Source organism: Bombina bombina, chromosome 2 (assembly GCF_027579735.1).
Source record: "Bombina bombina isolate aBomBom1 chromosome 2, aBomBom1.pri, whole genome shotgun sequence".
Taxonomy (NCBI): Eukaryota; Metazoa; Chordata; class Amphibia; order Anura; family Bombinatoridae; genus Bombina; species Bombina bombina.
This window is the reverse complement of record NC_069500.1, coordinates 351,831,300-351,903,388: the sequence shown is the minus strand read 5'-3', so window position 1 is coordinate 351,903,388 and position 72,089 is coordinate 351,831,300.

The following is a 72,089-nucleotide window of genomic DNA, read 5'->3' as shown; positions in this document are numbered from 1 at the left end:
TTAAATAAATGAATCCTATTTAAAGCTAAATACTTACCTGTAAAATAAACCCTAATATAGCTACAATATAACTAATAATTATATTGTAGCTATTTTAGGATTAATATTTATTTTACAGGCAACTTTGTAATTATTTTAACCATGTCAATAGCTATTAAATAGTTAATAACTATTTAATAGCTACCTAGTTAAAATAATTACAAAATTACCTGTAAAATAAATCCTAACCTAAGTTACAATTAAACCTAACACTACACTATCAATAAATTAATTACATAACTAAACAAACTAAAGTACAAAAAATAAAAAAAGAACTAAGTTACAAAAAAGAAAAAAATAATTTACAAACATTAGAAAAATAGTACAACAATTTTAAGCTAATTACACCTACTCTAAGCCCCCTAATAAAATAACAAAGCCCCCCAAAATAAAAAAAATGCCCTACCCTATTCTAAAAACATAATTTATGCTTACCTGATAAATTCCTTTCTTCTGTTGTGTGATCAGTCCACGGGTCATCATTACTTCTGGGATATAACTCCTCCCCAACAGGAAATGCAAGAGGATTCACCCAGCAGAGCTGCATATAGCTCCTCCCCTCTACGTCAGTCCCAGTCATTCGACCAAGAATCAACGAGAAAGGAGTAACCAAGGGTGAAGTGGTGACTGGAGTATAATTTAAAAAATATTTACCTGCCTTAAAACAGGGCGGGCCGTGGACTGATCACACAACAGAAGAAAGGAATTTATCAGGTAAGCATAAATTATGTTTTCTTCTGTTATGTGTGATCAGTCCACGGGTCATCATTACTTCTGGGATACCAATACCAAAGCAAAAGTACACGGATGACGGGAGGGATAGGCAGGCTCATTATACAGAAGGAACCACTTGCCTGAAGAACCTTTCTCCCAAAAATAGCCTCCGAAGAAGCAAAAGTGTCAAATTTGTAAAATTTGGAAAAAGTATGAAGCGAAGACCAAGTTGCAGCCTTGCAAATCTGTTCAACAGAGGCCTCATTCTTAAAGGCCCAAGTGGAAGCCACAGCTCTAGTGGAGTGGGCTGTAATTCTTTCAGGAGGCTGCTGTCCAGCAGTCTCATAGGCTAAACGTATTATGCTACGAAGCCAAAAAGAGAGAGAGGTAGCAGAAGCTTTTTGACCTCTCCTCTGTCCAGAATAAACGACAAACAGGGAAGAAGTTTGGCGAAAATCTTTAGTTGCCTGCAAGTAGAACTTGAGGGCACGAACTACATCCAGATTGTGTAGAAGACGTTCCTTCTTTGAAGAAGGATTTGGACACAAGGATGGAACAACAATCTCTTGATTGATATTCCTGTTAGTGACTACCTTAGGTAAGAACCCAGGTTTAGTACGCAGAACTACCTTGTCTGAGTGAAAAATCAGATAAGGAGAATCACAATGTAAGGCTGATAACTCAGAGACTCTTCGAGCCGAGGAAATAGCCATTAAAAACAGAACTTTCCAAGATAACAATTTTATATCAATGGAATGAAGGGGTTCAAACGGAACACCTTGTAAAACGTTAAGAACTAAGTTTAAACTCCATGGCGGAGCAACAGCTTTAAACACAGGCTTGATCCTAGCTAAAGCCTGACAAAAAGCCTGGACGTCTGGATTTTCTGACAGACGCCTGTGTAACAAGATGGACAGAGCTGAAATCTGTCCTTTTAATGAACTAGCTGATAAACCCTTTTCTAAACCTTCTTGTAGAAAAGACAATATCCTAGCGATCCTAACCTTACTCCAGGAGTAACCTTTGGATTCGCACCAGTATAGGTATTTCCGCCATATTTTATGGTAAATCCTTCTGGTAACAGGCTTCCTAGCCTGTATCAGGGTATCAATAACCGACTCAGAAAAACCACGTTTTGATAAAATCAAGCGTTCAATTTCCAAGCAGTCAGCTTCAGAGAAGTTAGATTTTGATGTTTGAATGGACCCTGTATCAGAAGGTCCTGTCTTAGAGGTAGAGACCAAGGCGGACAGGATGACATGTCCACTAGATCTGCATACCAAGTCCTGCGTGGCCATGCAGGCGCTATTAGAATCACTGATGCTCTCTCCTGTTTGATTTTGGCAATCAATCGAGGAAGCAGCGGGAAGGGTGGAAACACATAAGCCATCCCGAAGTTCCAAGGTGCTGTCAAAGCATCTATCAGAACCGCTCCCGGATCCCTGGATCTGGACCCGTAGTGAGGAAGTTTGGCGTTCTGGCGAGACGCCATGAGATCTATCTCTGGTTTGCCCCAACGTCGAAGTATTTGGGCAAAGACCTCCGGATGAAGTTCCCACTCCCCCGGATGAAAAGTCTGGCGACTCAAGAAATCCGCCTCCCAGTTCTCCACTCCCGGGATGTGGATTGCTGATAGGTGGCAAGAGTGAGACTCTGCCCAGCGAATTATCTTTGATACTTCCATCATTGCTAGGGAGCTTCTTGTCCCTCCCTGATGGTTGATGTAAGCTACAGTCGTGATGTTGTCCGACTGAAACCTGATGAACCCCCGAGTTGTTAATTGGGGCCAAGCCAGAAGGGCATTGAGAACTGCTCTCAATTCCAGAATGTTTATTGGAAGGAGACTCTCCTCCTGATTCCATAGTCCCTGAGCCTTCAGAGAATTCCAGACAGCGCCCCAACCTAGTAGGCTGGCGTCTGTTGTTACAATTGTCCAGTCTGGCCTGCAGAATGGCATCCCCCTGGACAGGTGTGGCCGATAAAGCCACCATAGAAGAGAATTTCTGGTCTCTTGATTCAGATTCAGAGTAGGGGACAAATCTGAGTAATCCCCATTCCACTGACTTAGCATGCACAATTGCAGCGGTCTGAGGTGTAGGCGTGCAAAAGGTACTATGTCCATTGCCGCTACCATTAAGCCGATCACCTCCATGCATTGAGCTACTGACGGGTGTTGAATGGAATGAAGGACACGGCATGCATTTTGAAGCTTTGTTAACCTGTCTTCTGTCAGGTAAATCTTCATTTCTACAGAATCTATAAGAGTCCCCAAGAATGGAACTCTTGTGAGAGGAAAAAGAGAACTCTTCTTTTCGTTCACTTTCCATCCATGCGACCTTAGAAATGCCAGAACTAACTCTGTATGAGACTTGGCAGTCTGAAAGCTTGAAGCTTGTATTAGAATGTCGTCTAGGTACGGAGCTACCGAAATCCCTCGCGGTCTTAGTACCGCCAGAAGGGCACCCAGAACCTTTGTGAAGATTCTTGGAGCCGTAGCCAATCCGAATGGAAGAGCTACAAACTGGTAGTGCCTGTCTAAGAAGGCAAACCTTAGATACCGGTGATGATCTTTGTGGATCGGTATGTGAAGGTAAGCATCTTTTAAATCCACTGTGGTCATGTACTGACCCTTTTGGATCATGGGTAAGATTGTCCGAATAGTTTCCATTTTGAAGGATGGAACTCTTAGGAATTTGTTTAGAATCTTTAAATCTAAGATTGGCCTGAAAGTTCCCTCTTTTTTGGGAACCACAAACAGGTTTGAGTAGAACCCTTGTCCTTGTTCCGACCGCGGAACCGGATGGATCACTCCCATTAATAACAGATCTTGTACACAGCGTAGAAACGCCTCTTTCTTTATCTGGTTTGTTGACAACCTTGACAGATGAAATCTCCCTCCTGGGGGAGATAATTTGAAGTCTAGAAGGTATCCCTGAGATATGATCTCTAGTGCCCAGGGATCCTGAACATCTCTTGCCCAGGCCTGGGCGAAGAGAGAAAGTCTGCCCCCCACTAGATCCGGTCCCGGATCGGGGGCTTTCGATTCATGCTGTCTTTGGGGCAGCAGCAGGTTTCCTGGCCTGCTTGCTCTTGTTCCAGGACTGGTTAGGCTTCCAGCCTTGCCTGTAACGAGCAACAGCTCCCTCCTGTTTTGGTGCAGTGGAGGTTGATGCTGTTCCTGTTTTGAAATTCCGAAAGGGACGAAAATTAGACTGTCTAGCCTTAGCTTTGGCTTTGTCTTGAGGTAGGGCGTGGCCCTTACCCCCTGTAATGTCAGCGATAATTTCTTTCAAACCGGGCCCAAATAAAGACTGCCCCTTGAAAGGTATATTAAGTAATTTGGACTTAGAAGTAACATCGGCTGACCAGGATTTTAGCCACAGCGCCCTACGTGCCTGTATGGCGAATCCTGAGTTCTTAGCCGTAAGTTTGGTTAAATGTACTACGGCCTCCGAAATGAAAGAATTAGCTAGTTTAAGGACTCTAAGCCTGTCCGTAATGTCGTCTAGCGTAGATGAACTAAGGTTCTCTTCCAGAGACTCAATCCAAAATGCTGCCGCAGCCGTAATCGGCGCGATACATGCAAGGGGTTGCAATATAAAACCTTGTTGAACAAACATTTTCTTAAGGTAACCCTCTAATTTTTTATCCATTGGATCTGAAAAAGCACAGCTATCCTCCACCGGGATAGTGGTACGCTTAGCTAAAGTAGAAACTGCTCCCTCCACCTTAGGGACCGTTTGCCATAAGTCCCGAGTGGTGGCGTCTATTGGAAACATCTTTCTAAATATTGGAGGGGGTGAGAACGGCACACCGGGTCTATCCCACTCCTTAGTAACAATTTCAGTTAGTCTCTTAGGTATAGGAAAAACGTCAGTACTCGCCGGTACCGCAAAGTATTTATCCAACCTACACAGTTTCTCTGGTATTGCAACGGTGTTACAATCATTAAGAGCTGCTAAGACCTCCCCTAGTAATACACGGAGGTTTTCCAATTTAAATTTAAAATTTGAAATATCTGAATCCAATCTGTTTGGATCAGAACCGTCACCCACAGAATGAAGCTCTCCGTCCTCATGCTCTGCGAGCTGTGACGCAGTATCAGACATGGCCCTAGTATTGTCAGCGCACTCTGTTCTCACCCCAGAGTGATCACGCTTGCCTCTTAGTTCTGGTAATTTAGACAAAACTTCAGTCATAACAGTAGCCATATCTTGTAATGTTATCTGTAATGGCCGCCCAGATGTACTAGGCGCCATAATATCACGCACCTCCCGGGCGGGAGATGCAGGTACTGCCGCGTGAGGCGAGTTAGTCGGCATAACTCTCCCCTCGCTGTTTGGTGAAATTTGTTCACATTGTACAGATTGACTTTTATTTAAAGTAGCATCAATACAGTTAGTACATAAATTTCTATTGGGCTCCACCTTGGCATTGGAACAAATGACACAGATATCTTCCTCTGAGTCAGACATGTTTTAACACACTAGCAAAAAAACTTACAACTTGGTTATAATCTTTTTTAGCAAAAACGTACTGTGCCTCAAAGAGGTACTAAACGATTAAATGACAGTTGAAATAATGAACTGAAAAACAGTTATAGCATCAAACTTTAAAACAACACAACTTTTAGCAAAGGTTTGTTCCCATTAGTAAAATAACACTAATTAAATTTGACATAAAAAATACAAAGCAACGATTTTATTCACAGTCACTATAAGAATTCTCACAGCTCTGCTGAGAGAATTTACCTCCCTTCAAAGAAGTTTGAAGACCCCTGAGATCTGTCAGAGATGAACCGGATCATGCAGAAAATATAAAAGTAACTGACTGGAATTTTTTGATGCGTAGCAAAGAGCGCCAAAAACGGCCCCTCCCTCTCCCACACAGCAGTGAAGAGAAACGAAACTGTCACAAATAAAAGCAAAAAAAAAAAAAAAAAAAAAAAAAAAAAAAAAATGGCTGCCAAGTGGAAAATAATGCCCAAATATTTATTCACACAGTACCTCAGCAATGTAAACGATTCTACATTCCAGCAAAAACGTTTAACATGATAAATAGTTATTAAAAGGATTAGTGACCTTTAACAGAGTAGTTCCGGTGAAATACCATCCCCAGAATACTGAAGTGTATACATACATGTCATTTTAACGGTATGGCAGGATTTTCTCATCAATTCCATTCAGAAAATAAAAACTGCTACATACCTCAATGCAGATTCATCTGCCCGCTGTCCCCTGATCTGAAGCCTTTACCTCCCTCAGATGGCCGAGAACAGCAATATGATCTTAACAACTCCGGTTAAAATCATAGTAAAAAACTCTGGCGGATTCTTCCTCAAACTCTGCCAGAGAAGTAATAACACGCTCCGGTGCTATTGTAAAATAACAAACTTTTGATTGAAGTCATAAAAACTAAGTATAATCACCATAGTCCTCTCACACATCCTATCTAGTCGTTGGGTGCAAGAGAATGACTGGGACTGACGTAGAGGGGAGGAGCTATATGCAGCTCTGCTGGGTGAATCCTCTTGCATTTCCTGTTGGGGAGGAGTTATATCCCAGAAGTAATGATGACCCGTGGACTGATCACACATAACAGAAGAAATTAAAATAGAAAAGCTCTTTTACCTTACCAGCCCTTAAAAGGGCCTTTTGCGGGGCATGCCCCAAAGAAAACAGCTCTTTTGCCTGTAAAAATAAAACATACAATACCCCCCCCAACATTACAACCCACCACCCACATACCCCTAATCTAACCCAAACCCCCCTTAAATAAACCTAACACTAAGCCCCTGAAGATCATCCTACCTTATCTTCACCACGCCGGGTATCACCGATCCGTCCAGGCTCCGAAGTCTTCATCCAAGCCCAAGCAGGGGCTGAAGATGTCCATGATCCGGCTGAAGTCTTGGCCCAAGCGGGGGCTGAAGATGTCCATGATCCGGCTGAAGTCTTGATCCAAGCGGGAGCTGAAGAGGTCCATGATCCGGCTGAAGTCTTCTATCAAGCGGCATCTTCAATCTTCTTTCTTCCGGATCCATCTTCATCCCGCCGACGCAGAACATCCTTCTTCACCGACGACTTCCCGACGAATGACGGTTCCTTTAAGGGACGTCATCCAAGATGGCGTCCCTCGAATTCCGATTGGCTGATAGGATTCTATCAGCCAATCGGAATTAAGGTAGGAAAATTCTGATTGGCTGATGGAATCAGCCAATCAGATTGAGCTCGCATTCTATTGGCTGTTCCGATCAGCCAATAGAATGCAAGCTCAATCTGATTGGCTGATTGGATCAGCCAATCGGATTGAACTTGAATCTGATTGGCTGATTTTATCAGCCAATCAGATTTTTCCTACCTTAATTCCAATTGGCTGATAGAATCCTATCAGCCAATCGGAATTCGAGGGACGCCATCTTGGATGACGTCCCTTAAAGGAACCGTCATTCGCCGGGAAGTCGTCGGTAAAGAAGGATGTTCCGCGTCGGCGGGATGAAGATGGATCCGGAAGAAAGAAGATTGAAGATGCCGCTTGATAGAAGACTTCAGCCGGATCATGGACCTCTTCAGCTCCCGCTTGGATCAAGACTTCAGCCGGATCATGGACATCTTCAGCCCCCGCTTGGGCCAAGACTTTAGCCGGATCATGAGCATCTTCAGCCCCCGCTTGGGCTTGGATGAAGACTTCGGAGCCTGGACGGATCGGTGATACCCGGCGTGGTGAAGATAAGGTAGGATGATCTTCAGGGGCTTAGTGTTAGGTTTATTTAAGGGGGGTTTGGGTTAGATTAGGGGTATGTGGGTGGTGGGTTGTAATGTTGGTTTTGACGGCTAACGCCAAACTCTAAATCTAGGCGATTGTGAATAATTACCAACGTTGCAGCAATATATCATTGGCATTGTTTAAACTGTTTCTGGTTACTAATATTGAAGCTGCAATTTAGTGGCACTGTTATGAATAGGAGCTTATTTTATTAGCAAAGGTATGACCACCAAATAGGAAGTTTTATTCAATACTTGAAGTTTAAGGTATATATTAGTGTAATCTGAAGAATTACACATACCATTTCAGATCAGATTTACTGAGAACGGATTGTGAAATTTTGAGACACCTAAGACTAACGCAAAAGATTTGTTTGTCTTACCTTTGCTTAATACATTATAACCAAGCTATAGCTTGGCTTATGAAACTCAGTAACCATTATTGTTAGCGCTTTATTGAAAAAGTATTAGACTGTTCACATGGATCCATGAGGGATATATCCAATCATTTTTATTTTTTAATCATCTTTTAAACAGTGAAAGTTGTCAACTAACGTTGTATATAAGTTTAACTATATTTTAGTTTCATTGGTGATATCACGGTTGAAGTTGTTCAACCCTCCAATCATTTTAAATATAAAGAAGTTGCATTTGTATACTGATATTAATATTGGACTATTTGATTTTATTTAAATTCCACTACAATGGAATGATATAGCTTTTAACCAAGCATTCATATTGTAATAAAATATTGTTTTTAAGCAACAAGACCCTGCCTCTATTGTTGGCACTTTGATATACTGTTGATAGTCACATTAAAAGACAGTCAACATAAAAAAAAGTATTGTTTAAAAAGATAAATAACACCTTTACTACCCATTCCCCAGCTTTGCACAACCAACATTGTTATAATAATATACTTTATAACATTTAAACCTCTAAATTTCTGCCTGTTTCTAAGCCACTACAGACAGCCTCTTATCTAATGCTTTTTCTCCAACATTGGTGTGTCCGGTCCACGGTGTCATCCATTACTTGTGGGATATTCTCCTCCCCCACAGGGAAAGGCAAGGAGAGCACACAGCAAGAGCTGTCCATATAGTCCCTCCCAGGCTCCGCCCCCCCAGTCATTCTCCTTGCCGCTCTGAACAAGTAGCATCTCCTCGGGGATGGTGAGGAGTTTGTGGTGTTTAGTTGTAGTTTTTTATTCTTCTATCAAGAGTTTGTTATTTTAAAATAGTGCTGGTATGTACTATTTACTCTGAAACAGAAAGAGATGAAGAGTTCTGTTTGTGAGAGGAATATGATTTTAGCAGCCGTTACTAAAATCGTTTGCTGTTTCCACATAGGACTGTTGAGATGAGATAACTTCAGTTGGGGGAAACAGTTAGCAGGCTCTTCTGCTCAAGGTATGACTAGACATATTTCTAACAAGACTGTGTAATGCTGGAAGGCTGTCATTTTCCCCTCATGGGGATCGGTAAGCCATTTTCTTAGTCTCAAACAGAATAAAGGGCTTATTATGGGCTATAAACTGGTAGACACTTTTAGGGGCTAAATCGATTGCTTTATTTAAGTATTATATGCAGTTTGAAGTTGTATTTCACACTTTTGTAACATTGTGGAACGTTTTTAGCACCAGGCACTTGTTAAGACACCTTCCCAGTCAGGAAGGGCTCTGTAGTAGGCAGAGCCTCATTTTCGCGCCATTACTGTGCAGTTAATTTTGAGTTCAGTACATGCAGCTGCATGTGTTAGGGTCTTGAATCCACTAAAAACGTTCCTAGAAGGCTTCATTTGGTATCATATACCCCCCTGGGATTGGTGAAGTTGCAGCAAAGGCTGTGGCTGGGACTGTAAGGGGGTTAAAATTAAAAACGGCTCCGGTTTCCACATTTTAAGGGTTAACAGCTTGAAAATTGGGGTGCAATACTTTGAATGTATTAAGACACTGTGGTGAAAATTTGGTAAAGATTGGATAATTCCTTCCTAGTTTTTCACATATTCAGTAATAAAGTGTGCCCTGTTTAACATTTAAAGAGACAGTAACGGTTTTGTTTTAAAACGGTTTTTGTGCTTTATTAACCAGTTTAAGCCTGTTTAACATGTCTGTACCTTCAGATAGATCATGTTCTGTATGTATGGTAGCCAATGTGGTTCCCCCTTCAAATATAGTGTGATAATTGTGCCATAGCGTCCAAACAAAGTAAGGACAGAACTGTCACAAATTGTAAAGTTGCCCAGGATGATTCCTCAGATGAAGGAAGTAGACATAGTTCTACATCATCTCCTTCTGTGTCTATACCAGTTATGCCCGCGCAGGCGACCCCTAGTACTTCTAGCGCGCCAATGCTTGTTACTATACAGTAATTGACGGCAGTAATGGATAACTCCATAGCTAATATTTTATCCAAAATGCCAGCATTTCAGAGAAAGCGTGATTGCTCTGTTTTAAACACTGTAGAGCAGGAGGGCGCTGATGATAATTTTTCTGTCATACCCTCACACCAATCTGAAGTGGCAGTGAGGGAGGGTTTGTCAGATGGGGAAATTTCTGATACAGGAAGAATTTCTCAGCAGGCAGAACCTGATGTTGTGACATTTAAATTAGAGCATCTCCGCGCATTACTTAAGGAGGTGCTATCTACTCTGGATGATTGTGACAATCTGGTCAACCCAGAAAAATTGTGCAAGATGGACAGTTCCTTGAGGTCCCGGTGCACCCTGATGTTTTTCCGATACCTAAACGGGTGGCAGACATAGTGAATAAGGAGTGGGAGAAGCCAGGCATACCTTTTGTCCCTCCTCCTATATTTAAGAAATTGTTCCCTATGGTCGACCCCAGGAAGGACACATGGCAAACAGTCCCTAAGGTCGAGGGGGAGTTTTCTACTCTAGCCAAGCGCACGACCATTCCTATTGAGGACAATTGTGCTTTCAAAGATCCTATGGATAAAAAATTGGAGGGTTTGCTTAAAAAGATTTTTGTACAGCAAGGTTACCTCCTTCAACCTATTTCGTGCATTATTCCTGTCACTACAGCGGCGTGGTTCTGGTTCGAGGAACTGGAAAAGTTGCTCAGTAGGGAGACTCCGTATGAGGAAGTCATGGATAGAATTTACGCACTTAAGTTAGCTAATTCCTTTATTTTAGACGCCGCTTTGCAGTTAGCGAGGTTAGCGGCAAAAAAAATTCAGGGTTTACAATTGTGGCGCGCAGAGCGCTCTGGCTAAGAATAAGTCCAATTTTCGTTCCTTTCGTAATTTCAGGAACGGACCGGCTTCCAACTCGGCAGCCTCTAGACAAGAGGGTAACGCTTCCCAGACTAAACCAGCTTGGAAATCAATGCAAGGCTGGAACAAGGGTAAACAGGCCAAGAAGCCTGCTGCTGCTACCAAGACAGCATGAAGAGGTAGCCCCCGATCCGGAACCGGATCTAGTAGGGGGCAGACTCTCCCTCTTTGCTCAGGCTTGGGCAAGAGATGTTCAGGATCCCTGGGCACTAGAAATAGTCTCTCAGGGTTATCTTCTAGAATTCAAGGAACTACCCCCAAGGGGAAGGTTCCACATGTCTCACTTATCTTCAAACCAAGTTAAGAGACAGGCATTCTTACATTGTGTAGAAGACCTGTTAAAGATGGGAGTGATACACCCAGTTCCAACTGTGGAACAAGGTCAGGGGTTTTACTCAAATCTGTTTGTAGTTCCCAAAAAAAAGAGGGAACTTTCAGACCAATTCTGGATTTAAAAATTCTAAACAAATTTCTCAGAGTGCCATCGTTCAAAATGGAAACTATTCGAACGATTTTACCTACAATCCAGGAGGGTCAATTTATGACTACCGTGGATCTAAAGGATGCGTATCTGCATATTCCTATCCACAAAGATCATCATCAGTTCCTAAGGTTCGCCTTTCTGGACAAACATTACCTATTGTGGCTCTCCCATTCGGACTAGCCACTGCTCCAAGGATTTTCACAAAGGTGCTCGGGTCCCTTCTAGCGGTTCTAAGACCCAGGGGCTTTGCAGTGGCACCTTACTTGGACGACATCCTAATTCAAGCGTCGTCTCTTTCAAAGACAAAGGCTCACACAGACATTGTTCTAGCCTTTCTCAGATCTCACGGGTGGTAGGTGAACATAGAAAAAAGTTCCCCGTCTCCGTCAACAAGTTCTTCACTCTACGGCCTTCCATAGCTCAGTGCATGGAAGTAGTAGGGTTGATGGTTGCAGCAATGGACATAGTTCCTTTTGCGCGAATTCATCTAAGACCATTACAACTGTGCATGCTCAAACAGTGGAATGGGGACTATACAGACTTGTCTCCAGTGATTCAAGTAGATCAGAAGACCAGAGACTCACTCCGTTGGTGGCTGACCAGGATCACCTGTCCCAGGGAATGAGCTTCCGCAGACCAGAGTGGGTCATTGTCACGACCGACGCCAGTCTATTAGGCTGGGGCGCGGTCTGGGATTCCCTGAAAGCTCAGGGTCTATGGTCTCGGGAAGAGTCTCTTCTACCAATAAACATTCTGGAACTGAGAGCGATATTCAGTGCTCTCCGGGCTTGGCCTCAACTAGCAAAGGCCAGATTCATAAGATTCCAATCAGACAACATGACGACTGTTGCTTACTTCAACCATCAGGGGGGGACAAGGAGTTCCCTGGCAATGAGAGAGGTGACCAAGATCATCAAATGGGCGGAGGATCACTCCTGCCACCTGTCTGCGATCCACATCCCGGAGTGGAAAACTGGGAGGTGGATTATCTGAGTTGTCAGACCTTTCATCCGGGGGAGTGGGAACTCCACCCGGAGGTGTTTGCCCAGTTGACCCAATTATGGGGCATTCCAGACATGGATCTGATGGTGTCTCGTCAGAACTTCAAGGTTCCTTGCTACGGGTCCAGATCCAGGGATCCCAAGGCGACTCTAGTGGATGCATTAGTGGCGCCTTGGACTTTCAACCTAGCTTATGCGTTTCCACCGTTCCCTCTCATTCCCAGGCTGGTAGCCAGGATCAAACAGGAGAAGGCCTCGGTGATTTTGATAGCTCCTGCGTGGCCACGCAGGACTTGGTATGCAGACCTGGTGAATATGTCATTGGCTCCACCATGGAAGCTACCTTTGAGACAGGATCTTCTAGTACAAGGTCCATTCGAACATCCAAATCTAGTTTCTCTCCAGCTGACTGCTTGGAAATTGAACGCTTGATTTTGTCTAAGCGTGGGTTTTCGGATTCTGTGATAGATACTCTGGTACAAGCCAGAAAACCTGTGACTAGAAAGATTACCATAAAATATGGAAAAGATATATCTGTTGGTGTGAATCCAAGGGATTCTCATGGAGTAAGATTAAAATTCCTAGGATCCTTTCCTTTCTCCAAGAAGGTTTGGATAAGGGATTATCAGCGAGTTCTCTAAAAGGACAGATTTCTGCTTTATCTGTCTTGTTACACAAACGACTGGCAGCTGTGCCAGATGTTCAAGCTTTTGTTCAGGCTTTGGTCAGGATCAAGCCTGTTTACAGACCCTTGACTCCTCCCTGGAGTCTAAATTTGGTTCTTTCAGTTCTTCAAGGGGTTCCGTTTGAACCCTTACATTCCATAGATATCAAGTTGTTATCTTGGAAAGTTCTGTTTTTGGTTGCTATTTCTTCTGCTAGAAGAGTTTCTGAATTATCTGCTCTGCAGTGTAATCCGCCCTATCTGGTGTTCCATTCAGATAAGGTTGTTTTGCGTACTAAACCTGGTTTCCTTCCAAAGGTTGTTTCCAACAAGAATATTAACCAGGAAATAGTTGTGCCTTCTTTGTGTCCGAATCCAGTTTCAAAGAAGGAACGCTTGTTACACAATTTAGATGTAGTCCGTGCTTTAAAGTTCTATTTAGAAGCAACAAAGGATTTCAGACAAACGTCTTCTCTGTTTGTCGTTTATTCTGGCAAGAGGAGAGGTCAAAAAAGCTACTGCTACCTCTCTTTCCTTTTGGCTGAAAAGCATCATATGATTGGCTTACGAGACTGCCGGACGGCAGCCTCCTGAACGAATCACAGCTCACTCTACTAGGGCTGTGGCTTCCACATGGGCCTTCAAGAACGAGGCTTCTGTTGATCAGATATGTAAGGCAGCGACCTGGTCTTCTCTGCACACTTTGTCCAAATTCTACAAATTTGATACTTTTGCTTCTTCGGAGGCTATTTTTGGGAGAAAGGTTTTGCAAGCCGTGGTGCCTTCTGTTTAGGTAACCTGATTTGCTCCCTCCCTTCATCCGTGTCCTAAAGCTTTGGTATTGGTTCCCACAAGTAATGGATGACACCGTAGACCGGACACACCAATGTTGGAGAAAACAGAATTTATGCTTACCTGATAAATTACTTTCTCCAACGGTGTGTCCGGTCCACGGCCCGCCCTGGTTTTTTAATCAGGTTTGAAGAATTTCTTTCTCTATACACTACAGTCACCACGGCACCCTATAGTTTCCCCTTTTTTTCTCCTAACCGTCGGTCGAATGACTGGGGGGGCGGAGCCTGGGAGGGACTATATGGACAGCTCTTGCTGTGTGCTCTCCTTGCCTTTCCCTGTGGGGGAGGAGAATATCCCACAAGTAATGGATGACACCGTGGACCGGACACACCGTTGGAGAAAGTAATTTATGAGGTAAGCATAAATTGTTTTTTTTTTTTTTTTTGCTTTTTTAGCTTTTCACAATAGACTGCTAATCCATGTGGTCCATATAGATAGCATTGTGCTCTCTCCTATGGAGTTGTGGCTGACACACCACTGAGTGGCAGAAATGCAAGTAAATAGATAATAAATTAAAAAGTCATGTGATCAGGGAGCTGTCAGAAGAGGCTTAGATACAAGGTAATCACAGAGGTTAAAAGTATATTAAAGGGACACTGAACCCAATTTTTTTCTTTTGTAATTCAGAAAGAGCATGCAAGTTTAAGCAACTTTCTAATTTACTCCTATTATCAATTTTTCTTCGTTCCCTTGCTATCATTATTTGAAAAAGAAGTCATCTAAGCTTTTTTTTGGTTTCAGTACTCTGGACAGCACTTTTTTTATTGGTGGATGAATTTATCCACCAATCAGCAAGGACAACCCAGGTTGTTCACAAAAATGGGCCGGCATCTAAACTTACATTCTTGCATTTCAAATAAAGATACCAAGAGAATGAAGAAAATTTGATAATAGGAGTAAATTAGAAAGTTGCTTAAAATTTCATGCTCAATCTGAATCACGAAAGAAAATTTTTGGGTACAGTGTCGCTTTAATATAACCATGTTGGCTGTGCAAAACTGGGAAATGGGTAATAAAGGGATTATCTATCTTTTTAAACAATACAAATGTTGGAGTTGACTGTACCTTTAACTTGCAAGTTTTGGCCAGGGGACCAATACAACAAACATTTTAACAGGTGTCACTGTATAGTGATGATAATGATGATTTATACACATTCTGTACTATAATATGATAGATAATGCAAGTCATCTATATACATGCTGCACTGTATAATTAATGCAGAGTACCTATACACTGCTGTTGAGGGTTTATACACTAAAAAAAAGTCATACAGCAAATTTGCACCTTCCACTAAAGGGTCGCCCTTAGGCCAATGCCTGGTCTGCCTCTGTTGTAGCACTGGCCCTGCTCTGCTTACTAAAATGTATCATTGCCATAGTTGCCAACATTTCAAAAAAAATTCCAGGGACACTTTGCAGCAGAGCAAGCAAGCGGGTTACTGGAGTATTGACGACCTACTGTTCAACTGCTCCGCCCACTCAGTTCTGCAATCAAAACACACCCATTTGAAAGTAATAGTATAATTTAGACCAGTGATGTGCACTCACTAGAGGCAGGTGAGGCAGTGCTTCACCTCTCATATGGGCAAATATATATATATTTTTTATTGGCTTTAAAAAAAAAATTGTAATTTTTTTTTCTCACAGCTATATGTTGTGCAATGGAGAGGCACAAGCAGGTCTGCCCACCATTACACAACATGCTGCGCCACCTACTGGATGCAAGTGGTTAAGATCATTGCATGGCCCATTAACTGCTTATTTGAGGCAGTCCTATTTGGGCTGAACCAATCCAGCGAGAGGCATTAGTAAGTGGAACATAGGGTTGGGGCTGGATGTTAAATCATATAAAACAAAATAAAAACCGAAAAAAACAACTTTCATATATTTTGTTGCTGTCCTGTGAACCTGCTAGCTTTGCTAAAGTGAAAAAGAGAGTTCTGTTCTTCCCCTCTAAGTGCAGTGGAATGTGCCACTGTCACTTCCTGAATCCTTATTCAGAGCAGGAAGAGAGGCAGAGAGAGCAGTGTTTCAGCCACATCTTATTAAAGTAAGATTTTACTGAAAGGGATTCTGTTAGTGAAAATGATAATTTAATGAATGTGGTTTAGTGTTTTTTTTACTCTTTTACAGCAGGGTCGTTTTTGTATTTTGTTTACTCAAACTTTATACCCACTAACTTAGCAGCTTGCCTCTGTACTTCACACTAAATTATAGACTCATTTTCTGAACTCTCTGTAGCTCTGCTGTCTTATTACTTTAAAATGCAGTGGTCCCTCTCCCCCCCCCCTTGTGTGTGTGTGTGTCTCTCTCTCTATCTATCCATCTCTCTCCTTATGTGTTGTTCTCCCCCATGGTCTCTTTCTCTCTCTGTCTCTCTTCCTCCCCCTCTGACTCTCATCCCTTATGTGTCTCTCTAACCCTCTGTGTGTGATTGTGTGTGTCTCTCTCTCTCTCTCTCTCTCTCTCTCTCTCTCTCTCACCCTCTGTGTGTGATTGTGTCTCTCTCTCTAACCCTCTGTGTGTGATTGTGTCTCTCTCTCTCTCTCTAACCTTCTGTGTATGATTGTGTCTCTTTCTCTCTCTTTCTCTCTCTAACCCTCTGTGTGTGATTGTGTCTCTCTCTTTCTCTCTCACCCTCTGTGTGTGATTGTGTCTCTCTCTCTTTCTCTCTCTCTCTAACCCTCTGTGTGTGATTGTGTCTCTCTCTTTCTCTCTCACTCTCTGTGTGTGATTGTGTGTGTCTCTTTCTCTCTCTAACCCTCTGTGTATGATTGTGTCTCTCTTTCTCTCTCTCTAACCCTCTGTGTGTGATTGTGTCTCTCTCTCTAACCCTCTGTGTGTGATTGTGTCTCTCTCTCTAACCCTCTGTTTGTGATTGTGTCTCTCTCTTTCTTTCTCACCCTCTGTGTGTGATTGTGTGTCTCTCTCTCTCTCTAACCCTCTATGTATGATTGTGTCTCTCTTTCTCTCTCTCTAACCCTCTGTATGTGATTGTGTCTCTCTCTCTAACCCTCTGTGTGTGATTGTGTCTCTCTTTCTCTCTCTCTCTAACCCTCTGTGTGTGATTGTGTCTCTCTCTCTTTCTCTCTCTCTAACCCTCTGTGTGTGATTGTGTGTCTCTCTCTCTTTCTCTCTAACCCTCTGTGTGTGATTGTGTCTCTTTCTCTCTCTCTCTCTCTCTCTCTCTCTCTCTAACCCTCTGTGTGTGATTGTCTTTCTCTCTCTAACCCTCTGTGTATGATTGTCTCTCTCTCTCTTTCTCTCTAACCCTCTGTGTATGATTGTGTCCCTCTCTATTTCTCTCTCTCTCTAACCCTCTGTGTGTGATTGTGTCTCTCTTTCTCTCTCTCTAACCCTCTGTGTGTGATTGTGTCTCTCTTTCTCTAACCCTCTGTATGTGATTGTGTGTCTCTTTCTCTCTAACCCTCTGTGTGTGATTGTGTCTCTCTCTCTCTAACCCTCTGTGTGTGATTGTGTCTCTCACTCTCTCTTTATTTCTCTCTCTCTAACACTCTGTGTGTGATTGTGTCTCTCTATCTTTCTCTCTCTCTAACCCTCTGTGTGTGATTGTGTCTCTCTTTCTCTCTCTCTAACCCTCTGTGTGTGATTGTGTCTCTCTTTCTCTCTAACCCTCTGTGTCTCTCTCCCCCCGTCTCTCTCCCTTTCCCCCCGAGTGCTTTTCTGTGTTTCTGTCTACCTTTTATTTATTTAATTAATGAATTGGTAGTGCCATCTGATGGTGTGGCTTTATTTAAAGGGGTGGGGTCAAGCGCCCCACCATCTTTTAATTTCACCAGCCGCCACTGGATCAAGACATTTTTATATTTACTGAATAATGAAAGAATCTATAAGCATAATTTGAAGCACTAAAGTAAAAAGTATGTTTTAAACATATTTTAATGGGCATGGATTTCTAGATCTCATAATCAGATCAAGCATTGTGTTATCTGGCAAGAGTTTCTGTTACAATCCTTTTAGACTAAAATCAGATGTTTACTAAGTTGACCAGTTTTCCAAGACACCATTTAAAGGGACATGAAACCCATATGAAACCCATATGCAAATTTAAATCACTTTCCAATTTACATCTAATATCTAATTTTCTTCATTCTTTTGATATCCTTTGTTGAAAATCATATCTAAATATGCTCAGTAGCTGCTGATTGGTGGCTGCACATAGATACCTCATGTGATTGGCTCACCCATGTGCATTGCTATTTATTCAACAAAGGATATCTAAAGAATGAAGGCGTATCCTAGCCACTGCCTCACCAGCCTCTGACGTCACTGATTTAGACTTATCCATAGTTTATTGTACAGATTACAGCACCAAGCTCTTACACCTACCCAGTCTCTGGAACACATTCTGGGCATATGGTTATTTTTACAACACAGCATCAAAGTTAGAAAGACAAATAATATGTGAATTGTGAACCCATTTAATAATAATAACAATATTCCATTAGGCTTGAATTATATTTTAAAAATACACTATATCTATTTATCATCTATCTATCTGTATATGTGTATGTGTGTGTGTATATATATATATATATATATATATATATATATGTATGCAAAAAGTGGGAGTTGACTAAATCCCCTGCTTTGGTTAATGCACACCACCCAGCCCAGGTGTGTTCCAGACAATTTAATTGTGGTATACATATACAGCTAGGGAATTTCACTCAGAGTGGGAATTCTGTATATGAACATTAGAAATGAATGATTCAGCCTAGCTAAGCTAAACTGATTAGTGTTAGGACTAGTCTATTGTGGGACACCTTGTAAGTGGTGACTGGCTTAGCAGAATATGATCATATTGTGTGACTAAGATCCCATCTTTATTAAAAATGTAAAAGCATATGTAATAGGCAAAACTTTTTGCAGCATAAATATGTCAATAAGAATTTCTGTGAGATGTTTATCCCAATCTTATTTGAACTATGTAAGTATATTTAGCAGACAGAAGTATATATAAATATGCTATAAATATGTGGACTTAAAGGGACATTACACCCACATTTTTTCTTTCATTATTATTATCATTTATTTGTATAGCGCCGCCAAATTCCGTAGCGCTGGGTACAACGATGGGGGTATACAATGACAAAGATCTGTGATACAATACAAAACATAACAAGACTAAACAAATCTAGCACAGGATGAAGAGGGCCCTGCTCCGGAGAGCTCACAGTCTATAGGTTTAGGGTGCAGAGACATAAGGTTGGGGTAGCTTGTTACATCGGTTGTATTTGCAGCAGTGAGTCAGGCAGTTCATGTACATGTATTAGCTTGGTTCGGATGCGGGATGGAGGAGAGATGGTAAGCCTCTCTGAATAGGTGGGTTTTCAAGGATCTTCTGAAGCTATACAAGGTTGGAGACAGTCTGATGGAGCGGGGTAGAGAGTTCCAGAGGACAGGAGCAGCACGTGCGAAGTCTTGGAGGCGGGAGTGGGATGTAGAGATAACAGGAGTGTAGAGATGTAGGTCAGACTTTGATCAAAGAGGACGGGATGGGGAGTATTTCACGATGAGAGAGGAGATATAGTTGGGAGTCAGACTGTTGAGTGCTTTGTAGGTTAGGGCTAATACTTTAAATTGTATTCTGGAGTGTATGGGGAGCCAGTGTAGAGACTGGCAGAGCGGAGCAGCTGATGTAGATCGTCGACTTAGGTGGATGAGTCTAGCAAAAGCATTCATAATAGATTGGAGGGAGGAGAGGCGGTGTTTTGGAAGGCCATTTAAGAGTAGATTGCAATAATCAATGCGTGACAGGATGAGGGAATGAATAAGTATTTTTGTAGTATTTTGAGTAAGGAAGGGACGAATTCTGGAAATGTTGCGTAGGTGTGACCGGCAGGATTTGGTAAGCGTTTGTATATGTGGGTTGAATGTGAGTTCTGAGTCTAGTGTGACCCCAAGGCAGCGGACCTGGGGTGAGGTGTTGAGAATAGAGTCTCCAACCATCAGAGAAATGTCAGGTGTCGGATGTCTCGAAGAGGGGGGAATAAGAAACAGCTCAGTTTTGGACAGATTAAGTTGGAGGTAGTGTGAAGACATCCAAGAGAAAATTGCAGAGAGGCAATTGGAAATCTGGTTGAGTAAAGAGGGAGAGATATCAGGAGAGGAAAGATAGATTTGGGTATCATCAGCATATAGGTGGTACTGGAATCCAAAGGAGGCTATAAGTTTTCCAAGGCAGGATGTATAAAGAGAGAAAAGCAAGGGACCCAAGACAGAGCCTTGCGGTACTCCAACTGAGAGAGGCATAGGATCACAAGATATGTTGTTAAAGGAAACTGAAAACGAGCGGTTTGAAAGATATGATGCAAACCAGGAGAGGGCTGTGTCTCGGATGCCAAATGAATGTAGTATTTTTAGGAGGAGAGGATGGTCAACTGTGTCAAAAGCTGCGGACAGGTCAAGAAGAATTAGTAATGGCCTTTTGCTTTGGCTGATAACAGGTCATTTGTTACTTTAGCAAGAGCGGTTTCTGTTGAGTGTTTAGGGCGGAAACCAGATTGTAGTGGATCAAGTAAGGAGTTAGTTGTGAGAAATTGAGTTAGCCGATTATAGACTAGTCGTTCCAATAATTTTGAAGCAAAGGGAAGTAAGGAGACCGGTAGATAGTTAGAAGGCGTGGAGGGGTCAAGTGAGGGCTTTTTTAGGATTGGTATGATTGACGCATGCTTGAATGTGTCAGGAAATGTGCCAGCAGTGAGGGATTGGTTAAAGAGATGAGTTAGGGTAGGGGTTAGTGAAGATTTAGATAGATTTCATGATTTAGATAGAGCATGCAATTTTAAACAACTTTCTAATTTACTTCTATTATCTAATTTGCTTCATTTTCTTGATATTCTTTGCTGAATAGCATATCTAGATATGCTCAGTAGCTGCTGATTGGTACCTGCACATAGATTCCTCATGTCTCATTGGCTCATCTATGTGCATTGCTATTTCTTTAACAAAGGATATCTAAAAAATAAAGCATATTAGATAATAGAAGTAAATTGGAAAGTTGTTTAACCCCTTAATGACCACAGCACTTTTCCATTTTCTGTCCGTTTGGGACCAAGGCTATTTTTACATTTTTGAGATGTTTGTGTTTAGCTGTAATTTTCCTCTTATTCATTTACTGTACCCACACATATTATATACCGTTTTTCTCGCCATTAAATGGACTTTCTAAAGATACCATTATTTTGATCATATCTTATAATTTACTATAAAAAAAATTATAAAATATGAGGAAAAAATGGAAAAAAACACACTTTTTCTAACTTTGACCCCCAAAATCTGTTACACATCTACAACCACCAAAAAACACCCATGCTAAATAGTTTCTAAATTTTGCCCTGATTTTAGAAATACCCAATGTTTACATGTTTTTTGCTTTTTTTGTAAACTATAGGGCCATAAATACAAGTAGCACTTTGCTATTTCCAAACCATTTCTTTTCAAAATTAGCGCTAGTTACATTAGAACACTGATATCTTTCAGGAATCTCTGAATATCCATTGACATGTATATATTTTTTTTTAGTAGACAACCCAAAGTATTGATCTAGGCCCATTTTGGTATATTTCATGCCACCATTTCACCGCCAAATGCAATCAAATACAAAAAATCGTTCACTTTTCACAATTTTTTTCACAAACTTTTGGTTTCTCACTGAAATTATTTACAAACAGCTTGTGCAATTATGGCATAAATGGTTGTAAATTCTTCTCTGGGATCCCCTTTGTTCAGAAATAGCAGACATATATGACTTTGGTGTTGCTTTTTGGTAATTAGAAGGCAGCTAAATGCCACTGCACACCACACGTGTATTATGCCCAGCAGTGAAGGGGTTAATTAGGGAGCATGTAGGGAGCTTTTTGGGGTAGTTTTAGCTTTAGTGTAGTGTAGTAGACAACCCCAAGTATTGATCTAGGCCAATTTTGGTATATTTCATGCCACCATTTCACCGCCAAATGCGATCAAATAAAAAAAAACGTTAAATTTTTCTCAATTTTAGGTTTCTCACTGAAATTATTTACAAACAGCTTGTGCAATTATGGCACAAATGGTTGTAAATGCTTCTCTGGGATCCCCTTTGTTCAGAAATAGCAGACATATATGGCTTTGGCATTGCTTTTTGGTAATTAGAAGGCCTCTAAATGCTGCTGCGCATCACACGTGTATTATGGCTAGCAGTGAAGGGGTTAATTATGTAGCTTGTATGGAGCTTGCAGGGTTAATTTTATCTTTAGTGTAGAGCTCAGCCTCCCACCTGAAACATCAGACCCCCTGATCCCTCCCAAACAGCTCTCTTCCCTCCCCCACCCCACAATTGTCCCCGCCATCTTAAGTACTGGCAGAAACTCTGCCAGTACTAAAATAAAAGGTATTTGGCCCTTTTTTAAAAAAAAAAAGAAGAAGCATATTTACATATGCTGATGTGTAGGATCCCCCCTTAGACCCCAACCTCACTGATCCCCCACTAAACAGCTCTCTAACCCTTCCCCTCTGCCTTAATGGGCGCCATCTTGGGTACTGGCAGCTGTCTGCCAGTACCCAGTTTTGTAAAAAATGTGGCTTTTCTTTAAAAAAAATCCCTTTTCTGTAGTGTAGCTTCCCCCCCCCCCACCAAGACCAACCCCCAACCCCTTCCAGATCCCTTAGATTAGATTTATAATACTGAAAAAATTTTTTTTTTTTTTTACTTTGAACTTTTTTTTTTCTGTAGTGTAGCGGTTCCCACCCGCTCCCGCCCGTGCATGCGCCCGCCCAACACCCCCTGTGCACGCGCGCGCTCCCGTGCGCGACCCCGTAGGTCCCGCCCCCGATCCCACCCCCCTCCACTCCACACACAGCATCGATGGCCGCCCACCCGCCTCCCACGTAAGCTCCCACCCGCCAACGATACCGGCCACCGATGTCCGGTGCAGAGAGGGCCACAGAGTGGCTCTCTCTGCATCAGATGGCCAAGGGGGGTTATTGCAGGATGCCTCCATATCGAGGCATCACTGCAATAACCGGAAAGCAGCTGGAAGCGAGCAGGATCGCTTCCAGCTGCTTTCCAGACCAAGGATGTACGCCACACGTCCTCGGTCATTAACTGTATTTTTTTTGAGGACGTGTGGCGTACGTCCTTGGTCGTTAAGGGGTTAAAATCGAATTCTCTATCTGAATCACGAAATAATTTTTTTGGGTTTAGTGTCCCTTTAAGTGGTTGGATGTGCACCAATACTTTTTTGTTGTTTTATATATATATGCAAACAACAAATGTTGTGCAAAGGAGATTTTCAGGGACATTTCCAGGGACAAAAAAAAATCCAGGGACATACAACAAAATCCAGGGACTGTCCCTGGAAATCAGGGACTGTTGGCAACCACAATAATTATGCCCATGTCCATCACGCCGTTTAACCTGTATGCCATAGAATTTTACACAAAATCTATTTTTTCAAATTAAAGGAATTTTCTAAAGATCGTTTGATGAAAAGTCAAGGAATGATTTGTACCTCACAGAAAGAGTACTGAAACTGACGTGTAAATGCAATGAGTATCAAATGACTGAAAACGGCTCTAGCTTCGAGGGTGAGAAATTACTATGCTATGCCTATATGAAGGGGTTACAATAATATACTAGAAATTAGAATTGTACAGTCCCAGCATACTATTGACTTTTCCCTTTTTTTAAAAAAAAAAAAAAAACACCCCTTGGATGTGCATGATGACCAATTGCGATCATGCACATCCCACAGCTGAAGGACAAGAGACTTTTTTTTACGTCACATAAGTCGTGTTCTCAAAGACACTGCAAGTCTGCAATGTAACAGACAGGACCCCGTGCTTTATTACTTCTGTTTACCTACCGTTAGGGGGCAGTGTGAGATTAGTGTCGTACATCAAAAGACAGAGGAGAAAGGGTTAAACTGATGCACTCTTTACACTTCCTGTATTCAGCACAAGTGACGTTGGAAAGGCTGTAGCGTCGCCTAGGCAACTTCTTTGACGCTAGTCTGGAAATGTATTTAGTTTTTTTCGTTGTCCTTTAACATAATTAATTGTCAACATTTCGGTGACAAGACTCAGCATATACTATCTGCTGCTCCTTAGAAGTCAAACGGACACTACTTATTATATGTGCCCTAGAAAACGAGAGATACGGACAACGTTACCGTAGTGTCTGGCATCATATACGCTGCATGTGATAGGTGTACATTGCAGGTGCGACTAACTAGGTTACGTGCTAAAGGTGAGCTGATGTTTTCTAATTTTTACGCGAAGCTCATTTCAATTTAAAATCCCTAACTCCTGGGGGATAAATGTCCCGCTTTAAAGAATGGTGTTTTATGTCTTTCTAGTGACTTATGTCTTTCTTATAAAACCCCAATAGCAGAATAGCATTTTAACTTCGGAAAACCTATTAAATTACTAAACGAGGTAACAACACATCTAATTAAATAGATGTAAAACAAACAATAAACTATCTTATTCTTTAGAGCATGTTGTTTTTGCATTAGAGTTCCCTGTATTTTTGCATTAGTGTTCCCTGTATTTTTGGATTGCAATAAGTTTGAATTTGAAAAGACTTTCTTTTAATTTCTAAAGCTTTTCTAATCAACACAAAAACAAAACAAAAACAGTCATTTCAAGTGGTTTCTCTAAAGCAGGGTTCTTTAAACTTTTCCCCCCCAAGACCCAGTGCGATGATACCACATACCTTTGGGGCCCTATTTTTTATGTGGTCTGAAAAATTCGGTAGTAATATTCAACAAGATCGCTGCAATTTTTAGCAAAGTGACTAAAATGTGTGCATATTTTATTCCTGATTGTAGTCAAACTTAAAAGTGTTATAAAAGGTAATAACACACACACTCTCATACAATGGACACACTCATATAGCACACACTACACACTCTCGTACAGATCACGCACACTCGCCTACAACACACACACACAAGTCGCTACCCAGTAAACATGGTGTTGCGACCCGGAAATGGATCCCGATTCCTGATCCGTTGTTTGAAGAACCCTGTTGTAAAGGATCTTAAAGTGATTATAAAGTATCTTAATGTACTGCACATTATATAAAGTTAGTCTGCAAATCAGGGACACTTTCATTGATTGCATTTTTCTAAGATGCTTTATTGGTAAAAAATGTTACCATTTGTGAAGGTAAACATAACAGATACAGCATGCAGTTTCATGACACTTTCTAATTTACTTCCATTATCAAATTTTGCACTCTTTATTTTTGTCTTTTTATATTAACATTTTCTGGAGAACAAGATCCTTCTGAGCATGTGTACAAGCTCACAGGTTATACGTTTTATGGTCTGTAATTGGCTGGTGTCTGTCACATGATACAGGGGTACTGAAAATGGGAGAGAAAAATAAATCTGTCAAAAAAAATCTACTGTTTATTTGAAATTGAGTTAGTGCTATTGCATTTTTATTATGTACTTGTTAATTATGTAATTCTACTGCATTGAGTGGTCCTTTTTAACATGGGATTTGCACTTGACAGATACTTTTTTTTTTTTTAGCTGGATTTTTTTCCTCGGGTGACAAATTCTTTGGAACACATTCTTCATTCTGCAAAACCTTATGCAAAGGGGCACAAGTCGGCCATCTTTGATATGATTTTTTTTAACTAGCTAGTTCTTTGTGCATGCTTAATTTTAAAGAGTAACACTCTAGATTTGTGTGGTGGCTTCTATTAGATTAGAAGACATAACTGGACCATTCTTAAAGCACAACATAGACCTAATGAAGAACAAAGATTTCTGTTATGTCTGCATCTCATTTAGCTTCCTTTTGTAACTAAAATATATTTTTTTTCCATCACTAGACTCAATATCTACAATCAAAATGAGTGATCAACTTAAATCCATCGTGGAAAACCTAAACAAGGAGCCATTTAAGAAGAACTTCAATTTGATAACTTTTGATTCACTAGAACCAATGCAACTAATTCAGATTCTTAATGATGTTTTTGCAGAAATTGACCCAAAGGTAACACTATCAAGCTGTCATTATGTGTATATAAAATATATTCTATGCTTTATGTACTAATAAATAGCAGTGTAAGATTTGTGTCTCGTCTAGAAAAGGAAAGTCAAAATTAAACTTGCACGATTAAAGGGACATTAAATCAAAACATTTTCTTTCATTATTCAGATAGAGAGAGAATTTTTAAAAAAGTTTCCAATTTAGGTCTATTATCAAATTTGCTTTGTTCTCGTGTTATTCTTTGTTGAAGAGATACCTAAGTAGGTAGTGTGCACATGCCTGAAGCACTGCATGACAAGAAATAGTGCTGCCATTTAGTGCTCTTGCTAATGTATAGCATTGTTGCAGTACTGCTGACATATAGTTCTGAAGATATATGCAGACTCCTGAGCTTGCATCCCTGCTTTTCAACAAAAAACAAAACAAAGAAAATTTGATAATAGACGTAAATTTGGAAAGTTGTTTAAGATTGTATGCGCTATTGGAATCATGAAAGAATAATTTGGGGTATTATGTCCCTTTAAGCTAGTTATTTCAAGACCCTTAACCCCTTCGTGACCAGACCACTTTAACATTTGTTGACCGTCTGGGACCAAGGCTATTTTTGCATCTCTGCCGTGTTTGTGTTTAGCTGTAATTTTCCTCTTACTCATTTACTGTACCCACACATATTATATACAGTTTTTCTCGCCATTAAATGGACTTTCTAAAGATACCATTTTCATCATATCTTATAATTTACTATAAAAAAAATATATACAATTTTTTCACACACTTTTTCTAACTTTGACCCCAAAATCTGTTACATCTACAACCACCAAAAAACACCCATGCTAAATAGTTTCTAAATTTTGTTCTGAGTTTAGAAATACCCAATGTTTACATCTTCTTTGCTTTTTTTGCAAGTTATAGGGCAATAAGTACAAGTAGCACTTTGCTATTTCCAATCCCATTTTTTCTCTCAAAATCAGCGTTAGTTGCATTGGAACACTGATATCTGTCAGGAATCCCTGAAAGAAAAAAAAAAAAAAAAGAAAAAAAAATAAATAAAAAATAAATATATATATATATATATATATATATATATATATATATATATATATATATATATATATATATATATATATATATATATATATATATATATATATATATTTCATGCCTCCATTTCACCGCCAAATGCGATCAAATAAAAAAACAAAATTTTCACTTTTTCACAACTTTAGGTTTCTCACTGAAATTATTTACAAACAGCTTGTGCAATTATGGCAAAAAATGGTTGTAAATGCTTCTCTGGGATCCCCTTTGTTCAGAAATAGCAGACATATATGGCTTTGGTATTGCTTTATGGTAATTAGAAGGCCAATAAATGCCGTTGGGAATCACACATGTATTATGCCCAGCAGTGAAGGGGTTAATTAGGGAGCTTGTAGGGCGCATGTAGGGTTAATTTTAGCATTAGTGTAGTGTAGTAGACAACCCAAGTATTGATCTAGGCCCATTTTGGTATATTTCATGCCACCATTTCACCGCCAAATGTGATCAAATAAAAAAAAAAAAAGTTCCCTTTTTCTCAAACTTTTTCACAAACTTTAGGTTTCTCACTGAAATTATTTAGAAACAGCTTGTGCAATTATGGCACAGATGGTTGTAAATATTTCTCTGGGAATTCCCTTTGTTTAGAAATAGCAGACATATATGGCTTTGCCGTTGCTTTTTGGCAATTAGGCCGCTAAACGCTGCTGCGCACCACACTTGTATTATGCCCAGCAGTGAAGGGGTTAATTAGGTAGCTTGTAGGGAGCTTGCAGGGTTAATTTTAGCTTTAGTGTAGAGATCAGCCTCCTACCTGACACATCCCACCCCTTGATCCCTCCCAAACAGCTCTTCCCTCTCCCACCCCACAATTGTCCCCGCCATCTTAAGTACTGGCAGAAAGTGTTTTTTTTTTTTTTTTTTAAATATAATTTTTCAGTAGTGTAGCTGCTCCCCCTCCCAGATCCTACAATCTTTATTTCCCCTCCCTTTCCCTCCTTCCCATTCATTTGAATTGGTCGTAGTGGTTGCTGCACGCCCGCCCGCCCCCGGATACTCCCGGCACCCGGCGTGCACATTGCATATACAGGAACCGGAGGCCGGGTAGCGATGGGCCGCCTCCCTGCTAATGCTCCAACCCACCAACGATCGGCACCATTGCTACCGGTGCAGAGAGGGCCACAGAGTGGCTCTCTCTGCATCGGTTTGTAAAGAAATGGTATTGCAGGATGCCTCAATATCGAGGCATCACTGCATTACCATAAAAGTGTCTGGAAGCGATCAGGATCGCTTCCACCACTTGAAACACCAGAGGACGTGCCAGGAACGTCCTTGGTCGTTAAGGGTATTTTTTTGTAGGACGTTCATGGCACGTCCTCGGTCGTTAACCCCTTAATGACCGCAGCACTTTTCCATTTTCTGTCCGTTTGGGACCAAGGCTATTTTTACATTTTTGCGGTGTTTGTGTTTAGCTGTAATTTTCCTCTTACTCATTTACTGTACCCACACATATTATATACCGTTTTTCTCGCCATTAAATGGACTTTCAAAAGATACCATTATTTTCATCATATCTTATAATTTACTATAAAAAACATTATAAAATATGAAGGAAAAATGGAAAAAAACACACTTTTTCTAACTTTGACCCCCAAAATCTGTTACACATCTACAACCACCAATAAACACCCATGCTAAATAGTTTCTAAATTTTGTCCTGAGTTTAGAAATACCCAATGTTTACATCTTCTTTGCTTTTTTTGCAAGTTATAGGGCCATAAATACAAGTAGCACTTTGCTATTTCCAAACCACTTTTTTTCAAAATTAGCGCTAGTTACATTGGGACACTAATATCTTTCAGGAATCCCTGAATATCTATTGACATGTATATATTTTTTTTTAGAAGACATCCCAAAGTATTGATCTAGGCCCATTTTGGTATATTTCATGCCACTATTTCACCGCCAAATGCGATCAAATAAAAAAAATTGTTCACTTTTTCACAAATTTTTTCACAAACTTTAGGTTTCTCACTGAAATTATTTACAAACAACTTGTGCAATTATGGCATAAATGGTTGTAAATGCTTCTCTGGGATCCCCTTTGTTCAGAAATAGCAGACATATATGGCTTTGGCATTGCTTTTTGGTAATTAGAAGGCTGCTAAATGCCACTGCGCACAATACGTGTATTATGCCCAGCATTGAAGGGGTTAATTAGGGAGCATGTAGGGAGCTTCTAGGGTTAATTTTAGCTTTAGTGTAGTGTAGTAGACAACCCCAAGTATTGATCTAGGCCCATTTTGGTATATTTCATGCCACCATTTCACCGCCAAATGCGATCAAAGTAAAAAAAAATGTTAATTTTTTCACAATTTTAGGTTTCTCACTGAAATTATTTACAAACAGCTTGTGCAATTATGGCACAAATGGTTGTAAATGCTTCTCTGGGATGCCCTTTGTTCAGAAATAGCAGACATATATGACTTTGGCGTTGCTTTATGGTAATTAGAAAGTCGCTAAATGCTGCTGCGCATCACACGTGTATTATGGCTAGCAGTGAAGGGGTTAATTAGGTAGTTTGTAGGGAGCTTGCAGGGTTAATTTTAGCTTTAGTGTAGAGATCAGCCTCCCACCTGACACATCCCACCCCCTGATCCCTCCCAAACAGCTCCCTTCTCTCCCCCACCCCACAATTGTCCCCGCCATCTTAAGTACTGGCAGAAAGTCTGCCAGTACTAAAATAAAAGTTTTTTTTTTTAAAGAAGAAAAAAAAAAAGAAGCATATTTACATATGCTGTGTTTAGGATCCCCCCCTTAACCCCCAACCTCCCTGATCCCCCCCAAAACAGCTCTCTACGCCTCCCTCTCAGCCTTATTGGGGGCCATCTTGGGTACTGGCAGCTGTCTGCCAGTACCCATTTTGAACAATCAACTGTTTATTATTATTTTTTTTTAATTTCTGTAGTGTAGCTCAATCGCCCCCCACCACCTAAATCACACAAGGGCTTTTTTATTTGTCCCACTTTGTGTTTTGGGGACACATTTTTTCCGTAGTGTAGCGGTTCCCACCCGCTCCCTCCCCGTGCACGCGCCCGCCCCCGCCCCCTCGTGCACGTGCGCACGCCCGCACGCGCCCCCGGACTCCCCCGCCCACGATCCCGCCCCCCTCCACATGACCAGGGCCATCGATGGCCGCCACCCACCTCCCATACCGGCTCCCACCCACCAACGATACCGGCCATCGATGTCCGGTGCAGAGAGGGCCACAGAGTGGCTCTCTCTGCATCGGATGGCCGTGAAAGGTTATTGCAGGATGCCTCCATATCGAGGCATCACTGCAATAACCGGAAAGCAGCTGGAAGCGAGCAGGATCGCTTCCAGCTGCTTTCCACACTGAGGACGTGCAGGGTACGTTCTCAGGCATTAACTGCCTTTTTTCTGAGGACGTACCCTGCACGTCCTCAGTCGTTAAGGGGTTAAAGGGACACTGAACCAAAATTGTTTCTTTTGTGATTCAGATAGAGCATGAAATTTCAAGCAACTTTCAAATTTACGCATATTATCAAATTTTCTTCATTCTTTTGATATCTTTATTTGAAAAGCAAAAATTTAAGTTTAGATGCCGGCCCATTTTTTGGTGAACAACCTGGGTTGATCTTGCTGATTGGTGGATAAATTCACCCACCAATAAACAAGTGCTCTCCAGGGTTCTAAACCAAAAATTGTCTGGCTCCTTGGCTTAGATGCTTTCTTTTTCAAATAAAGATAGCACGAGAACGAAGAAAAATTGATAATAGGAGTAAATAAGAAAGTTGCTTAAAATTGCATGCTCTATCTGAATCACAAAAGAAAAAAAATTGGGTTCAGTGTCGTTTTTAAATTCACTTCTTTTTTCAAATTTGCTTTAGTCTCCTTTTTGCCAGGTAAGCTCACGTATGTGCATGTTTTGAATACTGTATGGCAGCATTGTTTGCATCAATGTTTGTAACAATGTCATACTATTTTTGCAAACACCTGTGCCATATAGTGCTCCAAACACATGTACAGTCCTGAGCCTACCTAGGTATTATTTCATGGAAAGGATCCACGTTTCAATATAGGATAGAAATACATTGGAAAAAATATTTTTTAAAATTGCACGGAGTATCTGAAGTATGAAACATATTCATATTTTTTTGGAAAGGAGCTTAATTTCAGTAAAGGATGCCAATGGAAGGAGAGTGGGGATAGAGAGCGCAAAAGAGAGGGGGAGATAGCGAGCAAAAGAGAGGGTGGATAGAGGGGGGAGAGGGATGGCAAAAGAGAGGGGGGAGAGAGAGGGCAAAAGAGAGGATGGGAGAGAGAGAGGGCAAAAGAGAGGGGGGGGGAGAGAGAGAGGGCAAAAGAGAGGGGGGGAGAGAGAGAGGGCAAAAGAGGGGGGGGGGAGAGAGATGGCAAAAGAGGGGGGGGGGAGAGAGATGGCAAAAGAGAGAAGGGGTAGAGAGAGATGGCAAAAGAGAGAAGGGGGAGAGAGAGAGAGGGCAAAAGAGAGAGGGGGAGAGAGAGAGAGGGCAAAAGAGAGGGGGGGGGGGGGGGGAGAGAGAGAGGGGGCAAAAGAGAGGGGGGAAGAGAGAGAGAGGGCAAAAGAGAGAGAGCAAGGAATGGGACCGCTGTACTGCAAAAAATGGCTCGTGTACACGGGCTTTAGGACTAGTTTTGTTATATTTTAACAAAGTTAGTAATTGTAATATTTTATTCTCAGCTGTTAGCATTGTTTACATATGTATTTTGTGTTTGGGAGTCTTACAATTTAAGTTTAACCTTTTAACGCCGTTATGCCGTTCTATTCCGTCATAATTACACTGGGCTTTAAAGCCGTTATGACGGAATAGAACGTCATAACAAACGGCTGTCCTGAAGCCTTCTGTGCTTCTAGGACTTGATCGCGGTCCGGAGGGCGTTCCTAGGGTTGTAGGGACGCCCCCCAGATGCGATCCAATAATTGAAATCTCGCGATTGTATGCACGATTGCGTAGTTTCAATTTGTCTACATTGGAACAGGTGTTCCGATGTAGGCACTTTCACCCTGTCACTAAAGGGTTAAATGATACTTTGTATTGTTTACACTTGCCCCCGGCATGGAGGGGTCAAAAAGTGAGAACCGAATGTTCATACAGTGAAGTGTAGTATACATGTATTCAAGTGAAACATTCAACTACATGTGCTTTTCTTCTTGCATTTTAATCAAAAACAAAACAAAAAAAAAAACATCGGCATTAAAAGGTCTGTATCTTCTATGCATCATATAAATGGGTGAAAATATAAAAAAGGTTGGGGCTAATGTCTTAAAAAACCCTGGGTGGTTTGATTAAGCAGGGAAGAGGCAGAAGAGAGGAGGCAGTATGGAGCAGAGAGGACAAAGGAGGAAGAAGGTTGCATGAAGCAGGGAGTAGATTACATGGAACAGGGAGAAGGCAGAAATGAGGAGGCAGCATGCAGCAGGGAGGACAAAGGAAGGAAGTTGTAGGGAGGACAGAGGAAGGAGGAGGCAGCATGGAGCAGGAATTACATAAGAGGGAAGAGGCAGAATGGAGCAGGGAGCACAGAGGGGGCGGAGGCATAATGGAGCAAAGGTGGCGGAGGCAGAATGGATCAGGGAGGCAGATTGGAGCAGGGAGAACAGAGAAGGGTGTGGTAGATTGGAGCAGGGAGGACACAGTGGGGGCAGAGACAGCAGGGAGGCAGTTTTACAGGAGGGAGAAGGAAGAATGGAGTTTCAGAGGATGGAGGAAGGAGTTTTACAGGAGGGTGAGGAGGAAGGGAGTTTTACAAGACTGGGTATAGAGTTTTAAAGGAGATATATAATCTCTTGTCATTAGCTAACCCGATGTGTTTAGCTAGGTCCCAGTAGTGCATTGCTTTTCCCACCAGACCAGTACGGTTACGGTACACTAAGTGCACACTGAAGAGGTAGGAGGGGAGGGCGGGCGGGGATCTGGGGGTGGGCAGAGTGCAGAGGTGATTGGCCATAAGAAGCGGTAGGCACGCTGCCCGGGGCTGTGCACTGACAGACTTGGAACAGAGTCAGAGAGCAGAAGGTAATTTCTACTCTACAGCTAAAATTAACCTTACAATCTACCTTAACCCGTTCACTGCTGGAAATGTGTGGTGTACAGTAGCAGTTAGCGGCCTTCTAATTACCAAAAAGCTATGGCAAAGACATATATGTCAGCTATTGCTGAACCAAGGGGAATCCGAAAGAAGCTTTTAAAACCATTTGTGATATGAGTGCACAACTATATGCAAATAATTTCAGTGAAAAAGTTAGTTTTTTAATAAGTTCGCATTTGACAGTGAAATGGTGGAATTAAATATACCAAAATGGGCGTAGATCTTGGGCTGTCTACTAGAAGAAAAAAAAACAAGGCTCTATTTCTGTTTAAATGGAGGATAGCAGAAATGTTAAAAATTCTCTGGTACTTTGGGCAAGTTTTTCTCTACAATTCCAGTTCATGAAGGGGTTAAATGTGAACAGCATTTAAAAACTCCAAAAGGGTTAATGACATTAAGTTAATTAATCTTTCAATACCTTTCAGCGAAATTGTGGAACAAATTTTAAAACTAATATTGGAGCTAAACCAGCATGTAGGTGGAGCTAATTTTATTTTTCAACTGTATTTTCAAACATGCATTTCCTGATTGCGTATCTATAAAAGTAAATGTTTTGAACATGGAATAATTGAAGTCATTCTTATCTTTGCAGCACTCTGTAGACATTCGAGAAGAAATGCCTGATCAGACAGCTAAGCGAATGTTGAACATTCTTGGAATCCTAAAGTACAAACCTCAAGGAGAAATGTAGGTACAATTCACTAGGTGTGTGTGTGTGTGTGTTTTAATGGAACATATATAGCTGTATAGAGAGTTTAAAGGGTTACTAAACCCCAATTTTTTTAATGATTCAGATAGAACATGCAATTTTAAGCAACTTTCTAATTTACTCCTAGTATCAATTTTTCTTTGTTCTCTTGCTATCTTTATTTAAAAAGCATGAATTTAAAGCTTAGGAGCCAGCCCATTTTAGGTTCAGAACCCTGGATAGCGCTTGCTTTATTGGTGGCTACATTTAGCAAACCAATAAGCAAGCATAACCCAGGTTCTAAGCCAAAAATGGGCCGGCTCTTAAGCTTTATATTCCTGCTTTTTAAATAAAGATAGCAATAGAAAGAAGAAAAATTGATAATAGGAGTAAATTAAAAAGTTTTTTGAAATTGCGTGCTGTATCTGAATCATTAAAGAAAAAAATTGGGTTTAGTGTCCCATTAAGTGATTTAATAAAATAATTTATAGAGATATACTGATTGGGATTTATAATATTAATATATATTTAGACTCTACCCCCTCTAAGCCCACACTTTCTCACATTTTTAGTCCCAGTCTCCTTCACATACACCCACTACCTCATTCCCTGCACCTCACACAAAATCTTCTGCCACACACAACCTGTTCGATTACCTATAACTTCCTCTAACTCATCCTCTTAGCAACCTCTCCCCCACACCCTGCTCCCCCCTCAATCTCACTAACACTCAGAACATAGCCTTTCCTCCTCTTACCCTTATCCTCACCCCCTATCCCCAGCTCCCAGTCATGCAGTCTGTTCCCCAACCTCAGTCTCACACACAGCCGCCTCCTTCACCCCTCTCATTCTTCATTCATCCCATGTACACACTGTACCCCCCACCCCCGAGGCCCGTAAGCATAGCCTCTTTCTTATCCTTTCATTTTCTTTTTTACACACAGCCCTGTTTATCCTCTTAGCCCCCTCTCCCTCACACAACAGCAGCTGTTTACTGCTCAGTCCCCCTCACCCTGGCACCAAGGCTCCTTCTCGCTCTCTCATCTCCTCTCCCTTGCATGCAATTCCTGCTCACCTTCTCTACCCTATGCTAAGACATTTCCCTAGTGGCATCACCTATACTATAAAAGCGATCTCTGACTATTTTTGTTTGAAAGATATCAAATACACTTCTGCAAAAACGACTATTTACAATGTATTTTTCTCCTCTGACTGCGGGATAATGTCACTGATATCATAGGTTATTGTCATTGATTATGTCATCAACTATGTCATGTGTGATGCAATTGATGTCATGCAAAGCTCCCTAAAGCTTCTAAAAAGATTTACCAATGATATAGTCATCCACCCCACTTATGCATGCACTCTTCCTTCTCCTCACAACTCATCTACACCACATACACACTCACCATCCTCCACTCCACACACTTTTCCTCCTCTACACATCTCATCCACACCACATGTATGCATGCACTCTTCCTCCTCACACACATACACACACTCTTCCCCTTCCACATAACTCATCCACACCTCACACACTCTTCCTCCGGTACATAACTCATCCACACCACTAGGTGCAGAATTATATAACATTATTTTGGTACGTTTACTGGCCCTTTAAGCTACTTTCCTTACGGTTGCTATGGAGCAAACTAATGCAGCTCAGGCCTCTGGTCCGTCAGCTGACCTTTTAGAAGGGAGACCCTATGATACTTTAACCTCTTTCAGTTTTGGTTTTGCTTTGTAAGGATTCTCAGGTGTGTCCTCCTGCTCAGCTTTGTACCTCATGTGCAGAGTCTATTTCTCACCATAAATAAGGTTTTGCTTTAGAGTGTGCAACGGTTTTTGCCTTATCAAGGTTGCTCCGAGAAACTAAAGGTATATTTTCATTCTGCTATTAATGAGGTTTTAACTGTTTTGTCTTCAGCGGTTAAGCGCAGCTGTTAAGACATTTGGATGTGAAGGTTATCCTTCTTTGGCTTTCAGCTCATCAGGGACTTCCCTTAGGAGCGGCTTTTCTAAGTTTTACTTTGATGATAGGGATGCTTATGACTCTGAGGGCTTGTTCTGAGGATAGTCTCACTGAATCTCAGGGCCCTTCTGCTGTGACAGAGGACAGGTCCTTTAAGTTTAGGTGGAGCATAGTCATGCTTTATTGTGGGAAGTTTTATTGCTTTAGAGGTAGAGGATAGTCTTGCTGCAGTCAAGCAACCTGTTAAGAGGATTGATAAATTCTTTAAAGGGACACTGAACCCACATTTTTTCTTTCATGATTCAGATAGAGCATGCAAATTTAAGCAACTTTCTAATTTACTCCTATTATCAATTTTTCTTCGTTCTCTTGCTTTCTTTATTTGAATAAAAAGGCATCTAAGCTATTTTTTTGGTTCAGAACCATGTAAAGCACTTGTTTATTGGTGGGTGAATTTATCCACCAATCAGCAAGAACAACACAGTTCACCAAAAATGGGCCGGCATCTAAAATTACATTCTTGCATTTCAAATAAAGATACCAAGAGAATGAAGAAAATTTGATAAAAGGAGTAAATTAGAAAGTTGCTTAAATTTGCATGCTCTATCTGAATCACAAAAGAAAAAAATTAGGTTCAGTGTCCCTTTTAAGGCAGCTCCTAAATAGCCTTCTTTTTTCCCTGTGCCAGGTATTTCTTTTATTCCATCTGCTAAGTTCAGCTGTTTCCTCTTCTGTCGATACAGATATTTGGATAATTATTCCTAAGGTGAATGCAGCTATTTCTACACTTGCCAGGTGTACCGCTATCCCTTTTTAAGATAGCTTGTCTTTTTAAAGGACCACTCAATGCATTAGATTGCATAATTAAAAAGTACATAATAAGACAATAAAATAATCAAATTTATTTTTTCTCACATTTTCCGTTCCCTTGTATCATGTGACAGATATAAGCCAATTACAGACTAGTATACGTATACCCTGTGAGCTTGTGCACATGCTCAGTAGGATCTTGTTTCCCAGAAAGTGTGCATATAAAAAAACTGCAAAATTTGATAATGGATGTAAAGTGGAATGTGTCTTAAAACTGAATGCTTTTTCTGAATCATTAAAGTTTATTTTGACTTGTGTTCCTTTTAAGTATCATTTGGATAGAAAATGTGAAGGTTTTCATTGGCGATGCTTGCAGGCTTTATGTTTAGATTTCCTTTCAGTGTTGCCTGTGTAGCTGCTGCTACTGCTGTTTGGTGTGACAACCTTTCAGGAAACCTCTTTGGATGAAATTCAGGATCGCATTAATTTTATGAGGACAGAAAATAGATTAAATTGCAATGCAGCAGTGGAAATTATTGCTTTCTCTTCCTTTTCAAGGTAAATCTGTTTGGGTCTAGGCTGGATGCTATTATTACCACAGTTACTGGGGTAAAAGGAGATTTTTCTGCCCCAAGATAAAAAAATAATTGTATATAAGGGTTAACTTTGAACTGCAGGACGTTTTCATTTCTTTTGGCAATGTAATGCTTAGAAAGCTTCCTCCTCTGCCCAGAGTTCTGGCTACTCCAAAAGTCCAAGAAGTCTACCCCAGCCTCCAAGTCTGCGTGAAGGAGCGTCCCCCATGCCAGACCAGTCTCTGGTGGGGAGCAGATTTGAGTCTCTTTTGGAAGGGTTGAGAATAATCTGCTCGGTATCCCTGGGTATTGCACATATTTTTCCAAGGGTGTTGAATAAACTTTCATTCACAGCCTCCTCAGGGAAGATTATTTCTTGAGTGCCTCGAGATCCTTTAAAAACTTAAACTTTTTTGGCTTGTGTAAGAGATCTGAAATTAAGTCATTGCTTCTGTTCCAACTTCAGAATTAAACTAAGTGTTTTATTCAAATTTTTTTATAGTACTAAAGAAAGAGGGTACTTTTCTGTCTGTTTTGGATCTCAAAATCTTAACAAAATTCGTGAAAGTTTCTACTTTCAAGATGAAGACAATTTGCCATTTATTTCCTTTATCGCAGGAGGGTCATTGCCTACCATAGACTTAAAGGATGCTTATTTATAAATCTCTATTTACAGGGCTCATATCAATTTCATAAGATTTGTTGTTCTAGACAAGCATAATCTTGGTCTTTTGGTCTTTCTACAGCACCCAGAGTGTTTACAAAAGTGTTTTGTGCTCTGTTATCTGTAGTTTGAACTCAATAAATCTCTGTAGATGTCCTCCAATTGCAGATGCTGCATCATGGGAAGTGAGACCACAAGGATCTGTCTCAGAGGATCCTGTTAGATCAGAGGATAAGGCAGTCCCTAAATTGGTGGCAGATTCACTATTCATTGGCTCAGGGGACCTCTTTTCTATGGTTAGTATAGGTAGTAATTTCCACAGATGCCAGTCTGATTGGGGAGCAGTCGGTGGTCTCAGAGAGCAGAGAGCTCCAGGAGTATGGTCTCCTCAGGAGGCAAGGTTGCCCATAAATATTCTGGAAAACTGCAATTTGCAAAGCCCTCCAGAGTTGGCCCGACCTCAAACAGGAATCTTTTCTGCAATTCCAGTCAGACAATGTCACAGCAGTGACCTACAACAATCATCATGGAGGAACTCATATATAATAAGAAACCCCCCCCCCCCCAAGAGTTCCCTATCAAATCGAAAACTCATGGCAATTCCAAAATGAAACTCGCCAATAAAATAATGTATTGGATTATATATTATTAAAGTTTGTGGGATGGGGGTATCTTTTTTTAAAATTTTATTTATTAATTGTATGTATACTGTGAATGCCACTTGAAATACTTGTTTCCTTCACCCAGGTCACTAGGAGGAGGCAGAAACACCCCAACATACCAGAGCTTTAATCCCTCAAAGTTTTGCCTCCAAGATGGAGTGAAGGGGATAGGGGTTCTCTAACCGGTCTGAGAACCAGTTTCTCCCTCAGAGTGTCTACAAAGGACAAAGGCAAGGACAGGAGTTTCAGACATTCAGTGAAAGTCTTTACCCAGTTTGGAAATGTTACAGACCTTGCAGATGTATCTTCCAGTTGCCTGGTCTACAGTATGTCGCTCCTTGTGTAATTCACAGCACTCCCCAGGTGAAATGAGGATTTATCTGTCAATCCCCTGGTCTAAAGTGGCTGCCCTTAAGAGATCATTGGCACTGTGCACTGCCTTGGATGTGCATGTCTACTGGAAGCAGTTGTCTGCAGCTGAGTTAAGCACAGTAGACTAAGTACTATACCACTTCACAGCTTACCGGCTATCAGCATGAACATGCACACATAATTAACATAGCCTGGGAACATAGACACATATACTACACAGCGTCTACCGCAGTTTTAGCCACTTTTGAGCACTTTTAAAGAAAAAATTAAAAATTAGTTACTGTCACTTTTTTTTTTTTTTTTATAGATAATGGAGCTCTAAGGCAGCTCTCTGTATATCTTTAATATACCCCCTATAATTTACTATTGATCAAACTGATGCAGCTTAGATCTTTGTGATATTTGCTGATCCCTGCAATCCACTGATAATTTAACCCCTTCCAAGTTATGTTTACCTTTTAGAAGGATATTCTGGTGTGTATCCCTGCTCAGCTGTGTACCTCATGATGAGTCTATGTCTAATTCAAGACAGAGTAATGCAAGGCTGCCCTTAAAGCAGAGTGTTCGGGAGTTTGCAGCCTACCAAGGCTATACTCAGGTGGGGTGCTATGGAATTATCCAGCAGATAAATCCACATGCAAGGGGGAGACTGATTCTTTAAAGGCCTTTAGCTCTTCAGGGGCATCCCTCGGGAGAAGCCCATTTAAATACCTTTCAGAGAAGAGTACATTTGAATATCAAGATTCCTCTTCTGAGGATAAATTTTCATAAACTCAAGACCTCACTGCTGAAGAAGTAGCAAAGGAGGTGTCCTTTCATTTCAGGCTTGAACATATTCATTCTCTGTTATGGGAGGTTTGGAAGTGGAGGACTCTTCTACTATAAAAGATTGATAAATTCTTTAAGACAGCTCCCAAACAACTGTCTTCCTCCCCAATACCTAAATCAGTTATTGAGGAATGGAATAAACAGTTTGCCATGTTTCCTCTCCCTTCTGCAAAACTGGAAGCATGGGAAACTATTCTTAAGGTTGTTGGATCAATATCCACGCTTGGTAGGAGGACTAAAATTCCTTCAGTAGATAATGCCTCTTTCATGGATTCCATGAATTGATAGCTTGAAGGCTGACATGACCTCTAAGAGAAGTCTATTATTGCTTCCCATTAGGGGAAATATTTTATTTGTGCCAGGCCTGGGTGCAATTATTGCAACAGTAACTGGAGGTAAGGGAGCCTTTTTGCCACATGATAAAAAGATTAAAGGCAGGATTAGGTTTGTAGGGCACTTTTGCTCCTTTTGACAATCTAAGAATCAGAAGACTTCCTCCATCTCTACCCAGAGGACGGGTTTCTCTAAAAACTCTTGGAAACCCAGCTCTACCTTGTCAGTTCAAGACCCTTGGGTGTCAGAAATAATTTGTAGGGGTACTAGATAACCTTTAGCTCAAAACCTCATTGAAGTAGATTATTATTATGATTATTATCAGATATTTGTAGAGCGCCAACAGATTTTGTAGCGCTATAAATCTAAACGGTATACAAGATAACATTTATAGGGGTAAAATGGGTAAAGGGCCCTGCTGAGAGTTGCACTGTTGTAGTCGGCTCTTATAAAGGTGATCTACAAACAGCTGGGCTCATAAGCTTACATGATCAAATGGGATATTGTATACCAAAGGCAGAGGTATTGAAATAGTAGGACGTAAAACCACTGGATAAAATGATAATAAAAACTCTAATTTATTACATATAGAATAAAATATAGGATGAAAATGTAACAAAATGATATGAAAAGAATCTTGGGGTAACAGATCATGAATGATACATACATAAATGAATATAATAGGTAACCAAACAGGATTAAGGAAGGTTATCTCATGTGAAGTGCATAAAAGTCCAACATAAAAATCCAAAGTGAAATAGTGTCAATACATCTTCAAAATTGTGTTGATTTCAAATGATAATCCAAAAGGTAAAAATGATGTGTAAATAAAAAAGCCAAAATTGTTGTGGATGGTGGAAAAAACAAAAACAAAAAGCAAAATGGTGTGCACAAAAAATAAAATTATATATATATATATATATATATATATATATATATATATATATATATATATATATATATATATATATATATATATATATATATATATATATATATATATATATATATATATATATATATATACTCTCCAATAAGGTCCTGTGGTCCTCTGATTTCCTTGTTATAATTTCAATATGTATAAAAAAAACCCTAGAAGAAACAGAATAAAAACATAGTGTAGATGTACACAAACCCTATAATCTAAAAGAAATAAGCTTACCACTTGTCGACGCGTTTCGGACTGGATGTGGCCTTTTTCAAGACGGTAAAGAGTGTAGCTCTAAGTGGCCTTTTATATGGTAAGCCTTTTAGTGTTTGGGCGCCAAACAGTTTCAAGGGCGCCCCCTTCCTGTCATGGTTTATTGTGGGTAATTTATTTAAAAAGTGGTTAAAAAGGTTAAAAACTCAATCTCATGTAGATATATGTCAATAATGGTGTAATTTATAAAGCATTAATACCTAGAATGTTATACACATAAGTATATTGCTGGTTTAAACTATATGAAACGGTGTCTGGCACCATACATATAGTACTTCCGGTGTTGTTATAAGGTCACTTCCGGTTCTAATGTGTTTTTTTGGGGTATATAATTATAGAAAGATCAATCTATAATTAGATTCCAAAAATATATTCCAAAGTTCTCTTGCGGTATGTTATGTCTCTTGACACAATCTTATTAGATTGGAAGGTATAGTACCGATCTTCCAGAAATTGAAAAATATTGTGGAATCGCGAAACCGGAAGTGACCCTTATGTCACTTCTGGTATCGGTCATTCGTCACTTCCGGTTTCGATCTTTCACGGAGGATGATACTAGGCTAATATCTATTAATATAGGAAGTTGGAATTCTTTTTTAACCTATAAGTAGCAGGAAATGTATCTACAATCACCCCAAAAACATTGTAGTATGGTTTTATAGTGGTATTTATTGATAAAAAAACGGAGGTAATTAATTATGTCACCTCTGGTACCTTATCTATATAGAAAAATAAACTTGGGCACAATACCAAGGGATTCTCAGGGTAATATCAATGGGTATTTTTATATTGCACATTAGACACAATACCAAAGGAATCCCAAGTCTAATAAAAATGGAATAGTGAAGATGGATATTTCACATTGTAATATCGGAAGCATACATAACATCACTTCCGGTGTAAACAGAGAGGAATATATTAGTATCGGAAGAATACATAGCATCACTTCCGATGTAAACAGAGGGGAATATATTCGTAAATTGATATAATAGATGGCAAGCTAGTTTTATATAGACTATTCTTTCTATCTAATAGGTTTGTATAGACACCTTTATTTCTATATATAAATTGCATAAATGCATATCAATGTATATTTAAAAGGCTTATCTTGTAATATGTGTGGCTACAATAAAGGAATAAATAAATGAATACACATATACCTAAATGGTTAGATAAATCCAATTCCATATAAAGATCAAAATAAGCAATTGTGTTTTCAGTTATGGTGTTCCCTTTAGTAGAGGTATTAATAAGATCTGTCTTTGATAAATATGTGTGAATGCATTTTCTCAAATGATACATTTACTCCATTTTAGTTTATATTATATGTATATTCTATATATAGCATCACTTTAATGCCAGCATCTGTCTAGAAAACTTCTGGGGGGGAGGGGAATGTATCCTATAAATTCCTGAAACTTAAGATTAAATATGGAAGAAAGATCATGAAAGAATACACATAAGTATCTTCCCATAGTCTATACAAAAATCCAGAGACCAAGAGACAAAGAGAATAACGACGAAATGTAGGAGTCCTACACGCCAAGAAAGGGCAGAAGAAACAACTGTTGACACTCCCCTCTATCATCTATCCTCTACCTCATCTTTTTTAGAGTCCAGCCAATCAGTTGCAAAAGACAAAGGAGACCAATCGAAAAGATACCTATGGAACAAAGGAGAACCTCTCCTGTAAATTCAAAAAGAAAATGCATAGAGGGAGGAGAGGAGGAATCCGTTTAAAAAAGGGAAAATCAAACATGACAAATTTAACAAAAGAAGAAAAAGAAGAGGAAATGGATAAGAATGTGGTCAAAGATGGAATATTTAATCTGAGCTCATACAATCTCACGAGAGAGGAGAGAGAAGTATTAAGATATGGTTTATCCTTTGCTCCAGCAAGAAGCCTGGATAAGTTCCAGGCCTACACCAACACTAAGGAATTTATACGAAAACTAACTCTAAAAAGTTTTTTGAGAAGTCCCAAATGGAGAGACAGATACCAATCAGTTACACTACTGAAACAGAACAGGATAAATATTTACATACTTCTCTCAAACCAAAATCTACATTCTATCCAATTTCCATGAAAGGAAATGCTATTGAAACCTTTGAGACCATGATTTTTAGAGATATAAAAAAACATCAGTTCCAAAAACATGTAAAACAGAATTTGTCTCAAGTACAAAGGAATACCATCAAGGATCTTGAATCTAACAACCTTTTGACCATCAAACCCGCAGACAAGGGCGGAGGAATTGTGGTGTTAAATAGAACAGACTATGAGAGAGAAAACGAGAGATTACTGTATGACTCAGTGACCTATCAGAAGCTGTGTAACAACCCGAGAGAGAAGTTCCAGAAAGAATTACAAGAGCTACTAAGGAATGCGAAGATTTTGGGGATTTTGAACGAAAAGGAGTATAGATATTTGAATACTGAATATCCTATCACACCAATAATGTACCACCTACCAAAAATCCATAAGTCATTACAGAACCCGCCGGGAAGACCCATCATCTCCGGGATAGGTTCACTAATGAGCAATCTCTCAGAGTACGTGGATAACCAACTACAAAAATACGTAAAACAACTACCTTCGTTTTTGAAGGACTCTACACAGGTTCTAAACACTCTTGAATCAACACCTTGGGAAGAAGGATATGTGCTAGTTACGTGTGACGTAACAGCACTATATACAAGTATCCCGCATGAGGAAGGATGTAAAACCATCAGATCGTTCCTGGACAAAGATCCAGATATACCCAGTGAACAAGCAGACTTCATCGTGGACAGTATCTATCACATTTTGACCCATAACTATTTCTGTAACAATGGGAAATACTACCAGCAGATCTGCGGCACGGCGATGGGGACCAGGTTCGCGCCCATTTATGCCATCCTTTATCTGGGCAGATGGGAGAAGATATTTTGGGAGTCCTGCCCAGCTGGCGTGGACCTGGTCCTATACCGCAGGTATATCGATGACATCTTAATCATTTGGAAGGGGACTATAGAAGACCTCAAATTTACGATGGAAGTAATGAATAAGAACATCTTGAATCTCAAATTCACTCATATGTGGAGTACACAAGAGGTTGTATTTCTGGATTTGAAAATAGCAACAAAAAATGGAGAGTGGGAAACATCGACCCATTTCAAGGAAGTTGATAGCAACAACTACGTCCACAATCTTAGTTGTCATCATGAGACGTGGAAAAGGAACATCCCCAAAGGTCAACTTCTGAGAATCTGGAAGAACTGCTCAAATACGGAAACATGGGAGAAACAAGCACAACTTCTTAAAAGTAAATTCATAGAAAGAGGGTATCAGGAAGGTCAACTAGATCAGAAAATAAAAGAGGTTGGAGAAATTGAAAGAAAAAAGCTGACTACATATAAAGATCGAAATCAAAATAAACCAGGCAAGAATGACATGATCAATATCCCTATGATTACTGAGTTTAGCAGTAATAAACACATTATTGAAAAGATCTTTCAGAAACATTGGGCCCTGCTGAGGGAAAACGATCTAATTGGAAATAAACTTCCCCAGAATCCACAATTTGTCTATAGAAAGACAAACAATCTGAAGAATCGCCTAGCCCAGAGCTTACAGAAGACGAAAAAAGTTGAGACAAATAATATACATGGGAAGAAAATTAGAGGTTTTTTCCCCTGTCCGAAGTGCAAAGCTTGTAAATATGGGAAGAAGACAAGTACGTTTCAATCATACCACACCAAAGAGTGCTACCAAATTTGGGATCTGATAAGATGCCAAGATAAAGGTATCATTTATTTGATTGAATGTTCTTGCGGTCTGCAGTATATTGGTCAAACAACTAGACCCTTAAAGGGACAGTCTACACCAGAATTGTTATTGTTTTAAAAGATAGACAATCCCTTTATTACCCATTCCCCAGTTTTGCATAACCAACAGTTATATTAATATACTTTTAACCTCTGTGATTATCTTCTATCTAAGCCTCTGCAAACTGCCCCTTTTTTCAGTTTTTTTGACAGACTTGCAGTCTAGCCAATCAGTGCCTGCTCCCAGATAACTTCTCGTGCACGAGCACAGTGTTATATATATGAAATACGTGAACTAACACCCTCTAGTGGTGAAAAACTGTTAAAATGCAATCTGAAAGAGGTGGGCTTCAAGGTCTAAGAAATTAGCATATGAACCTCCTAGGTTAAGCTTCCAACTAAGAATACCAAGAGAACAAAGCAAAATTGGTGATAAAAGTAAATTGGAAAATTGTTTAAAATTACATGCTCTATCTGAATCATGAAAGTTTATTTTGGCCTAGACTGTCCCTTTAAGAGATAGGATAAGGGAGCATATACTGCTAATTGAGAAATTAAAAACCGACACTATCCTATATAAACACTTTTCGACTGTGCACAAAGGCAACATTAAAGGCCTCAAATATGCAGGGATCCAAAAGATTACAAAAAACTGGCGAGGAGAAAACTACGAGAAAAAACTACTCACTGTAGAATCTAGATAGATATTCTTGCTAGATTGTTTACATCCAAAAGGACTCAATAATAAGGAAGACCTGACTCGCTTACTTTAAACCAACCACTATATCTAATCTGTTTTTGTGTTTAAGTAGATCAGTATATAGAACTGATAATAACATCATCTGACTAAGCTCTTTTAACTTAAGTTCATTGAGAATCTGAAACTAAGACTTGAACTTAAGCCACACCTGTCCTCCTGAACAAAGTAGTCCTTTCACAATATAGATATATAAGTGATATGGATAATTCAGCTCTAATCCTAGAATTAGCGTCTCCAATACCCTCTCTTTTTTGGATATCTTACACTTCTTTGATCACCATCAAATCGCTCTAAATTATATAGTTTGGGGATTGATGTTCACATATAGACATATGAGTTTTCCACGAATATCTCAAGATGTAAGTACAAATCTTTGGTTAACTATACAATTTGCAAAAAGATTTCCTTTATGGAATAGTCGATATGGCTTTCAATTTAATTATTTTTTCTAATAGGATACCAATATATATTAGCCACTATATGTCATAACATTATATATGGACTGTTTCAATAGACATAGGAGTTTTGCATTTTTGGCCAATTCATCCTTCCAATTTTCTGTTTAATTCACTGGGCAGCTTATGGATCTTTGTATCTTATTTCTATACACTTTTCTAATGAATATATGTATAATCGCAAATAATGGTTTTTGGTTTGTATATGGGTTCCATTTATGTCCAGGTCTCAATTTACCAAAATATATTGAGTTGTATGTCACATATATGGCGAGGTACTAAATACATGTACACACTTCTGTTGATTTTTTTTATGGTTTTCTATGTTTCTCCACATTTTACATTTTCATAATTATCTGTATTTTTCTGTATTTCTATACCTTTTTGTATAGACTATGGGAAGATACTTATGTGTATTCTTTCATGATCTTTCTTCCATATTTAATCTTAAGTTTCAGGAATTTATAGGATACGTATATATAATAAGAGACATTCCCCTCCCCCCCCCAGCAGACAGATGCTGGCATTAAAGTGATGCTATATATAGAATATACATATAATATAAACTTAAAATGGAATAAATGTAGAGTATCATTTGAGAAAATGTGTTCACACATTTATCAAAGACAGATCTTATTAATACCTTTATTAAAGGGAACACCATGACTGAAAACACAATTGCTTATTTTGATCTTTATAGGGAATTGGATTTATCTAACCATTTAGGTATCTGTGTATTCATTAATTCATTTATTTATTCCTTTATTGTTGCCACATATATTACAAGATAAGCCTTTTAAATATAAATTGATATGCATTTATGCAATTTATATATAGAAATAAAGGTGTCTATACAAACCTATTAGATAGAAAGAATAGTCTATATAAAACTAGCTTGCCATCTATTATATCAATTTACGAATATATTCCCCTCTGTTTACATCGGAAGTGATGCTATGTATTCTTCCGATACTAATATATTCCTCTCTGTTTACACCGGAAGTGATGTTATGTATGCTTCCGATATTACAATGTGAAATATCCATCTTCACTATTCCATTTTTATTAGACTTGGGATTCCTTTGGTATTGTGTCTAATGTGCAATTACCCATTGATATTACCCTGAGAATCCCTTGGTATTGTGGCCAAGTTTATTTTTCTATATAGATAAGGTACCGTAGGTTACATAATTAATTACCTCCATTTTTTGATCTATAAATACCACTATAAAACCATACTACAATGTTTTTGGGGTGATTGTAGATACATTTCCTGCTACTTATAGGTTAAGAAAGAATTCCGACTTCCTATATTAATAGATATTAGCCTAGTATCATCCTCCGTGAAAGATCAAAACCGGAAGGGACGAATGACCGATACCAGAAGTGACATAAGGGTCACTTCCGGTTTTGCGATTCCACAATGTTTTTCAATTTCTGGAAGATCGGTACTATACCTTCCAATCTAATAAGATTGTGTCAAGAGACATAACATACCGCAAGAGAACTTTGGAATATATTTTTGGAATCTAATTATAGATTGATCTTTCTATAATTATATACCCCAAAAAAACGTTAGAACCGGCAGTGACCTTATAACAACACCGGAAGTACTATATGTATGGTGCCAGACACTGTTTTATATAGTTTAAACCGGCAATATACTTATGTGTATAACATTCTAGGTATTATTTATTTAGGCTTTATAAATTACACCATTATTGACATATATCTACATGAGATTGAGTTTTAACCTTTTTAACCACTTTTTAAATAAATTACCCACAATACACCATGACAGGAAGGGGGCGGCCCTTGAAACTTTTTGGCGCCCAAACACTACAAGGTTTACCATATAAAAGGCCACTTAGAGCTACACTCTTTACTGTCTTGAAAAAGGCCACATCCAGGCCGAAACGCGTCGACAAGTGGTAAGCTTATTTCTTTTAGATTATAGGGTTTGTGTACATCTACACTATGTTTTTATTCTGTTTCTTCTAGGTTTTTTTTATACATATTGAAATTATAACAAGGAAATCAGAGGACCACAGGACCTTATTGGAGAGTTAACCATCACAAGAATTTTTTGACCTCTGATTTTTATTTTTATATTTATATATTTTTGTGCACACCATTTTGCTTTTTGTTATTGTTTTTTCCACCATCCACAACAATTTTGGCTTTTTTATTTACACATCATTTTTACCTTTTGGATTATCATTTGAAATCAACACAATTTTGAAGATGTATTGACACTATTGACACTATTTCACTTTGGATTTTTATGTTGGACTTTTATGCACTTCACATGAGATAACCTTCCTTAATCCTGTTTGGTTACCTATTATATTCATTTATGTATGTATCATTCATGATCTGATACCCATTGTCCAAGATTCTTTTCATATCATTTTGTTACATTTTCATCCTATATTTTATTCTATATGTAATAAATTAGAGTTTTTATTATCATTTTATCCATAAGTGGTTTTACGTCCTACTATTTCAATACCTCTGCCTTTGGCGCTGTATACAATATCCCATTTGATCTATTAACTTTGAGACCAGCTAGGAGTTCTCCGTATACTAGCTTGAGGTATACTATTGGCGCTCGATCTGACCTCACTTCATAAGCTTACATGCTAAGGGGTTCAAGGGAATAGCAATGGAGTTAGGAAAGGTTTGTGTAGGTTGTATGCATCCCTGAATAGTAGAGTCTTTAGGGAGCGCTTGAAGCTTTCAAAACTAGGGGAGAGTCTTGTAGGGCGAGGCATATAGTTCCTTAAGATAGAATCCAGTCTGGAGAAGTCTTGTAAACGGGAATGTGAGGAGGTAACAAGAGAGGAGGAGAGTAGGAGATCGTGAGCAGAGCGAAGGGGACCAGAGCGAGAATATCTGGAGACAAGGTCTGAGATGTTGGTGGGAGCAGTGCAGTTGAGGGCTTTGTATGTCAGAGTGAGAATTGTGTGTTTAATCCTGGAGGCAAGAAGAAGGCAGTTAAGGGATTGGCAGAGAGGTGCAGCAGATGAAGAGCAACGTGTAAGGAAGATGAGCCTGGCAGAGGCATTCATTATGGATTGTAAAGGAGCTAGACTGCAGCTAGGGAGACCAGAGAGGATGGAGTTGCAGTAGTCAATGTGGGAAAGGATGAGAGAGTGGATTAAAATTTTACGGCCAGATTACGAGTTTTGCGTTAGGAGCTATGCGGTGCTAACGAGCAGTTTTTTTCTCACCGCTCACTTACCTGCAGTGCTGGTATTACAGGTTTTTACAAACCCGGCGTTAAAAGGCAAGAAGTGAGCGTTGAGCAAAATTGAGCTCCATACCCGCACTCCAGTACCTGCGCTGCTTAAGTCAGCGGTGAGCTGGTCGTATGTGCTTGTGCACGATTTCCCCATAGGAATCAACGGGAAGAGCCGGCTGAGAAAAAGTCTAACATCTGCAAAAAAGCAGCGTAAAACTCAGTAACACAGCCCTATTGATTCCGATGGGGAAATAAGTTATGTTTACACCTAACACCCTAACATGAACCCCGAGTCTAAACACCCCTAATCTGCCGCCCCGATATCGTCGCCACCTACATTATATTTATTAACCCCTAATCTACCGCTCCGGACATCGCCGCCACCTACATTATACTTATTAACCCCTAATCTGCTGCCACCAACATCGCGGACACCTACATTATATTTATTAACCCCTAATCTCCCTCCCCAAATGTCGCCGCAACCTACCTATATGTATTAACCCATAAACTGCCGCCCCCTACGTCGCTGCCACTATAATAAACATAGTAACCCCTAAACTCCGCCTTGCAAACATTAGTTAAATATTATTAACCCCTAATCTGCCGTCCCTAACATCGCCGCTACCTACCTACATTTATTAACCCATAATTTGCCGCCCCCAATGTCGCCGCCACTATATTAAATATATTAACCCCTAAGCCTAACCCTAACTTAAATATAATTAAAATAAATATTAATTTTATTACCTAAATAATTCCTATTTAAAACTAAATACTTACCTGTAAAATAAACCCTAAACTAGCTACAATATAACTAATAGTTACATTGTAGCGAGCTTAGGGTTTATTTTTATTTTACAGGCACGTTTGTATTTATTTTAACTAGGTAGAATAGTTACTAAATAGTTATTAACTATTTAATAACTACCTAGCTAAAATAAATACAAAAGTACCTGTAAAATAAAACCTAACCTAAGTTACACTAACACCTAACACTACACTACAATTAAATAAATGACCTAAATTAAATACAATTAGCTAAAGTACACACAAAAAAACCTAAATTACAGAAAATAATAAACAAATTACAAGATATTTAAACCAATTACACCTAATCTAATAGCCCTATCAAAAAAAAAAACAAAAAAAAACCTAGCCTAAATTAAACTATCAATAGCCCTTAAAAGGGCCTTTTGCGGGGCATTGCCCAAAAGTAATCAGCTCTTTTACCTGTAAAAAAAAAAAAATACAAACAACCCCCCCAACAGCAAAACCCACCACCCACACAACCAACCCCCCAAATAAAACCCTTACTAATAAAACCTAAGCTCCCCATTGCCCTGACAAGGGCATTTGGATGGACATTGCCCTTAAAAGGGCAGTTAGCTCTTTTGCGGGCCCAAACCCTAACCTAAAAATAAAACCCACCCAATAAACCCTTAAAAAGACCTAACACTAACCCCCTGAAGATCGACTTACTGTTCTGAAGACCGGACATCCATCCTCAAGGAAGCGGCAGAAGTCTTCATCCAACCGGGCCGAAGTCCTCAACGAAGCCGGGAGAAGTCTTCATCCAAGCCGGGCGAAGTGGTCCTCCAGACGGACAGAAGTCTTCATCCAGACGGTATCTTCTATCTTCCTCCATCCGATGCGGAGTGGGTCCATCTTCAAGACATCCGACGCGGAGCATCCTCTTCATCCGGAGTCTTCTTACTGAATGACGGTTCCTTTAAATGACGCCATCCAAGATGGAGTCGCTTAGATTCCGATTGGCTGATAGAATTCTATCAGCCAATGAGAATTAAGGTAGAAAAAATCCAATCAGCCAATAGGATTGAAGTTCAATCCTATTGGCTGATCCAATCAGCCAATAGGATTGAGCTCACATTCTATTGGCTGTTCCATTCAGCCAATAGAATGCAAGCTCAATCCTATTGGCTGATTGGATCAGCCAATAGGATTGAACTTCAATTCTATTGGCTGATTGCATCAGCCAATAGGATTTTTTTTACCTTAATTCCGATTGGCTGATATAATTCTAAGGGACGCCATCTTGGATGACTTAATTTAAAGGAACCGTCATTCAGTAAGAAGACTCCGGATGAAGAGGATGCTCCGCGTCAGATATCTTAAAGATGGACCCGCTCCGCGTCGGATGGATGAAGATAGAAGATGCTGTCTGGATGAAGACTTCTCCCGGCTTCGTTGAGGACTTCGGCCCGGTTGAATGAAGACTTCTGCCGCTTCCTTGAGGATGGATGTCCGGTCTTCAGAACAGTAAGTCGATCTTCAGGGAGTTAGTGTTAGGTTTTTTTAAGGGCGTTATTGGGTGAGTCTTATTTTTAGGTTAGGGCTTTGGGCTGCAATAGAGCTAAATTCCCTTTTAAGGGCAATGCCCATCCAAATGCCCTTTTCTGGGCAATGGGGAGCTTAGATTTTTTTTATTTAATATTTTATTTAGGGGGTTGGTTGTGAAGGTGGTGGGGTTTACTGTTGGGCGTGTTGTTTGTATTATTTTTTTACAGGTAAAAGAGCTGATTACTTTGGGGCAATGCCCCGCAAAAGGCCCTTTTAAGGGCTATTGATAGTTTAGTTTAGGCTAGGGTTTTTTTATTTTGGGGGGGGCTTTTTTTATTTTGATAGGGCTATTAGATTAGGGGTAATTTGTTTAAAGATCTGTAATTTGTTTTTTTATTTTCTGTAATTTAGTGTTTGTTTGTTTTTGGAATTTAGCTAATTTAATTTATTTAATTGTTTTTAATTTATTTAATTGTAGTGTAGTGTTAGGTGTTATTGTAACTTAGGTTAGGTTTTATTTTACAGGTCAATTGTATTTATTTTAGCTAGGTAGTTATTAAATAGTTAATAACTATTTAATAACTATACTACTTAGTTAAAATAAATACAAACTTGCCTGTAAAATAAAAATAAACCCTAAGCTAGTTACAATGTAACTATTAGTTATATTGTAGCTAGCTTAGGGTTTATTTTATAGGTAAGTATTTAGTTTTAAATAGAAATAATGTAGTTAATGATAGTAATTTTATTTAGATTTATTTAAATTATATTTAAGTTAGGGGGTGTTAGGAATATACTTAGGTTTAGGGGTTAATACATTTAATATAGTGGCGGCAACGTTGGGGTGGCAGATTAGGGGTTAATAAGAATAATGTAGGTGGCGGCGATGTTAGGGGCGGCAGATATGGGGTTAATAATATTTAACTAGTGTTTGCGAGGCGGGAGTGCGGCAGTTTAGGGGTTAATATGTTTATTCTAGTGGCGGCGATGTCCTGAGCGGCAGATTAGGGGTTAAAATCTTTATTATAGTGTTTGAGATGCGGGAGGGCCTCGGTTTAGGGGTTAATAGGTAGTTTATGGGTGTAAGTGTACTTTTTAGCACTTTAGTTATGAGTTCTATGCTACGGCGTTGTAGTGTAAAACTCATAACTTCTGACTTTAGAATGCGTTACAGATCTTGGAGGTAGAGGGTGTACCGCTCCCTTTTTGGCCTCCCAGGACAGACTCGTAATACCAGCGCTATGGAAGTACCATACAAAAAAGGGTTTACGAAGTTTACGTTAGTCGTTTTGCGGTAAGGCCAAAGAAGTGTGCGGTGCCCCTAAACCTGCAAGACTCGTAATAGCAGCGGTAGTGAAAAAGCAGCGTTAGGACCTGTTAATGCTGCTTTTTCAGCTTAACGCAAGACTCGTAATCTAGCCGTTTGTGTCTTGTGTAATGAAATGTCTAATTTTACAGATGGTTTTTAAGGTGGAAGCGGCAGGCTTTAGACTAAATGTGAGGAGTGAAAAAAAGATCTGAGTCAAGTGTGACCCCAAAACATTGGGCTTGTGGGGTAGGGGTAATGATGGAGTTATAGTGAAATAGGGGGGGGGGGAAGATTTTGGAAGAAGGGGGGAAAACAAGGAGCTCGGTTTTGGAGAGATTTTGCTTAAGGTAGTGAGAGGACATCCAAGATGAGATATGAGAAAGACAGTTAGTGACATGGGTTAGCAAGGAAGGAGATAGGTCTGGTGCAGAGTGGTAGATTTGGGTGTCATAAGCATACAAATGATATTGAAACCCGTGAGATTTTATTAAGAAACCTAATGGTGACGTGTAGATTGAGAAGGGGACCAAGGATAGAGCCTTGCTGTACCCCAACAGAAAGTGGTAACAGGCAGTGGATGCCCCAGAGAAGGCTACACTAAAGATAAGGTTAGACAGATAGGAAGTGAACCACGAGAGAGCTGTGTCGCAAATGCTGAAGGATTGGAGGGTTTGCAGCAAAAGATGGTGGTCGACAGTATCAAAGATTCCACCTGTCTTAAGTTCCTTGTGATTACTTAAAGGCCAAAACCTTTCAGACTTGTGTAAAAAACCTGGAAACAATGGCAGTATTCACTCCTGCTGTTCCAGATTCAAATATGAACTTAGGTCCAACCTTTTCGTACGTAGTACTATCTTGGATCTCAAAAATTGAAAAAAAGTTTCTGAAAGTATCAACTTTCAAGATGGACTCAATTTACACTAAACTTCTTTTAGTGCAGGAGGGTCAGTTTATGTCTAACATCAAGTTAAGACGTTTATTTACATATCCCTATTCATTAGGATCATATCTTGTTCCTGAGGTTTGCCTTCCTAAACAGGCATTATCCATTTGTCGTGGTTTCATTTAGTTCTAGGAAGTTTGCTGGCTGGGCTGTCAGTTTAGGGAATGACTGTAGCTCTGTACCTGGATGATATTCTGGTGCAGACACACTCTTTTCAACTAGCAATGAAGCACACACATGCGGTTCTTCAGCTGCTTCGCAGTCACAGCTCGCAAATCAACCTACCAAAGCTCCTTAACTCCTTAAGTTCTAATGAATCTCTTCTGTAGCTGAATGAATGAAAGTTGTGGGACTTATGGTTTCTGCTTCAGATGCAGTCCCATTTGCCAGTCTGTGGCCTCTCTAATTTAGATAATCTCTATCATGGTTGCAAGATCAGTTTTTTGTTTTTTGTTCAGGTCGCCTCTTTTCTTTTGGTCGTTCAAGCTGATCTACATCTTTCCTCCATTTGTGTTACTATCCAGGATAATAGCCACAATCAAACCAGAACAACTTAAAGACATTCTGATTGCTCCAACTTGGCAATGCAGGACTAGTATGCAGATCTGATTCAAATGTCTCTTGTTTCCGTGTTTGTGGCTTCCTTTCAGAAATTACCTTTTTTTTTTTTAAAGGGCCTTTATTTTATCAGGATCTCAAAACTCTACACTTGACGGCCTGACAATTAAATGCTTAGTGCTGTCTTATGGAGGTTTATATATATATATAATACGGTTATTAATACCGTGATACAGGCCAGATAGCCTCTGACCATGCATATATATCGTAAAATATGGAAAACCAAAGGTCAGATATCAACTTCATCCATTTTGTATTACAAGAACATTGCTAAGATATTCTAATGTCCATGCCTTTGTTCAAGTCTTGAACAGAATCACACTGGTTATACGACTAGTTACTCCTCTGTCGAATCATCTGGTTTTGAGGGTCCTTTAAGGCCCTCCATTCGATAAGTTATAACTCTGTCGAATCATCTGGTTTTGAGGGTCCTTTAGGCCCCTCCATTTGAAAACATGCATGGTTTAGACCTTCAGTGTTTTATCCTGGAAGGTTCTTTTTCTCTTGGACATTTCCTCTAGCCTGGAGAGAAGCAGATGTTCCTTTCTTCCTAGTGTAACTATGGATATTATCAATAAATAAATAGCGGTTCTCTCTACGTTTAACTTCTAAGAATTCTAAGGAGCACTTCTTCACAAGCTGGATATTGTGAAAGCATTTAAATTTTATGCTGGAGCCACAAAGGATTTTAGATTTTTTCTTTTTTGTTAATCCATTTTTATAGACTTCGCAGGGATCATAAAGCTACAGCAGTTACCTTTGCTGCTTGGCTTAAGGCATACTTGGGTGCATTAATGCTTATTCCACTAGAGCAGTTGCCACTTCATGGGCCTTCAGTAATGAGGCTTCCAATGACCATGAAGGTAAGGCGGCTACTTGGCCTTCATTAAATACTTTTATAAAATTCTAAAATGAGGGATATGTCTCTGCGGAAGCTGTTCTTGTTAGGAAAGTTTTGCTATCCGCAGTGCCTGACCTGTAAAATACCTATGTTAACATAGTTAATGAAGTACAACAGTTAGCTGCATTGAGTACATAACTTCTTGGCTATGGGATACCACATATTATATTGTGGTATCCACATATTATATTGTGGACTCTCACCATCTTATGAACGAGAACAAAAACAATTCTTAGCTGATGATAAATTAATTTCTTTAATGATGGTGAGAGTCCACGTGTCCTGCACATGCTTTGCAGAGTTGGCAACAGTACTTCATTTGTCCCACTTTGTCTTTTTGCTTTTCTGTTTTCTTTCATCTTCTTGGCCATTTGTATGATTTACTTATGTATGATTGCCTTCTTCTAGTGGACTGGAGTATAAACCCACATGTGATGTTTTATGGTCTCTCACCATCATGAAAGAAATGAATTTATCATGTTTGTTTGTTTGCTTTTGTTGTAGGTTTAGCTAATTTTCTATAATCTTTAAAGATATTTAAAAGTATATATTTGTTCAAAACATAGTATCTTTAAAAACACTATGCCAATGTACTTTCCAGACGTAGAATTCTCCCAAAAATGATACATTTCAAGTAAATGATTTTAATTTTTATCAAAAGTTACAGATACCTTAAACACTTGATAAAAAACATTTGATAGTCAGGTGAACCTTAACAAAAAAATAAAAATATACATACACACACACACACACACACACACACACACACACACACACACACACTAGACAAAACCATGTACCATCAATAGATAATGTATAGGAGCAGAAATACTTTTTAAAATATTTCATTTTTTTAGCAGAATATAGATTGGCAGATTGAGATATATGTGGAAGCTTATTCATATACTCATAATAGAGAGTAGCTTCCCAACAAAAAATGGTCACTTCTGAAGTTTACTGTGTAGACAAATCTGTAAAGCTAAACAGAACTAAGCTGTGTGTATGTGCGGTGAGCAGTGTTGATGGGCTGGTTTGTAAAGTGGAATGAATGATGATACATTTCAATTGTTTACACGAAACACCAACCTCCCCACATCTCTGAAAGAAAATATCCACCCCCCGATATGCAAACACACGCATTCCGCCCCAATTTTTCTTAGTCCTGTGGAAAGCACAAGTAAGTGTATAACATGATCTTAGAGGAGAATACATGCAGCTGGAGCAAGCAAGCTGGGTGTATATTATAGTCAAAGAGGAGGTTGGCTCCTGCTGCTGTAGTGCCACCATGCTCCTTTGCATACTCTACAGGGCCAGTTTACATGGCATAAAATATATAAAAATAAATCATTCCTAGATAGCACTCAAAAATGTTACATTTTGAGTCTTATATTGTACTGCATTGTATCTATTTCCTTTTGAGACATTTAGTGAATGTTCCCAAGTGCCCTACAAACCTTTTAATTCAAAACGTTCTTATGTAAGAGTTTTCTCAGTTTTGATAATAAAATGTCATGACCCCTGCACAATGTAAGTAAACTAGGCCAATAACTGAGCTTTAGAGATTGTATCAGTGCAGTTTCCAAGTCTGTCAGCAGAGAGTGCTGTTTCTTTACTCATTATTCCTGTATGCACATGAGTACATTACATGATTTGGTATCATTACTGTGGTTTAGTTTTAGATTTTAAAAGCATGTTCTGTTGCTTCAGATAACTTTCTTATGTATTTTCTTTAACCTGTTTTCAGTAGGTTGGCTTTGCTAGCAGAAATACATTGCCATTCTTTTTAGCATAGCCCACAATTCCATGCAATGTTATTTGAATCATTGTATGGTGATAAATCATGTTGCAGATATAAACATTCCTGGTTGCTGTGAGGACTGTTTATCTGGCATGTTTCACTATTATTTTAGATGTGGGCGGAAGGATTGCTGCTCTGTTCACTGCATTGGAGATTTACTTGCTTTATACCAGTGTACATTTAACACATTTGCTTTGCCATAATGGTTTTTGAAAGTTCTCAGTGAATTACTTGTTCTAAAAGTGAGGCTCCATAGCGTTCAATTAATACTTAACTTCATTGGTATAATAATCTAGAGGGACATGAAAGTCAAAATTAGATTTTTATGATTGAAAGCGTGCAATTGTAAGCAAAATTCCACTTTACTTCTATTATATTTGCTCTTGGTAATGGTGTCCTTAGTTCAACAGCATACGCTATATGGCAACTGTGTTTGTAACAATATTTTTAACAAAGTGATACATTGTTGAACCCTACAGGGCAGCAGAGTTTGCAACAAAATATACATTTTTTTTCATACTAATATTGCTGCCATATAGTCCTTAAGATCTTATGCATATCTAGTTATGCTCTGTAAAAATATACATATTTAGGCTTTTGTCTGTCGTATTTGCTCTTTAAAAATTTACATTTGTATTTGACCTTTGCTCACTTATGTATCCATGGTAGCATAAAGCGTATTACTTTTTGAGGCAAGGGTCACAAAATCATTAAATCTCTGGAACTGTCTGGAGTTTTTATTTGCAAGGGAGTTGCTATGAGAGCCATAATAGGGAGGCAATTACAGAGGTACATTAAAGGGACATTAAACACTAAATAAATGCTAGATACAATGATGCATTCAAAAGAAAAGACTAGTCTGTGAATAACATGTAGATGTATTTTTTAAAGTTTCGTTTAAATATTGACAAAATAAGTGTAAAGTTTTGGTGTCTATAAAACAATGGGAGCTGCCATGTTGTAACTTAGGTTACCTTCTCTGCTGTGGCCAATAAGGGACGGTTATAAATAAGTCACTAGAGTGTGCAGCCAATGGCTGTGTGGAATAGAACAGTGTTCTGCACTTCCATTTCTAACAGGAACTAAAAATGTCAAAATAGAATTACAGAAAAAGGGGCAAAATAAATAATGAAAATATATTGCAGTTTTTTTTATTATTATTATTTTAAAGAAGTTTTTATTTTGAAAAAAATAACAACAGATTTTACAAAACGTAGATAAGAATATTTCCATAGCGTAACAGTGAGGCACAGCATTAATAGTGCTTTTGGATTAAAGGTCCATACATCATGCATAAAAGTGCAACAAATTCAGTATATAGGTTCAGTGCAGAGGCCTGTATGACCGTGCTTCTATGTTACAGTCTCTGGATATTACATGAATTACATCATACATTAAATAACGTTATCCTCAAAAGGGTACTGACAACTGGCTAAAATGGTGTCTAAGGGCAAAGCCTGATGTTTAGTTTAGTGGACGTTAGTGGGTTCTAAGTTTGTGTCGCTCTTTGTGCTGGTTCCATAGAGATACATAGTTTAAGCTTGTGTGTAACTAATGAGCCTGATTGGAGGTGGTGGTACCTTTCAAGTTGTATGAAACTCTCTACCTGCTCCTCCCTCTCTTTCTCAGTCGGGATATTGGGGGATTTCCAATGTCTTGGGATTAGGGTTTTAGCGCTGTTCAGCATGAGGATCAGCAGGTCCATAGCATTACTGTCGCGCAGTTTGGGCAAGAGTAGAAATAGTAAGATCTGTGGATCGTTTGGTAGCTGTTTGCCTACTGCGTCTGATATACGCTCCAGTGCTGCCAACCAGACTGTATCTAGTTTATTACACTGCCACCATATGTGTGTAGGAGTGCCTATTTCTCTGCATCCCCTCCAGCACTTATTGCTAGCCATTTTGTAGATAGAGTGTAATCTGCTGGGGGTCAGATACCATCTTGTTACAAATTTGAAGTTGCTTTCAAGGACTCTTGTGGAAATTGATGAACGCTTTGTAGTGTTAAAAACAGTCAGCTAGTCCCTAGCAGCGATGCTAATGCTTACTTAGTTCCTTGTCCCATGAGTTGGTGTAAGAGGGCAAGAGTTGAGGCTCTTTGATTAGCAGCAGTTTGTATAGTTTTGATATGGCGTGTGTTGGAGTGTTTTCTAAGAGGCATAGGGTCTCAAATGGTGTCGTTTTTCTAGTTAGATGATGTTTCTTGGAGTGAGTGTCTATGTAGTGACAGATTTGGGAATAGGCGTACCAGTTTAGAGGAATCTCGGGGTGCATCTCCTGGATGGCGGAGAGGGGTCTATGTGTTTTATTTTTGCGGAAGAGTGAAATTGTTCTGCCCTTAATGTGGCACCCGACTTCTTATGTAGTGTCTTTGAAGTTCCAGGGCAGGTCCGGGTTGTGGCAAAGGGAGGACATGGGGGACAGAATATTAGAGATGTTAGTGGATGTGTTTATTCATTTATGCCATGTTGTGAAAAAGTCATAGAGAAGAGGATATTGTGCTATGTTAGAGGGTCTGCGTTTGTGAGGTATCCAGGCGGCAAGCCCAGCATTGCATAGACCCAGTAAGTGCCTATCAATCCGGACCCATTGTTTATTGTTATTGTTTGCGCACCAGTCTAATAACTTAAGCAGCATTATAGCTTCTTTATAAATGAGGATATTAGGGACTCCCAACCCACCTCTGTCCCTTGGTAAGTACATGTTCTTTCTAGCGATTCTGGGCCTAGCTCCCTGCCAAATGTATTGCTGTATTAGTGATTGTATTTTGTTGAGATAGTGTATAGGGAGGTGTATGGGCATGGTTTGCAGAAGATAGAGAAGTCTTGGCAAAACATTCATTTTCACAGCATTTATTCTGCCAATCCAAGATATTGATTTGTTTTTCCAGCTTGATAAGTCTGTGGTTAGTAATTTTTCAATAGTTTTGTAGTTAGCTGTGTATACTGTTTGGACATCAGGTGCTAGGTAAATGCCCACGTATTTCAGTTTGATTCTTTGTCTTTTAAGGGGGCAGTTTGGGATCAATTGATTAATTTCTCTTCCCCCATAATTTATATTTAAATATTCAGATTTTGTTAAATTTAGGAGAATTCCGGAGACCCGGCCAAACTTTTCAAAAGCCTCAAGGTCCCCTGGGAGGGAAGACTCTCTATCTGAGTAAGGGTGAGGAGAACATTGTCTGCATATAACGCCAGCTTGTGCTCCTCGTCTCCAATACGAGTCCCTGTAATGAGGGTGTCGTTTCTGATCTGTTGAGCAAGGGGTTTCAATGAATAAGGCACATAAAGCTGGCGAAAGGACAACCTTGCCTCGTGCCATTTTATATATATATATATATATATATATATATATATATATATATATATATATATATATATATATATATATGTATGTTAGAAAAAAGGAGGGGCACCTGCGCTAAAAACTCTGACACTTTGTTGGTAATGGCTGTTTTGCAACAATAGTAGTAATAGTGATGTGTATGCGTGCTGCCACTGATACAGTGTACCCGTGTCACTGTTAGGAATGTAATAAGGAAAGAGGAAATCAAGAGGGCGCACAGCTTGACAAAGGAATAGATATTAACTATTTGTAAAGTAAATGTGTTGCTTTCTAAACAATGATTGTTATAGTGGTGAAATGCAGGAAGAGGGCATAAAAATAATGTCCTTGGAGTGTTATTATATTCAAAAGTTCAGTCTTATACTTTAGATCATTCGACACTTCTTTGTCTGGGGTAAGTGATTTTGTGCTTACCAGAGGTGACCTCAATCCTATGAGGTAAGTTGTAGACTTGTTTGGATTAGAGATGTTTTTTTGGCTCTTGTCCGGTCAATTTGCTTTGTTCTTTACTGGAGAAATCTTTGTTTCAGTAGAACCCTTGGGATCTTTGTTTCCAGGGGACTCCTTGGCAGAGGTATGTTGCTGCGAATGGAAATCCTGGACTCTCTTGTGTGGGTTGTATGTGCCCGATATCAATGGAAAATCTTGGACTCTCTTTTTCCTCTTGGTGATGAGAATCTTGATTGTAGGGAGCAGTTGAATCTGCAGTAAAGAAATAGATATCCGGTACTTATACCGGGTGTTATTTCCCGTGAGCTCACAGTAGAGAGGAGTTGGATCAGGTTGCTCTACTGTGAGCTCACGGGAAATAACACCCTCTTGATTTCCTCTTTCCTTATTTTATATATATATATATATATATATATATATATATATATATATATATATACAGGGAGTGCAGAATTATTAGGCAAGTTGTATTTTTGAGGATTAATTTTATTATTGAACAACAACCATGTTCTCAATAAACCCAAAAAACTCATTAATATCAAAGCTGAATATTTTTGGAAGTAGTTTTTAGTTTGTTTTTAGTTTTAGCTATTTTAGGGGGCTATCTGTGTGTGCAGGTGACTATTACTGTGCATAATTATTAGGCAACTTAACAAAAAACAAATATATACCCATTTCAATTATTTATTTTTACCAGTGAAACCAATATAACATCTCAACATTCACAAATATACATTTCTGACATTCAAAAACAAAACAAAAACAAATCAGTGACCAATATAGCCACCTTTCTTTGCAAGGACACTCAAAAGCCTGCCATCCATGGATTCTGTCAGTGTTTTGATCTGTTCACCATCAACATTGCGTGCAGCAGCAACCACAGCCTCCCAGACACTGTTCAGAGAGGTGTACTGTTTTCCCTCCTTGTAAATCTCACATTTGATGATGGACCACAGGTTCTCAATGGGGTTCAGATCAGGTGAACAAGGAGGCCATGTCATTAGATTTTCTTCTTTTATACCCTTTCTTGCCAGCCACGCTGTGGAGTACTTGGACGCGTGTGATGGAGCATTGTCCTGCATGAAAATCATGTTTTTCTTGAAGGATGCAGACTTCTTCCTGTACCACTGCTTGAAGAAGGTGTCTTCCAGAAACTGTCAGTAGGACTGGGAGTTGAGCTTGACTCCATCCTCAACCCGAAAAGGCCCCACAAGCTCATCTTTGATGATACCAGCCCAAACCAGTACTCCACCTCCACCTTGCTGGCGTCTGAGTCAGACTGGAGCTCTCTGCCCTTTACCAATCCAGCCACGGGCCAATCCATCTGGCTCATCAAGACTCACTCTCATTTCATCAGTCCATAAAACCTTAGAAAAATCAGTCTTGAGAAATTTCTTGGCCCAGTCTTGACGTTTCAGCTTGTGTGTCTTGTTCAGTGGTGGTCGTCTTTCAGCCTTTCTTACCTTGGCCATGTCTCTGAGTATTGCACACCTTGTGCTTTTGGGCACTCCAGTGATGTTGCAGCTCTGAAATATGGCCAAACTGGTGGCATCTTGGCAGCTGCACGCTTGACTTTTCTCAGTTCATGGGCAGTTATTTTGCGCCTTGGTTTTTCTACACGCTTCTTGCGACCCTGTTGACTATTTTGAATGAAACGCTTGATTGTTCGATGATCACGCTTCAGAAGCTTTGCAATTTTAAGAGTGCTGCATCCCTCTGCAAGATATCTCACTATTTTTGACTTTTCTGAGCCTGTCAAGTCCTTCTTTTGACCCATTTTGCCAAAGGAAAGGAAGTTGCCTAATAATTATGCACACCTGATATAGGGTGTTGATGTCATTAGACCACACCCCTTCTCATTACAGAGATGCACATCACCTAATATGCTTAATTGGTAGTAGGCTTTTGAGCCTATACAGCTTGGAGTAAGACAACATGCATAAAGAGAATGATGTGGTCAAAATACTCATTTGCCTAATAATTCTGCACTCCCTGTGTGTATGTATGTATGTATGTATGTGTATATATATATATATATATATATATATATATATGTATATGTATATGTGTGTATATATATATATATATGTATGTGTGTATATATATATATATATATATATATATATATATATATATATATATATATATTGAAGCTGTCTGACAAAATGCCATTAACCTTAACCCTAGCAGTGGGAGATGAATATAGGAAAAATACCAATTCTAGGAAATTGTCACCGAATTTCATTTTCTGCATTACTGTTTTTAGGAAAGGCTTTCTCTGCGTCTGTGGAAACTATAACGGTAGGGGTGCGAGTGGCTTGGGCGTGGGAAATAATCTGTAGTGTTTTCAGGATGTTATCCCTAGCCTCCCTCCCCGGAATGAAGCCCACCTGGTCTGTGTTTATTAATTTAGGTAAGTATCTGTTCTGTCTTGTTGCAAGTCTTGGCGAAAATTTTTATGTCAGAATTTAAGAGGGATATTGGGCGGAAATTTTTGGGTCTATTTGGTATTTTCCCTGGTTTGGGGAGGACTGTGATGTGAGCCTCAAGTGAGTTACCTGAGAATCTTCCGGAGTGAATTAATAAGTTGAAGGTGTTTGTTAAGGGACAAGCGAGGTGGTGGATGTATGTCTTATAGTATGTCATGTTAAACCCGTCTGGGCCTGGGCTTTTACCTCCAGGCATGTCTTAAATCACGTTTCTCCTGTTAAGTGTAGTCAGTCCACGGGTCATCATTACTTCTGGGATATTAACTCCTCCCCAACAGGAAGTGCAAGAGGATCACCCAAGCAGAACTGCTATATAGCTCCTCCCCTCTACGTCACACCCAGTCATTCTCTTGCACCCAACTAATAGATAGGATGTGTGAGAGGACTGTGGTGATTAAACTTAGTTTTTTATATCTTCAATCAAAAGTTTGTTATTTTAAATGACACCGGAGTGTGTTGTTTCCTTCTTAGGCAGAATTTGAAGAAGAATCTACCTGAGTTTTTGTATATGATCTTAGCGGACGTAACTAAGATCCGTTTGCTGTTCTCGGCCATTCTGAGGAGTAAGGTAACTTCAGATCAGGGGACAGCGGGCAGGTTCACCTGCAAAGAGGTATGTTGCAGTATATTATTTTCTAAGGAATGGAATTGACTTTGAAAATACTGCTAATACCGATATAATGTAAGTACAGCCTTAAATGCAGTAGTAGCAACTGGTATCAGGCTGACATGTATATATGTTTACACTTAAGTATTTCTGGGGAATGGCACTTCACTGGGAAAATACTGTATGCATATAACTTTTAGCCTAACTTGCAGTGTGAGCGACTAGCAGCAGGCTTTTTAATGACATTTCATATATTAGATTTTAAACGTTTACTGGCATGTTAAATCGTTTTATTATCTGAGGTACTTGGTGAAAATTGTTTTGGGCTTTATTTTCCACATGGCTGTCGTTGTTTTAAATTAAAACAGTTTACTGAGCTTCCCTCACTTTTGTAGTGTGAGTGGGAGGGGCCTATTTTGGCGCTTTTACTACGCATCAGAAATTCAGTCACAGTCTGTCTTTTTCTCCCTGCATGATCCAGGACGTCTCCACAGAGCTCAGGGGTCTTCAAAACTAGTTTTTGAGGGAGGTAATCACTCACAGCAGACCTGTGAGACTGTGCTTGACTGTGATAAAAACGCTTATATTGTCAATTGTTATACGTTTTTTTCTGATATTAAGGGTTAATCATCCATTGCTAATGTGTGCAATCCTTTGCTAAATTTGGTTTATATAATTAATCCGGTTCATTTTTATTCAACTGTGTCAGTTTTTTGTGTGCTTCTTAAAGGCACAGTAACGATTTTACATATTGCTTGTAAATTTAGTTGAAAAGTATTTCCAAGCTTGCTAGTCTAATTGCTAGTTTGTTTAAACATGTCTGACACAGAGGAAACTCTTTGTGCAATATGTTCAAAAGCCAAGGTGGAGCCCAATAGAAATTTATGTACTAATTGCATTGATGCTACTTTAAATAAAAGTCAATCTGTACATGTTAAGCAACATTCACCAGACAACGAGGGGGAAGTTATGCCGACTAACTTGCCTCACGTGTCAGTACCTGCATCTCCCGCTCAGGAGGTGCGTGATATTGTAACGCCAAGTACATCAGGGCGGCCATTACAAATCACTTTACAAGACATGGCTAATGTTATGACTGAAGTTTTGTCTAAATTGCCAGAACTTAGAGGTAAACGAGATCACTCTGGGATGAGAACAGAGTATACTGATAATGCTAGGGCCATGTCTGATACTGCGTCACAATATGCAGAGCATGAGGACGGAGAGCTTCATTCTGCGGGTGACGGATCTGATCCAATTAAATTGGATTCAGACATTTCAAATTTTAAGTTTAAGCTGGAAAACCTCCGTGTATTGCTAGGGGAGGTGTTGGCGTCTCTGAATGATTGTAACACAGTTGCAATCCCAGAGAAAATGTGTAGGTTGGATAAATATTTTGCGGTACCGACGAGTACTGACGTTTTTCCTATACCTAAGAGACTTACTGAAATTATTACTAAGGAGTGGGGCAGACCCGGTGTGCCTTTCTCACCCCCTCCTATATTCAGAAAAATGTTTCCAATAGACGCCACCACACGGGACTTATGGCAAACGGTCCCTAAGGTGGAGGGAGCAGTTTCTACTTTAGCTAAGCGTACCACTATCCCGGTGGAGGATAGCTGTGCTTTTTCAGATCCAATGGATAAAAAGTTAGAGGGTTACCTTAAGAAAATGTTTGTTCAACAAGGTTTTATATTACAACCCCTTGCATGCATTGCGCCTGTCACGGCTGCGGCAGCATTTTGGTTTGAGTCTCTGGAAGAGACCCTTGACTCAGCAACATTAGATGAGATTTCACTTAAGCTTAAAACCCTTAAGCTAGCTAATTCATTTATTTCTGATGCCGTAGTACATTTAACTAAACTTACGGCTAAGAATTCCGGATTCGCCATTCAGGCACGCAGAGCGCTGTGGCTAAAATCCTGGTCAGCTGATGTAACTTCTAAATCGAAACTACTTAACATACCTTTCAAGGGGCAGACTTTATTCGGGCCCGGTTTGAAAGAAATTATCGCTGATATTACGGGAGGTAAAGGCCATGCCCTGCCTCAAGACAGAGCCAAACCCAGGGCTAGACAGTCTAATTTTCGTGCCTTTCGTAATTTCAAGGCAGGAGCAGCTTCAACTTCCTCTGCTCCAAAACAGGAAGGAGCTGTTGCTCGCTACAGACAAGGCTGGAAACCTAACCAGGCCTGGAACAAGGGCAAGCAGGCCAGAAAGCCTGCTGCTGCCCCTAAGACAGCATGAAGTGAGGGCCCCCGATCCGGTAACGGATCTAGTGGGGGGCAGACTCTCTCTCTTCGCCCAGGCTTGGGCAAGAGATGTCCAGGATCCCTGGGTGTTGGAGATCATATCTCAGGGATATCTTCTGGACTTCAAAGCTTCTCCTCCACAAGGGAGATTTCACCTTTCAAGGTTGTCAACAAACCAGATAAAGAAAGAGGCGTTTCTACGCTGTGTACAAGACCTTTTTCTAATGGGAGTGATCCATCCAGTTCCGCGGTCGGAACACGGACAAGGGTTTTACTCAAATCTGTTTGTGGTTCCCAAAAAAGAGGGAACCTTCAGACCAATATTGGATTTAAAGATCCTAAACAAATTCCTAAGAGTTCCATCATTCAAGATGGAAACTATTCGGACAATCTTACCCATGATCCAAAGAGGTCAGTACATGACCACAGTGGATTTAAAGGATGCTTACCTTCATATACCGATTCACAGAGAACATTACCGGTGTCTAAGGTTTGCCTTCCTAGACAAGCATTACCAGTTTGTAGCTCTTCCCTTCGGGTTGGCTACGGCTCCAAGAATCTTTACAAAGGTTCTGGGCTCTCTTCTGGCGGTACTAAGACCGCGAGGAATTTCGGTAGCTCCGTACCTAGACGACATTCTGATACAAGCGTCAAGCTTTCAAACTGCCAAGTCTCATACAGAGTTAGTACTGGCATTTCTAAGATCACATGGGTGGAAAGTAAACGAGGAGAAGAGTTCTCTCTTACCACTCACAAGAGTTCCCTTCTTGGGGACTCTTATAGATTCTGTAGAAATGAAAATTTACCTGACAGAGGACAGGTTAACAAAGCTTCTAAATGCTTGCCGTGCCCTTCATTCCATTCAACACCCGTCAGTGGCTCAATGCATGGAGGTAATCGGCTTAATGGTAGCGGCAATGGACATAGTTCCTTTTGCACGCCTGCACCTCAGACCGCTGCAATTGTGCATGCTAAGTCAGTGGAATGGGGATTACTCAGATTTGTCCCCTACGCTGAATCTGGATCAGGAGACCAGAGATTCTCTTCTATGGTGGCTTTCTCGGCCACATCTGTCCAGGGGGATGCCCTTCAGCAGGCCAGACTGGACAATTGTAACTACAGACGCCAGCCTTCTAGGTTGGGGCGCTGTCTGGAATTCCCTGAAGGCTCAGGGATCATGGACTCAAGAGGAGAGTCTCCTTCCAATAAACATTCTGGAATTGAGAGCAGTTCTCAATGCCCTTCTGGCTTGGCCTCAGTTAGCAACTCTGAGGTTTATCAGTTTTCCGTCGGACAACATCACGACTGTGGCTTACATCAACCATCAGGGAGGGACAAGAAGTTCCTTAGCGATGATGGAAGTATCAAAGATAATTCGCTGGGCAGAGTCTCACTCTTGCCACCTGTCAGCGATCCACATCCCAGGAGTGGACAACTGGGAGGCGGATTTCCTAAGTCGCCAGACTTTTCATCCGGGGGAGTGGGAACTTCATCCGGAGGTCTTTGCCCAAATACTTCGTCGTTGGGGCAAACCAGATATGGATCTCATGGCGTCTCGCCGGAACGCCAAGCTTCCTCGTTACGGGTCCAGGTCCAGGGACCCGGGAGCGGTCCTGATAGATGCCTTGACAGCACCTTGGACCTTCAGGATGGCTTATGTGTTTCCACCCTTCCCGATGCTTCCTCGTTTGATTGCCAGGATCAAACAGGAGAAAGCATCAGTGATTCTAATAGCGCCTGCGTGGCCACGCAGGACCTGGTATGCAGATCTAGTGGACATGTCATCCTGTCCACCTTGGTCTCTGCCTCTGAGACAGGACCTTCTAATTCAGGGTCCTTTCAAACATCAAAATCTAATTTCTCTGAAGCTGACTGCATGGAAATTGAACGCTTAATTTTATCAAAGCGTGGATTTTCGGAGCCAGTAATTGATACCTTAATACAGGCTAGGAAACCTGTTACCAGGAAAATTTACCATAAAATATGGCGTAAATACTTACACTGGTGCGAATCCAAGGGTTACTCATGGAGTAAGGTTAGGATTCCTAGGATATTGTCTTTTCTACAAGAAGGTTTAGAAAAGGGTTTATCTGCTAGTTCGTTAAAGGGACAGATCTCAGCTCTGTCCATCCTTTTACACAAGCGTCTGTCAGAAGTTCCAGACGTTCAGGCTTTTTTTCAGGCTTTGGCCAGAATTAAGCCTGTGTTTAAATCTGTTGCTCCGCCGTGGAGCTTAAACTTAGTTCTTAACGTTTTACAGGGTGTTCCGTTTGAACCCCTTCACTCCATTGATATCAAGCTGTTATCTTGGAAAGTTCTGTTTTTGATGGCTATTTCCTCGGCTCGTAGAGTCTCTGAATTATCAGCCTTACATTGTGATTCTCCGTATCTGATTTTTCATTCAGATAAGGTAGTTCTGCGTACTAAACCTGGGTTCTTACCTAAGGTAGTCACTAACAAGAATATCAATCAAGAGATTGTTGTTCCATCATTGTGTCCTTACCCTTCTTCAAAGAAGGAACGACTTCTGCACAATCTAGATGTAGTCCGTGCCCTGAAATTTTATTTACAGGCAACTAAAGATTTTCGACAAACTTCTTCCCTGTTTGTCGTTTATTCTGGACAGAGGAGAGGTCAAAAAGCATCTACTACCTCTCTATCCTTTTGGCTTCGTAGCATAATACGCTTAGCCTATGAGACTGCTGGACAGCAACCTCCTGAAAGGATTACAGCTCATTCTACTAGAGCTGTGGCTTCCACTTGGGCCTTTAAGAACGAGGCCTCTGTTGAACAGATTTGCAAGGCTGCAACTTGGTCTTCTCTTCATACTTTTTCCAAATTTTACAAATTTGACACTTTTGCTTCTTCGGAGGCTGTTTTTGGGAGAAAGGTTCTTCAGGCAGTGGTTCCTTCCGTATAGAGATCCTGCCTGTCCCTCCCGTCATCCGTGTACTTAGCTTTGGTATTGGTATCCCATAAGTAATGATGACCCGTGGACTGACTACACTTAACAGGAGAAAACATAATTTATGCTTACCTGATAAATTCCTTTCTCCTGTAGTGTAGTCAGTCCACGGCCCGCCCTGTTTTTTAAGGCAGGTCTAAATTTTTTAATTATACTCCAGTCACCACTGCACCCTATAGTTTCTCCTTTCTCGTTTGGTTCTCGGTCGAATGACTGGGTGTGACGTAGAGGGGAGGAGCTATATAGCAGTTCTGCTTGGGTGATCCTCTTGCACTTCCTGTTGGGGAGGAGTTAATATCCCATAAGTAATGATGACCCGTGGACTGACTACACTACAGGAGAAAGGAATTTATCAGGTAAGCATAAATTATGTTTTTTTGTTTTCTCCGCTGAGATGGGCAGATTCAGGCTGATTCTGATCTGATTCGTCTCTATCTAAGGTTGGTAAGTCCAAGTCCTGTCTAAATTGTACAGGATTGCATAGTAATGTCTGAACACTTCTGCTATATTTTTACTCTCCTTTTGAAGATCTCCTTGTTTGTTGATAATAGAGTGCATGTGTGCATTTAATTGGGTTCTCTTAAGTGTTTTAGCAAGAGAGGACCCCACTTTATCTTGGATATCAAAGTATTTTTGTTTCAGCAGTGCTGCTTTATTTTGGTGTTCTTTGATTAGGTGGTCTTTGAGGTCTTTCCTAGACTTTGTTAGTGATTTAAGTATGCTGGTGGCCTGTGGATGTTTTTTGTGCTCTTTTTCCCAGTAGCTAATTTGGGACAGAGTAGAATTTATAAATTGTCTGTTCGATTTTTTTTTTTCCCCTGGCTTTGTGCGCTATCAGTTCACCTCTTATGATGCACTTGTGTGCCTCACAAAGAGTGGCTGAGGTTATGTAGTCTGTGTAATTTTCTCTAAAATAGTTTTCTATGAATTGGTCTACAGCCTGTTTAGTTAGTGCATTCCCTAGTAGGAAGGCATCCATCCGCCAGATGAAGGGGCGCTGTGGCTTGTACCGAGGCGTGATTCGACCATGTGGCAAAATTTGCGAGTCAGTAATCATGGAAAGGCCCAACTGGTCTGTATGTATGTGATCTATTCTGGTATATGTGTTGTGTGAGTAAAAGGTGTAGTCCCTGATGTCAGGATTAAAGTTCCTCCAGATGTCGTGCAGCCGTAGTTGGTGTAGTTTATTAGCTACCGATTTTAGAACTCGTTTAGGGGTATTAGTGATGCCTGTAGAGGTGTCCATTGTCGGGTCCAGTGATAAATTAAAGTCGTCCCCCATGAATAGTGTCCCCTGGGTGTGTTCTAGTAGAAGGTTGGTTATGTGTCTGAATAAAGTGTGCTGTTCTTTATTTGGGAGATATATGTTTGCAAGGGTAATTGGCCTATTGAATTATAAACCAGAATCAGGTACCTGCCATCCTTATCTTTCTCTATGTGGGTCGCTTGAAAGTGTAGGGAATTTTTAAGTATAATGCCTACCCCTCCCTTCCTGGTACCGCACGAAGCCAGAAAGCTTGTTCTATATTTGTGGCTCAGGAGTTTGGGTTTGTGTCCTCTCTTAAAGTGTGTCTCCTGTATAAATAGGATATCACTGGGGGTTTTGTAGAGGTCTTTAAAGGCCATGGACCTCTTTTCTGGACTATTCAGCCCTTTCACATTTATGGTGTTAATAGGTTTTGTTGAATCTTGGCATGTCCTCCAGAGACCTAAGGATGGCTGTTGTATCTCTCTTAGATGCGGCAATGCTGACCGGGAATCTCCACCGGTACGGGATCTGCTGCTCCCTCAAGACTGTGGGGATGAAGCTCAGCTCCTTCCTCTTCTGCAGTGTTGCTGGACTGAGGTCTGCGAAGATCTGGATGTGGAATCCACCGGGCTTTACTTTTTGTTTTTGTCTGGCCTGTCTCAAGCTTTCTTCTCTGTCCTTGTAATCTAATAGCTTTACAATTATGTCCCGAGGGGGCGCCTTCGGGGAGGGGGGCTTTGCTCTCAGGGCCCTGTGGGCTCTTTCAATGCGTATATCTGCGGTGCTCTTTGGACCCGTCAGAGTCCTGAACAAGTCCTGAAGGCAGCCTTTTATGGCGTTTGGCTGGATTGTCTCTGGGATCCCACGTATGCGCAGGTTGTTACGTCTGCCTCTGTTGTCCAGGTCCTCAACTTTCTCCATCAGTTGATGTATAGTTTCTTCTTGGTCGTATGCAACTTTGGAAATGTGCTGTATGTCATTATTGACCGTGTTGTGGCTCTCCTCTAAGACCGAGACCCTTTGTGTGACTTTAGATAGGTCTCTTTTTAGTTCCCATACCAATTTTTGACCTCTCCTAAGATATCTTTAATATCATCTTTCGTGCATAGGTTTTACAGATCATCTTTCGTAATGGTGGGCGCGCTTGTAGTTTCTTTCTCGTGTTGCTGCTGTTCTGTAAGTGCGGCCATTTTCGGTGATTTTGCGGCTAGATCTTGTTGTTTGAGGAATTGTTGCATTAGCTTGGAGCTGTTTACGTTGTTTGTTTTAGAGTTTCTGCGGCCAGGCATATCCAGAGGTGCTTAATGTCAGGGTGGGTTCTGATGCCTAAAGGCTGGTGCGTGCAGAGTGGGGTGACATTGTGAGGTCGCAGTCCAGGCCCCAACGCAGTATGCGTGTAAAGTGTTGTCAAAGTCGAATTTCCCTGCCTGAGATAGCAATCTATATGCTTATACTTAGCGCAGGGGTTTTGGATAGTGA